General features: G+C 45.1%; 2 protein-coding genes across 2 annotated transcripts; one reads left to right on the top strand and one right to left on the bottom strand.

Moving 5' to 3' along the window:
• The first annotated feature begins 4,428 nt into the window (after positions 1-4,428).
• Positions 4,429-33,163, top strand: grip2b (glutamate receptor interacting protein 2b). The gene is made up of 26 exons (XM_029502290.1): positions 4,429-4,464; positions 6,738-6,852; positions 7,889-7,966; positions 9,854-9,989; positions 10,105-10,250; positions 10,910-10,996; positions 11,149-11,224; positions 12,033-12,178; positions 12,456-12,603; positions 12,778-12,947; positions 14,107-14,262; positions 20,646-20,789; positions 20,856-21,042; positions 21,122-21,267; positions 21,524-21,604; positions 22,599-22,662; positions 23,027-23,172; positions 23,895-24,039; positions 24,638-24,777; positions 25,027-25,221; positions 25,296-25,452; positions 26,031-26,145; positions 26,454-26,613; positions 26,898-27,088; positions 30,708-30,854; positions 31,170-33,163. The coding sequence occupies exons 1-26, from the start codon at positions 4,429-4,431 to the stop codon at positions 31,326-31,328; spliced, it is 3,471 nt and encodes a 1,156-aa protein (XP_029358150.1). The 3' UTR covers positions 31,329-33,163.
• Positions 33,164-39,092: 5,929 nt separating this feature from the next.
• On the bottom strand, positions 39,093-60,910 carry LOC115044256 (sodium- and chloride-dependent taurine transporter-like). The gene is made up of 15 exons (XM_029503211.1): positions 60,690-60,910; positions 56,403-56,632; positions 56,171-56,305; positions 53,298-53,386; positions 51,763-51,908; positions 51,525-51,657; positions 49,954-50,088; positions 49,376-49,479; positions 49,133-49,257; positions 47,304-47,416; positions 47,055-47,192; positions 45,515-45,617; positions 45,225-45,325; positions 44,829-44,999; positions 39,093-44,720 (listed from the first exon to the last, which is right to left on the bottom strand). Exons 2-15 carry the CDS (start codon positions 56,629-56,631, stop codon positions 44,562-44,564), a joined length of 1,881 nt encoding a protein of 626 aa, XP_029359071.1. The 5' UTR covers position 56,632; positions 60,690-60,910; the 3' UTR covers positions 39,093-44,561.
• Positions 60,911-65,165: the final 4,255 nt, after the last annotated feature.

Below are 65,165 nucleotides of genomic sequence, written 5' to 3'. Positions count from 1 at the left end.
CCACGAACAGACTGAAGCGAGTCGGGATGGTGAAACAGGCAGCCCTCCCATTAATAAGACACATGGTTTGATCCCCATCAGGACGTCGTGATGCCCCTGAGCGTCGCCTGTAAGCTGCTTAATGTAGGCGCTCCATCTGAAGGCCGGGGAGCGGCAGGAGGGAAATACTGTCTGTCAAAGAAACTCAACCTCACGTGGGAAATATTTTCAGCTTCATGTTTGATGTCTGTGTCCAGGAAGTCGTCACACGCCACTCTGAAGGATGAAGGTCACAATGTGCTACAATACTCATCGCCTCACAAAACAGCTGCCATGAAAGTCTGGGGGCAATCAGGCCGGCGGTGCTGGGAAAATGAAGCGGATCGTCAGGAGCAGTCGGCGGCGATGATCTCCCTCATCCCTCATTTATTCTCCTCCATTAGTGTTTTATGTCTTTTACAGTAATAAAAAGACTTCATCAATGTCAGAAACAGCAGCAGAAGAAACAAATAATCTAGATGATATATTATTATATGTTTTCTGTTCAAAGTTTCAGACAAAACCTGCAGTAGTAGAAAGTGAAACATGAACTGAAGACTAAGAGAAATCAAGTCAGCACATTTTCACCTCTTATCAGCTTCGTTGGTCTCCGGGCGGCAGCGGAGATCTCAGCTCCCGCTTTGCTCATCAGTGCATGAAATAGGATGGAGCTGACTTTATTAATAACCCTGATGCTGCCCACTAACTCCACCGTTAAATTAGCTTTAACATGTTCGAGGCCTCCGAGTTCTCCCACCGAGATGTTTGACTCAAGCTGAACCATCCAGCTGCCGTAGTTTGGCGCCGCTTCCTGTGATGGAGTCAGATTAAACGGCGAGACGTTTAGGTGGCCTGAGCAGGAGCTGCTGCTCTGAAACCAAGCAGATAACAACGTTATAATGGGATGTTTGCTTGATGCTGAGCTTCAGAGGTCCAGTCAGTCTGATCCACGTGGATCTGGTCTGGTTGGAGGAAGAACTTGTTCTGTTCTGGGTTTGTACGATGGATTTATTTCCTGTCAGCTGGTTCAGTAGCATCTTTAGTTTTTCACTCTCTTTAGTTGTATAATTTTGTGTGTTCAGAAAAATATTGTGCTTTGATTGCTGCTGGTTGTGTTGTTTTCCTTTTGTTGGGGGGCAGAGTCCAGGTCACCGTTGGAGGTTTTCTGGTTTTCCTCTAACCCAATCAGGGTTCACTCTGCAGCATCAAGTTTTCTAAAGTTTTACAGGAATAAAGTTCAGCTCTGAGAAAAAGGGAGGAGGGAAGGAAAGAGAATGGAAGAATGAGATCATTAGAGCTAAGGCAGTGATGACACCCCCCCCACACACACACAGACAGACACACACATTCACACACACTGACCCCCGCCCACCAGATCCATACAGGCTGCAATTAGCCACAACAGAGAAGCCATTAACTGTCCTAATTACTGCTTGTTCCATCCATAGCTGCTCTATATGTGTGTCTGAAAGATAGAGTGTGCATGTGTGTGTGTCTGTGTGTTGGTGGATGAGGGGATGACAGAGTTTGTGTTGTGTGTATAAATGTGTGTAATTGTGTGTGCTTACTTTGCATATATTATATATTATTGTGAACATCCTCGTCTCTTTTCTCTCTTTCTTACCCCCAGGTGTGTGTGTGTGCGTGTGAGATAACCGCACTCTGCTGCTGTTCTCGTGGACAATAGCTAATTACACATCTTCGGCGGTTTCAGCATCATAATGACCGCAATCAGACGTTCAGGCATTCAATAACTGGCAGTCTGAGCTGTGTGTGAGTGTGTTACCCACACAAACACACTTCCTGTACGCAGACAGACACACACACACTCTCAGATACCTGGAGAATCTTTTGCCTTCCAGTTGTGTTTTCTTTATTTTAATCTGGTTGTTTCCTGGACAGTTAAAAAGCTTTAACACACACACATGCTGGTTTATCAGTGATATCATGTCTTCTGTCACAATGACATCATTGTTCTGTTGCTCGGCAACATCTGACAGCACAATGACGACAGGAGCGTGGGGAAAGGTGACGTAGTTTATAGAGTGATGCTCGACCTGTGTTCGATTCCCAAGTGATTAGAACAGGTTACATTTTTTGTGTTTGTTGTTGTTGTCAGGCCGGGACTCAAGCAGGACTCAGGAGCAGAGGTTTTGTCAGTCACAGACTTTATTCTTGGTAGCAATGACCTCAGAACCGAGTGAATAAAGGAAACCAGGCTATGAAACCTTAACTGTAGCGGGGAGTCACGAGGGAAAAAGGGGAACAACACAAAACTCTCCGTAGGGAGGAAAACCTGACTAAACAAAAGAAAACTCACTCGCGCTATTAAGCGGAGGATCAAGGTAACTCTATAAAAATGTATAAAAACTCAAAATCACTCTCGAGGAGGAAAAACACAAAAGCTATGAACATTAATCTAAATAACAGATTGTACAAACAAAAAAAATCGCTCATATAGAGGAAAAACAAAAGGCTATAGTTGAAAACGAGCTAACTCAGATATAGAAATTCACAAACAAAAATTCACTCCGTAGAGGATCAAATAGATCAGGCTATTTGAACTGTGGGGGAAAATGGGGAACAGGTGGAGACAATCGGTAATCAGAAGGACACACCGGAGACATGAGGAAGGGCAAGTGTTCTGAAACGAGAGGAGAGTTAGGCATTTCAAAATAAAACAGGAAATGACGAGACAGTGAGCCCAGACAAGACAACCTCACCACGGTGTGACAGTTGTAACCATGACAACAAACCGTCGTATCAGAGGGTTGGTGGTGGTTCAGGTCAGCTCCATCCCTCAGTCCTCCTCAGCGCCGCCTTTTCCTCCAAATATGATTTCCACTGGTTTAAAAAAAAAACAAGATGGCCAACAGACAAATGGCAACCTGGAAGCTTCAACTCACAGACGGATGATGACATCCGTCACTTTTCTATTAGATAAAACGTTCATCAAACAGCCGTATCACATGACCTGAAGACACAGCCAATCACATTAGAGATAGGACAGGAAGTGACTTGTGTTGTGCGTTCACTGACATGTGGACAGTGTTAGGAGATGTTCACTCCTTGTTGTGTAGCAGTTTGTGTTTCAGGTGTCATTATTTTAAGTTTGACCCCTGATTGGTTGGATTTCTTTTCTGAAGAATCAACATGATGAACACATGAAACGTTCTGAAGATGTTGAAACAAAACATGAGACGAAAAAGTTTTTTATTCTAACAGAAACTTCGGAGGAAATTTTATTAAACTGTCGGACAGACGACGTCCGCCTGCTGCTCTGATGAAAGGAGCCATAATTATAACGAGTGGACTTAAACTCATTCAGCAACATGACAGTAAATCAGTCCACTTCAGCTCTGAGGCAGCTGCACACACACACGCACACACACACACACACACACACAATGATAATCTGAAGTGGCACTGCTTTACTGCTGCTGCAGTTTCTGTTTGTGTGTGTTGCGAGAACTGAGGTTGATGACCATGTTGTAAGCTCCGCCCACTTGTCCTTGTCCTGTTGGATGCAGAAATCACATCAAAGCATGTGCTTTTGTGGGAACACGTTGCGTAATGTTGTGTGTCTGTATGATGGGCTATGAACATAAAGCACATTTAAAGCTTTGTGTGTGTGTGAGATGGTCCACCCATTTATATGAATGAATCTCCTTCAAGTGGATCCAGTTGTATGACGAGACCGTCTCAGAGACAACATTTCACACACACTGTGTGCTGCTTTCTGAAGCCTGTTGTGTAGAACTCACATGCAACATTTGTGTATCTGTGGGTGTTTGTGTGTGCAGGACTTCTACTTGTTGATGCTTTTTGTGTATTCTGTGTCTTTCCACATGCAGGTGAACATTTGTTACCTAAATCCCTTTGAGACACTTCGCAGCCAGAGGTGTATGTCTTTGTGTGTCTGTGTATGTCTTTGTGTTTCTCTGTGTGTCTGTGTGTGTGTCTGTTTGTGTGTTGATGAGCAGCCTCTGGGGTCCATTGTGTCTGACAGCAGAGTCATCCAGCCTGATAAGTTATGAAAGCAGTTTAAAGTGAAATTGGATCCACAACTTATGAATTATTACATTTATTGCACCTCTGTGAAGAAACACAACAACAACAACAACAACAAACACAACAATGACAACCACGGCCTGTTTTGGCCGTTGGGAGAATCTGCTGTTAGGGAATTTGTTTCCACAGTCACAAAGTTGTTGTTGTTGGAAAAAAGAAAACAACTATGTGGAGTTTTTTATATAAAAGATTTGGACCCAAACTGCAAAGTTTTTAGTTTTGATTTTGTCCAATCAGAAACAGACCCACAGGTCATCCGTCAGCAGGTCACTATGACAACATCACTGTTTCTAGGCGACATCTAGTGGTGATGGTGATGGCAGCAGGAGGGAAAGGGTCATGGCAGTGATGGACTTACGGAACGACAGCATCCAGGTCAGAGCTGTGTTCGATTCCTGTGTGACAAGACCGCTCCTGTCAGAAGTCTGGTCCAGGATGGAGGTCTGATTCAGGTTGGAGGTCTGGTTCAGGATGGAGGTCTGGTTCAGGTTAATGGTCTGGTTCAGGATGGAGGTCTGGTTCAGGTTGATGGTCTGGTTCAGGAAGGAGGTCTGGTCCAGGATGGAGGTCTGGTTCAGGATGGAGGTCTGGTTCAGGATGGAGGTCTGGTTCAGGTTGATGGTCTGGTTCAGGAAGGAGGTCTGGTCCAGGATGGAGGTCTGGTTCAGATTGGAGGTCTGGTCCAGGATGGAGGTCTGGTTCAGGTTGATGGTCTGGTTCAGGATGGAGGTCTGGTTCAGGATGGAGGTCTGGTCCAGGATGGAGGTCTGATTCAGGATGGAGGTCTGGTTCAGGATGGAGGTCTGGTTCAGGTTGATGGTCTGGTTCAGGAAGGAGGTCTGGTTCAGGAAGGAGGTCTGGTCCAGGATGGAGGTCTGGTTCAGGTTGATGGTCTGGTTCAGGATGGAGGTCTGGTTCAGGATGGAGGTCTGGTTCAGGTTGATGGTCTGGTTCAGGAAGGAGGTCTGGTCCAGGATGGAGGTCTGGTTCAGATTGGAGGTCTGGTCCAGGATGGAGGTCTGGTTCAGGTTGATGGTCTGGTTCAGGATGGAGGTCTGGTTCAGGTTGATGGTCTGATTCAGGATGGAGGTGTGGTCCAGGATGGAGGTCTGATTCAGGATGGAGGTCTGGTTCAGATTGGAGGTCTGGTCCAGGATGGAGGTCTGGTCCAGGATGGAGGTCTGGTTCAGGTTGATGGTCTGGTTCAGGAAGGAGGTCTGGTTCAGGAAGGAGGTCTGGTCCAGGATGGAGGTCTGGTTCAGGTTGATGGTCTGGTTCAGGATGGAGGTCTGGTTCAGGATGGAGGTCTGGTTCAGGTTGATGGTCTGATTCAGGATGGAGGTCTGGTCCAGGATGGAGGTCTGATTCAGGATGGAGGTCTGGTTCAGATTGGAGGTCTGGTCCAGGATGGAGGTCTGGTTCAGGAAGGAGGTCTGGTTCAGGTTGATGGTCTGATTCAGGATGGAGGTCTGATTCAGGTTGATGGTCTGGTTCAGGAAGGAGGTCTGGTCCAGGATGGAGGTCTGGTTCAGGATGGAGGTCTGGTTCAGGATGGAGGTCTGGTTCAGGTTGATGGTCTGGTTCAGGAAGGAGGTCTGGTCCAGGATGGAGGTCTGGTTCAGATTGGAGGTCTGGTCCAGGATGGAGGTCTGGTTCAGGTTGATGGTCTGGTTCAGGATGGAGGTCTGGTTCAGGATGGAGGTCTGGTCCAGGATGGAGGTCTGATTCAGGATGGAGGTCTGGTTCAGGATGGAGGTCTGGTTCAGGTTGATGGTCTGGTTCAGGAAGGAGGTCTGGTTCAGGAAGGAGGTCTGGTCCAGGATGGAGGTCTGGTTCAGGTTGATGGTCTGGTTCAGGATGGAGGTCTGGTTCAGGATGGAGGTCTGGTTCAGGTTGATGGTCTGGTTCAGGAAGGAGGTCTGGTCCAGGATGGAGGTCTGGTTCAGATTGGAGGTCTGGTCCAGGATGGAGGTCTGGTTCAGGTTGATGGTCTGGTTCAGGATGGAGGTCTGGTTCAGGTTGATGGTCTGATTCAGGATGGAGGTGTGGTCCAGGATGGAGGTCTGATTCAGGATGGAGGTCTGGTTCAGATTGGAGGTCTGGTCCAGGATGGAGGTCTGGTCCAGGATGGAGGTCTGGTTCAGGTTGATGGTCTGGTTCAGGAAGGAGGTCTGGTTCAGGAAGGAGGTCTGGTCCAGGATGGAGGTCTGGTTCAGGTTGATGGTCTGGTTCAGGATGGAGGTCTGGTTCAGGATGGAGGTCTGGTTCAGGTTGATGGTCTGATTCAGGATGGAGGTCTGGTCCAGGATGGAGGTCTGATTCAGGATGGAGGTCTGGTTCAGATTGGAGGTCTGGTCCAGGATGGAGGTCTGGTTCAGGAAGGAGGTCTGGTTCAGGTTGATGGTCTGATTCAGGATGGAGGTCTGATTCAGGATGGAGGTCTGGTTCAGATTGGAGGTCTGGTCCAGGATGGAGGTCTGGTTCAGGAAGGAGGTCTGGTCCAGGATGGAGGTCTGGTCCAGGAAGACGGTCTGGTTCAGATTGGAGGTCTGGTCCAGGATGGAGGTCTGGTTCAGGATGGAGGTCTGGTTCAGGTTGATGGTCTGATTCAGGATGGAGGTCTGATTCAGGATGGAGGTCTGGTCCAGGATGGAGGTCTGGTCCAGGAAGACGGTCTGGTTCAGATTGGAGGTCTGGTCCAGGATGGAGGTCTGGTCCAGGAAGACGGTCTGGTTCAGATTGGAGGTCTGGTCCAGGATGGAGGTCTGGTTCAGAATCACCAAGTGGTCAAAGTGTGATCTGGTCTTTGTGGGTTTGAAATGTGTAAATAATCATAAACTGCTGTGAATTTATTCTCTAAATCTGAACATGAGAGAACGAAGATTTCCAACCTCACGTCTGAGTAAACAAAACAAAAATATGTCAAATTCATAAAAATATATAAAAAATATTTTTACATTTTTTCCAGTCTGGGATTATTACAGCAGCATTAAGATCAGTGACACAATGTTCTTCTTCCAGAACAAACTCAGCTTCTGTTCTGAAGCTCAAACTGGCTCCGACTGAGCATCAACTGAATTGAAAGCAGCTCTGCAGGACATTCATTTTAAAATCCTTCCCAGTTTCTTGTGTTGATGATGATAAACTGGTTTTAAAAATATTTATTTATTCTGCAACTTCATGAGACGTTTACGTTTGAAGTGTTCTGTAGTTGGAGCTTTTCACACCCTCATTAAGGATTTTTCTGTTCTTTAATTTTTCTGCTTTTCATTTTTTAAAAGTCTCCTCATCTTCAGACTCTTCTGATTCTGTCTGATCAGTTCAGACTCTGTTCTCTGCAATCAGAAAACAAGAACTAACTCAAACTCACTATGAATGTTTCCTTTCCCGTCTCTGGAGAATGTGGCTGAGATCTTTAAAAGTCGTCCCACCTCTGTGCCAGAGCAGAGGTTGCAAAGTAGGACACTTCCTCTCCTCTCAGAGCCAAAATGACAACGACAACAACAACAACAACAACAACAACAACCTCAGCTGCTGTCAGAGTGACTGAAACAGGAAACACCTAAAGTCCTGATGAGACATCTGTCCTCAGAGGCAGCTTCATCAGTGCATGCAGGCAGACAGGAAGACAACAGGTTACCATAGCAACGGGAAATAAAACCAGCGTGGGCCTTTAGGCTCTGTGTTCGGTCTCCACCAGCTGCTGGGGAAACATCATCATCTTTGTGTTTCTGTCACTTTCTGTTTCAGCTGGAAGACAATGAGACTAAATGTCTGACTGTGTCTCTGTCCTCTGCAGATGACGGACCGTACGGAAAGACGAAGGACATCTCTGGACCAGAGCAAACCCTGTCGTCCAGAAGACACAGCATACCAGGTAAAACCCTTCACTCCGTCCTGTCTGTCTGTCTGTGTTTATTTTGTTGTACAAACACTACATTCTTTACATGTTAATAGGTTGGTCCATGTAAAAATGTGAAAAAGAACAGAAGTTTACATTACATAAACTTCTACATTGGATATTGGGGGCAGGGTCAGTGTTGGTGGGTGGAGTCTAAAAACAGCAGTGAGAGTTCACAAACATTTGTGTGTTTGTGTGTTTTACTGTGGTCATGTTTCACAGAGGAAATTCAGATTATACAGAAGAGTGTCGTGTATTTGGATGCGTTCGGGTGAACTTGGTCATTCGAGTGTCTCTGGAGGGAAAAATGATCAGAGATGTTTCAGACGTTGGCAGGATCAGATACATCTGAAAAGGCTTCTCTGCTTTTATGCAAATATGAACAGAACAAGTGCTAATTAAAGAATGAGTGTGTGTGTGTGTGTGTTGTAATACCCACCAGAGATAACTGCAGTGTGAAGCATCTCACTGATGCTGAGTGTCGCCGGAGGGATTTACATAATCTCACCATCGAGAGAAGCTTCCTGTCACCTGTGTAAGTGTGTGAGTGTGTGTGTGTGTGTGTGCGTGCGTGCAGTGAACAGCACAGAGCTGTTTATCTGCAGTTCTGTGGTTGATGCTGGCTGTCTGTAGATGAGCCCCGATCCTCTTATCTGATTGGCTGACTGCTTTCTAATTGCTCCATAAAAATCAGGTGGGCTGGGCTCAGGGCTTGATGAAGGCCGGTGGCTGCTCTGTTGTGACATCACAAAGTCCCAGAAGTCTTCACAACTGGTTTTAAGGTTCAGTTTCTCTGTGGACTGAAACCTTTGAGACTTTCGCTGGATTAATTCGGACCTACCTTCAGAACGTCTGGGCCATTAAAACTTCAGACTGTGGTGAACCTTGAAGTTGATTTTATTCCGACCTGATTTATATTGTGTTGAGGAACATCCGTCCTCCTGTTGCTGGAAAAACTGGCCTTCCTTCATGAATCTGACGAGAACTTCAAAGCAGCAGCTGAAGGTGAAGAGAACTCGTTCTCAAGTCAACCCATTAAGTTGTTTACCTGGCGGAGGTTTGAGAGCAGCTCAGAGCTCTTAGAGGAGCTGAATGCTGATTGTTGTAAACACACTGCAGCTTTTGTTGATACTGTAGTCTAATTAAGTGTTTAGGGAATTTATTGTTGCACTATACAAGAGGTTTGTGTTGAAATTGACGGAGTGGTCCATCGTTTTCAGAGAATCCTCCTCTGGTTCAGGGAAGGGTTGTATTTACACAAAGTACATCAGAGCTGCATCAGAAAAGGCCCTGAAAGATGACATAATCTGCATGTTATTATAAGAATTATCATTTTAAATACTCTTCATTTGGTATTTGTCAGATTCATTCAACAGAAACACATTTGATCCATTTCTCTGAGAATTTGAAAAATATTTTTGTTTGTTTTACAAAACTGAATTATGTGAAACATTTATAAGTGGAATGAGAAGAATTCTGCTGAACTTATATTCGATCTAAGATTGAGGTACTGGATTCAATTCTTCTCAGACTGTTACAGTCTTTATTTAGTGTTGTATTATTTAGTATATATTTTGTTGTGGTTGTGCATCAGTGGCTGTTGTGGATATTTGTGACTGAAGTGACTTCAGGGAAAATGCAGAGTTTGTTCATTTCATAAATTGACCTTCAGGTTTCTGTTTCAGTCTCTTCAGCATCTCATTCAAGGACACGGGGAAAAGTCTCTGACTGGGATCTGCTTTAATCTCAGAGACAGCACACTAACCACTTATCTCTCTGCTGTGTTTTGTGTGTCCGAGTGTGTGTCCTTCTCTTTGCCTGTTGTGTCTATCTGTCTTTATGTGCACGTGTGTTTTTGGTTAGAAGCTCTGCGGGGGGTGACCATGGTGGAGCTGGTGAAGAAAGAAGGCAGCACGCTCGGCCTCACCATCTCAGGCGGAACGGACAAAGACGGGAAACCCCGGGTATCGAACCTGCGGCCCGGAGGACTGGCAGCCAGGTGGGTGAAACTCATCACCACCAAAGAAGAAGTGGGAGAACTGAGTACATTTTCATTAACGCAAAAGGCCGTCCTGATGAGCTGAGCCTGTCTCCTTCATCCACTTCCTGTTCAGGAGTGACCAGCTGAATGTTGGCGACTACATCAAGTCTGTAAACGGCATCAATCTGACCAAACTGCGGCACGAAGAGATCATCAGCCTGCTGAAGAACGTTGGAGAGAGAGTCCTGCTGGAGGTGGAATACGAGCTGCCGCCGACAGGTACGGGTCACGTGACATCACATCGTTTCCTCACCTGTCAGACCAAAGGGACGTCGGGTTTAAGTCCTGCATCATCACATCAGTCAGATCGGAGACAGTGGAGACAGTATGAGATCCAGTTTTTCAGTTTTATATTTTATATCAGAGTTATATTTCAGCAGATCTTCTCATCATCTGATTTCAGTTCTTTGGACCAGAAATTTGAACTTTCTCAAACAGCTTTCAGATTTTATGCTGCCAACAACAGAACATTTCAGTGGAACTGAAACTGAAGGAGTCCAGGATGGTGAAGACACCAGCTCCCATCAGCCCACTCTGTGTCATGACATCATCCAAAGGCATTGTTTTCTTGTTTTGATTGACCCTCAGGGCTGAGGATAGAAAATAATTACAGCACTTTTTTCCTGTGTGTCATTGTGATACTGGATGTTTAATCTGGAACAACCAGCTGAACCGTCTAATCTAACATGAGGCAGGAGTTCTGGATCCTGACGCTTTGAGGCAACAGGGGAAGACCGGTTGTCATGTTGAAGGCAGCTTGGTCTCGTTACTGTAATTATTCTACTCTCTTGGTTGGGATCAGGAGGATAAAGCAGCTGTGATGATTCTTATATTCCTCAGCATACGAACAGTAATAAATCTTCTCTCTTCTCTCAAAGCACCAGACAGCACCTCAGGGGTCATATCCAAGACAATCGACATCTGTCTTCACAAAGAAGGAAACAGCTTTGGTTTCGTCATGAGAGGTAACTCAGCAAACTGAATCAACATGACAACAAGATGGCTGCTGCAGAATGTCTGTGTGATGATCGCAGCATCTCTTTACGTTTTGTCATTTTAAAATGGAGGTTTTGTTGTTGTTTGTCTGTTTGGATTGTGTGTGATGTTGTTCTTTCAGGGGGATCGCAGGAGGACTGGCACAGGTCACGCCCACTAGTGGTCACCTACGTCAGGCCAGGAGGCCCTGCAGACAGGTAACGTAAACTCCCAGACTCTCTAAACCTGGACCTGGTCTCTCCTTTGTTCTCTCTAACGACCATCGGGCGGCAATCGTCGGGCGCCTCTTCTCTCAGCAGGTTCATGACAGGAAGCTGAAGCTCTCTGATCGCTCAGAGCTTCAACCAGACCACGTCAGATTTTATAAATCTTTGTGTTGTGTTAGTAGACAGGAAGAGAGCACACACACACAAATCAGGTTTTTATTTCAACGTTCACGCACATGGACCCGAGTGGGGCGGCTCCAGGATTAAATCCATCTCAGTGCAGTTCTTTAGCCCTGAGGCTCCTCCGACATCCCCCTGAAGAAAACCGTGCTGAGGATGTGGGTCAGTCCTGGGGGGGCGAAATCAGATCTGCACGCTGCTTTATTTCCATTCATGTGTCAATTGGAGAACGTTTAATCCTCAGCAGCGACAGACAGGCTGAAGAGCCGCCGTTCAGCCTCAGCATGGGGGTAAATGAATTCACTGAGAAACTTATTTCATGACCTTTGACATCAGCAGATCTCATTGGTCGCTCAACATTCTGATCATGTGATTCCCAGCCAACCGTTGTGATGTCGTCAATCAGTGAGCTGCTGCTTTGGAGCCTCCAGTTTGTCATTTGTCTGTTAGCCATTTTGGTTTTTAGATCTGTATGGTGGAGCTGACCTTCTCTGACACAGTCTGTGAATCAGAGGGTGGCCCCGCCCCCTAATGCACCAGGTGGTGCATTAGGGGGCCATTTCAACTCAACAATGAAGATTCTGAACTTTATGTGTGTGTTGTGTGTGCGTTTGTCCAGAGAGGGAACACTGCGTCCTGGTGACCGACTCCTCAGCGTGGATGGTGTCCCGCTGCACAACGCCAACCACAGCGACGCCCTTATCGTGCTGTCTCAGTGTGGACAGGAAGCTCTGTTCCAGATTGAGTATGATGTCACCATCATGGGTGAGAGACCCCACACACACACACTGATGCACAGTGAAGTAAATGTTTGTGGACTTCTCTGAAGTGCCACCGAAATGCTCTCACCCAGAATGCATTGCAACAAAAAACAAAGCAAAACAAAAACTCTGGTCATCAGACCAACTGGTTTATTCTCTCAGGGTCGTTTTTGCCTTAAACTCGTCTGCCACATGCCACCATGATAGCGGCTCAGATTGAAAAGCACAATTTTGTGGCGAGGAGCCAAATGGTGACAATTAAAATCCTTTTTCTTGCTCAGACACAGTCACTAATGCCTCCGGGCCGCTATTGGTGGAAATTGCCAAGTCGCCGGGAGCAAATCTGGGCATCACGCTGACATCAGCCAATCATCGAAACAAGCATGTCATCGTCATCGACCGAGTGAAACCTGGCAGCGTGGTGGATAGGTATACACTCACACACACACAGACACTGTGAGTGTCTTCAGGATGTTTTCTGTCCTGGGTTTTGACTTGCAGGCTACATTTTGCCCTGAGTTTCAGTCTGGCTCTAAAAACAGGAAGTACTCTGTAACTTTGTGTCTGGGCTAACATGCTAACTTTCAGCGTTCTGTTTCCCAGATGTGGAGCATTGCATTCTGGGGATCACCTACTGTCCATCGACGGGACGTCCACAGAGCACTGTACCGTCCTGGAGGCAACACAACTCTTGGCAAGCACAACGGAGCTGGTGAAACTGGAAATCCTCCCCTCCCATCAAACCAGGCTAACTGGGAAGCAACATGACACAGGTGTGTCCAGCAGGTGGAGCTAAAGCTAAACTCTACTTCCTGTTCAGAACCTGGATCAGGGCTAAAGCTCCACCCATCAACTGCCGTGTTTGAGCCCCTGTCAGTCCCAGACTCAGACCGGGACTCTGTTCAGACCAGAATCAGAGACCAGAATCAGAGACCTTCTTTCAATCAATCAATCAATCAATCAGACTTTTTTTATATAGCACTTTTCATACAAACAAGTGCAACACAAAGTGCTTCATACAATAAAACACACAAACACAAACACACACACACACACATAAAGCAAAGACTTTGTAAACTGAGTTGGGTGGGAACTGAGGAAAATGAGGAAACACCAGAGGCATGATAAAAATTCAAACTGGAAAACAATTTTAAATCAAATTATATAAATGTATAAATAAATTAAATAAGTAAGAAATTTTAAGAATATGCCAGCTAGAAAAACAGATTAATAAAAGTAAATGAATAGATAAATATACAATAATAATAAATAAAAAATAAATCAGTTGGTCCTGAGTCATCTGGAGACACAGCGATGTGTGTCATCAGCATAACTATAGAAACTAATGCCGTGGCTCCTGATGACATTTCCCAGTGGCAGCATGTAGAGATTAAAAAGGGTCGGACCTAAAAGTGAACCTCGGGGTACACCACAGTCCATTTTACAGCTTTTTGATAAATATTCATCCATTGTAACATAAAATTCTCTGCCAGAGAGATAAGATGTAAACCAGTTAAATTGTGACGTGACAGAGCCGAAGAAGTTTGCCTCGTGAGAGCTGGCAGCAGCTGACAATGTTAGCTGATGTACTAATGCTAGTCTGGCTGTCTGTGCCGATGTGAAGGCATCAGGTTAGTTAACCACTGAAACATTTTAAAACAGAATGAGAACATTCATGTGAAAGTATTAGTGCATATGAAGAAGTCATCTTCATCACCATCATCATCTCATCTCATCTTATCGCTTTCATTTTTCACTATTTTGGTTTGATGTGGCATTTGATGGACATCCTTAAAGTTGCACATGGAAACACACACACACACTTTAAAGGTCTCATCTCATATTTCCTGCATTTGTCTCCATGAAGCCAAATTAATTGCTACCTTCTTCTAATTATGACCACCTGTGTGCGTGTGTGGGTCTGTGTTCCAGTAAAGGTGCAGAAGTCGGACCTCCCCCATGCCTGGGACCCCTGCGTCAATTACTGTCACGCTCCAAACTCCACCCTCTGCAACACAAGCTCCACCCTCAACAAGTCATGGACCGCCTCCAACAACAACACCATCACCAGCCTCGACTACTGCAAGTGTAAGCGCACAAACAGACACACAACCTGAGTGTATCCTCCTGCTCATCACAAGGTCAGATTTTATCCAGTTTTTCTTTTTAATCTTCAGACTCTGTTGTCTTTTTGTTTTGTTGTTCTTATTTCTGCTGCACAATAAACGTCTATTTTTGTCTCTTTTTGAGTCTGTTGAAGATGAAAATATAGAATATATACATATATATATATATATATATATATATATATATATATATATATATATATATATATATATATATATACACACTCACAGGCCACTTTATTAGGTACACCTGTCCAACTGCTCGTTAACACTTAATTTCTAATCAGCCAATCACATGGCGGCAACTCAGTGCATTTAGGCATGTAGACATGGTCAAGACAATCTCCTGCAGTTCAAACCGAGCATCAGTATGGGGAAGAAAGGTGATTTGAGTGACTTTGAACGTGGCATGGTTGTTGGTGCCAGAAGGGCTGGTCTGAGTATTTCAGAAACTGCTGATCTACTGGGACTTTCACACACAACCATCTCTAGGGTTTACAGAGAATGGTCCGAAAAAGAAAAAATATCCAGTGAGCGGCAGTTCTGTGGGCGGAAATGCCTTGTTGATGTCAGAGGTCAGAGCAGAATGGCCAGACTGGTTCGAGCTGATAGAAAGGCAACATTTGACTCAAATAACTGTATTGTAATGGTACTATTTTATGCAGTTAAGCGCAAGCATACGTAAGTGATGTTCACAGGTAGTGATACGCAGTAAGAGGCTGGGAGTATTATTCCTACGCAACAGAAGTAGCTCAGGTACAGTTCAGTGAGTCTCAGTCCAGTGTTATGTTATGAGTGAATAAAGTCAACCAAGATAGACACTGCGTCCTGACGATATTTCTACATAACACTACATGGTGTCAGAAGTTGTCGGAAATGGCGAAATTCCCACCTCCGGAGAGTTTTGACTTCTCGCGGCCAGAACAATGGCCGGAGTGGCGCCAACGTTTTCACCGCTACAGAATAGCAACGAAACTCAACAAGGAAGACGCAAAAGTACAGGTCTGTACATTGCTCTACTCGCTTGGGAAGGAGGCAGAGCACGTTTCTAAGACTTTCACGTTTTCTGATGAGGAAGATCAGAATGATTATGAAACTGTGATGGAGAAACTGGAAAGCTACTTCGTGCCAAAGGTGAATACTATTCACGAAAGAGCTCGTTTCCATCAAGGGATATATCAGGAGCCTGCACGAGCTAGCAGACACCTGCGCATTTCCTGAAGCCAAGGATGAAAATATCCGTGACAGGTTGGTCATTGGGATATTAGACAAAAGGCTATCAGAAAAGCTACAGCTGATACCTGACCTGACGCTCAATAAAGCGGTAGAGCTAGTGAGACAGTCAGAGCAAGTCAAACAGCACATCAGTGAGCAAGGGACTAATGCTAACTGTGCACAAGTCAGTGAAGTAGCATACAAGCGTCCGCCACCCAGAGATAAACAGAGGCACAATAACGGTCATGGATTCAACAAAGAGGCCAAGGCGAAACAAGCACAACACGTAAACAAAGGACACAAATGCTCTAGATGTGGTCGTGTGCATGCTAGAGAGGATAAGTGTGCAGCACGTAATGCTGAGTGCCGCAACTGCAAGAAACTGGGACATTTTGCAGTCGTTTGTCGCTCCCGTGTGGTTAACGAGGTAACTGCACCCGAAGAGGAAAGTGCACGGAGCCAAGTACACTTCCTTGGAGAAATCACAGACGTGGAGGATTCAAGCAATGCATGGACAGTGAAACTGCCAATACAAGGTATTGAAATAGACTTTAAGATTGATTCAGGAGCAGATACAAGTGTCATACCAGAAGAGACATTTAATCAGCTACAGAATAAGCCAAAACTTAAGAAAACAGTGAACAAACTTGACAGCCCAGGTGGTAAACTGAACTGTTTAGGTCACTTTGTAGCGACTACAATAAGAAAAGAGAAAAGATTCAGGTTCAAAGTGAATGTGACAAGAGGTTCACATAGCCACCTACTGAGTCGCAATGTTGCTAGTGCAATGGGCTTAATTAAGCGCATAGAGGAGATTAACTCTACTGTACAGCTGAAAGACTCTTGCCCAGATGAAGTGGGAAAACTGAAAATAAAGCCCATCAAAATCACACTAAAAGAGGATGCAGTCCCCTACAGCGTGTCAACTGCCAGACGTGTGTCGGTGCCCATGCTGCCGAAAGTACGACAGGAGCTAGACCGCATGGTAAAGACGGGTGTAATTCAACCTATCAAAGAGCCGACGGAGTGGTGTGCCCCAATGGTTCCTGTACCCAAGAAAAACAAAGACCAGCCAAGATTGTGTGTTAATTTAAAAATGTTGAACAAAGCTGTGAAAAGGGAAAGCTATGTCCTACCCACCATCGATGATATCCTGCCAAAACTCGCCAGTGCCAAGGTGTTCTCCCTTTTAGATGCAGCCAGTGGCTTCTGGCAGATACCGTTAGATAGCGAGAGTGCCAAACTAACGACATTCATTACTCCTTTTGGTAGGTTCTACTTCAATAGACTGCTATTTGGAATCACAAGTGCACCTGAAATCTTTCAGCGTGAAATGACAGCTCTTGCAGGACCATGAAGGCGTGGCCATTTACATGGACGATATCCTCATTTACTCTGACACAACAGATGAGCATGAAGTGAGACTTCAGAAAACCCTAGACACTCTCAAGAAAGCAGGTTTAAGATTAAACCATGAGAAATGTCTCCTACGCCAGCAACAACTTATCTATCTTGGACATCGCATTGATGAACATGGTATCCAACCAGACATGGCAAAAGTCAAAGCCATCACTGAGCTTGAAACACCAAGTAACGTCACTGACCTGAGGAGGATCCTTGGAATGATCCATTACTTAGGCAGGTATCTCCCAAACCTGTCTGAGGTTACCAAACCCTTCAATGACCTACTAAAAAATGATGCAGCATGGTCGTGGACCGCAGCTCAAGAGGAAGCATTCAAGAAGGTGAAACAGCTTGTCACAAAGTCCCCTGTATTAGCATTCTATGATGTTAATAAACCAACTATTGTAAGCGCAGATGCTAGTAGTTATGGTTTAGGAGGAGTCCTGCTACAAGAGCATGACGGACAGCTGAAACCTGTAAGTTTTTGTTCCAGAACACTCACAACTGCGGAACAACATTATGCTCAAATTGAGAAGGAGTGTCTTGCAGCAGTCTGGGCTTGTGAGAAATTCACCAGATATCTGTATGGCTTAGACTCCTTTACCCTGCAGAGTGATCACAAACCCCTGATTCCTCTAATAAATTACAAAGATCTCCATTCAGTTCCTGTGAGGTGTCAGAGACTATTGTTACGTATGATGCGTTACAACCCCACAGCTGTATATGTCCCCGGGAAAGAGCTTGTAGTAGCAGATACACTCTCTAGACATCCACAAGCAGCTGTTACACAAGAAATTGCAGAACTGACAAGCGAAATACAAGCCTACGAGGAAGCAGTTCTCAAATCATGGCCTATCTCACCCACTAAACTGGACTTGGTCAAGCAGCTGACCCTGGAGGATGCCGAACTGCAGATGGTCCAACACTATGTGCTGTCAGGATGGCCCAAATACGCAGTCAAGGTGCCAGACAAGGTAAAAGCCTACTACACCTCCAGACATTCTCTCACAGTGTTAGACAACCTAGTATTGTACCACGATACAATAGTAGTGCCGGAAAAGATGAGGCCTGAGATTTTGCAAAGGATTCATGATGGACACCAAGGCATCGTGAAGTGCAGAGAAAGAGCTAAGTGTAGTGTGTGGTGGTCCAGAATAAGCAGAGACATTCAGGAAATAGTCAGCACCTGTAAACACTGCCAAGAGTCCAAACCCACTCAGAAAAGAGAACCCCTGATTACCACTCCACTACCTAATCGCCCATGGGAAAGAGTAGCGGCTGACATATGTGAACTGAACACACAACACTACTTGGTAGTTGTGGACTATTTTTCACGTTACATAGAAATAGCCTACCTCAAAGACATGTCAAGTGAGACCACAAGAGCTAAACTGAAGAACATCTTCTCTAGATGGGGCTGCCCAAATGAACTGATCACTGATAATGGTCCCCAATTCTCTGGGAGGGCTTTCATGCAGTTCTCTCAGGAGTATGATTTCAGACATATAACCACCAGCCCCCACTACGCTCAAGCCAATGGAGAGGCAGAAAGGGCCGTACAGACAGCCAAAAAGATTCTGAGACAGGCTGATCCCTTTTTAGCCCTCATGATCTACAGAGCGACCCCGTTACAGGCTACAGGCGTGAGCCCAGCACAGCTCATGCTTGGAAGGCAGATCCGTACTACAGTTCCAACATTGGAAACCAAGCTACAGCCCGTGTGGCCAGATCTCCAGCACGTGAGACAGGTTGATGAGAGAGTAAAACAAGGTTACAGACATGCCTACAATAACAGACATGATGTCAGACCTCTACCAGAACTCCAGTCGGGACTCAGTGTTGCTGTGAAGCTGGACAGCGAGAAAGGATGGACAAAGACAGCCACTGTACTTAAACAGTGTGACTCACCACGGTCATACTTAGTCCAAACAGACGGACGAGTACTTCGAAGGAACCGTCGTCATCTGAGACCCCTCCTCAGTGCTCCAAACACTTCTAAGAAGGGTGGAGAAGATCACATCGAGTGTGATGGAGAGCCGCACTCACCTGCTCCAGCATCCGACCCACCACCTGACCCACCTCCAGTCACTGTGCCAGTGACTGCAGTACACATGACCTCCAGTGGTAGACTTGTGAAGCCACCAGACAGATATGGAGAGTATGTGAAGTAGTTAAATAATATACTGTGCTTAGTGGCAGAGTTCTGTTTAGAGACAAATTCATCAGAGACTGTTCAGGTGAACTTACTGCCACACAGAAAAAATAAAAAATAAAAAATGTTAATGCATACAGATGTGATGATGTAAATTCATATTTGTCAAGAGTTAGTTTTGTTATCAATCAAGCATCTTGAGTTAGACTGAGTCACAGTAATTCATCCAGATGAAAGTACAGTAAAGTTCATTATGTACATGTCTTAAAAGACTCAAAGTAAGGGTGATGTATTGTAATGGTACTATTTTATGCAGTTAAGCGCAAGCATACGTAAGTGATGTTCACAGGTAGTGATACGCAGTAAGAGGCTGGGAGTATAATTCCTACGCAACAGAAGTAGCTCAGGTACAGTTCAGTGAGTCTCAGTCCAGTGTTATGTTATGAGTGAATAAAGTCAACCAAGATAGACACTGCGTCCTGACGATATTTCTACATAACACTACAATAACCACCCGTTACAACCAAGGTAGGCAGAAGAGCATCTCTGAACGCACAGTACGTCGAACTTTGAGGCAGATGGGCTGCAGCAGCAGAAGACCACACCGGGTGCCACTCCTTTCAGCTAAGAACAGGAAACTGAGGCTACAATTTGCACAAGATCGAAATTGGACAATAGAAGATTGGAAAAACGTTGCCTGGTCTGATGAGTCTCGATTTCTGCTGCGACATTCGGATGGTAGGGTCAGAATTTGGCGTCAACAACATGAAAGCATGGATCCATCCTGCCTTGTATCAACGGTTCAGGCTGGTGTTGGTGGTGTTGGTGTAATGGTGTGGGGAATATTTTCTTGGCACTCTTTGGGCCCCTTGGTACCAATTGAGCATCGTTGCAACGCCACAGCCTACCTATTGTAGGTAGTTGCTGTATTGTTGCTGACCATGTCCATCCCTTTATGACCACAATGTACCCAACTTCTGATGGCTACTTTCAGCAGGATAATGTGCCATGTCATAAAGCTGGAATCATCTCAGACTGGTTTCTTGAACATGACAATGAGTTCACTGTACTCAAATGGCCTCCACAGTCACCAGATCCAATAGAGCATCTTTGGGATGTGGTGGAACGGGAGATTCGCATCATGGATGTGCAGCCGACAAATCTGCGGCAACTGTGTGATGCCATCATGTCAATATGGACCAAACTCTCTGAGGAATGCTTCCAGCACCTTGCTGAATCTATGCCACGAAGAATTGAGGCAGTTCTGAAGGCAAAAGGGGGTCCAACCCGTTACTAGCTTGGTGTACCTAATAAAGTGGCCGGTGAGTGTATATCTACTGATTTATTTTTGTGTTGTTTCAATGATTCTTAGCGAGATATATTTATTTAGCTCAGGTTGTGTCGCGCAAAATGGGAAAAACACAAATGATAAGATTCAGAATAACAACAACAATAATTATGAGTGCTTTTCACTCACACAATCTCATGGGAGTCAAATTTAAAGCGTCCAAAGAAATCTGAAGTTTTTGTGATTGAGTAAACAGAATCCCTCTTTCTCTGATCTGGTTTTTCAGCTCTGGTCTCTGCCAATTTTTCTCCCGGCTCCACGACCACGTCAGCCCAGAGTTCCAGCACGTTGCCCCGCCCCACCGTTCCCATGAGTCCACGCAACTCACTGCTCAAACGGCGGCAGAGGAAGAAAGAGCACAAAAGTTCCTGTAAGTGTTGTTTCAGCCTGAATGCATCAGCTGGAGACCGGGCCTCACCTGTGTGTCTGTGTTCAGTGTCGCTGGCATCCAGTTCAGTTGGTCCGGGGGGTCAGGTGGTTCACGTGGAGACCAGCGAGGTCATCCTGACTGGCGACCCCCTCAACGGCTTCGGAGTCCAACTGCAGGGAGGAATCTTTGCCACCGAAACGCTGTCTGCTCCACCGCTCATCAGATTTATTGAGCCAGACAGCTCAGCTGAAAGGTACACACTCTGAGACACAGAGTCAACTGTCATGTGGGTTTTGAGGTCACAAAAACGTTGTGACATCACCCTGCTGTAGGTGTGGCCTGCTCCAGGTCGGAGACCGCCTCCTGTCCATCAACGGGATCCCCACAGAGGACGGAACGCTGGAGGAAGCCAATCAGCTTCTCCGAGACGCCGCTCTGACCAATAAGGTCACTCTGGAGATCGAGTTCGACGTGGCAGGTTAGTCTGTTGTTGATGGAGGAACTTGAATCATCTCAGATCGACTGTGTCGTTCAGAGGAACATGAGCAGCTTCGTTGGAGGACACCAGGTCACGTGGTCGGCTGCTGAGGACGATGGAGGACAGAATAATGCCCACTGGTCCTCCAACTTTCAGTTCATCAAACCGATGCTGATGTGTTTTTGTCTTTAAGTCACTTTAAACTGGAGTTCCTCTGTCACGTACAGATTAAATTGTGTGTCTGTGTGTGTTTCAGAGTCGGTGGTTCCCAGCAGCGGGACGTTTCACGTCAAACTACCGAAGAAGAGAGGAGTGGAGCTGGGACTCACCATCAGTGGTAGTAACACAAACACACTCACACACTGTTCATATGATTTATGATTTATGATGACTTTCCCCTGGGGGATCAATGAAGTTCTATCTATCTTATTTCCTGGAGTGTTTATAAAATGTTGTCGACACATCACATGACAAACAGGAAGGGGACCGTCAGCTGGTATTCTTGGTTCATTCTGAGACTTAAGACGTGTTCATCATGATGAAAACAGTCTGGATCTGGACTATCATTCCAGTTGTCATCACAACAGAACCAGATGATGGTGTCACAGTGACGTGCTGCCCTCTGACCCCGGTCATGTGGTTGAATGAAAAGGCTGAGGATCAGCTGGTCCAAATGTTGGTCCTGGTCCCTGGGGGATGGACCGTGAAGCTTTAACATGGCTGTTGGTTGCCATGGTGATCACTGTGTTTAATCCCTCAGTCTGGACTCTGTCAGACCTGAACCTGGAACACGTTTAAATATTTGGACTAAAGACCAAAACACGTCAAGAGACCTGAAGAGCATTTACAGTCTGAAACTACACGAAGAGTTAAGAAACCAGAACCAGAACCTGAATCAGTCTCACAGACTGTTTCCCCTCAAATTTCAGTTCAGTTTTTATCAGGAAAAGGTTCTTCGTTCTGATAAGTCAGTCTCTTTATCACTCAGAGCGGTGCGATGGGGCCATCTTGTGTCTAAAAGTGAAAAGGCTCATTGGCCGAGTTCTGGCTCAGCATTTAGAGAGCGTTCTTTCTCATCAGTCAGAGTGTGTGTGTGTGTGTATCAATCATTTCCCTCCTTTGTTCCATTTCTGTTAATCACATGTGATTGATCCTAATGTCGGTGGTGTCAGAACTGATGTCAGTGGAAACGCCACGGTGGTCCTGATCCTGATCCTGGCCCTGGAGGTGGTCCGGAGTCCAATAGTTAACAAAGCTCATGATGAATACACACACACACACACATCATTGGTTCATTTTGGTGCTCATTGTGATGTTATCTCTGTCCACAGCCAGTAAGAAGTCAGGAGAACCGCTCATCATCTCTGACATCAAGAAGGGCAGCATGGCCCACAGGTGACTCACCTGTCCGTCTCATCGCTGAAACACTTTATGTTCAACACAGAAATCCAACATGTTCAAGAAGTTCTGATCTGGGATCCATGCCCAGACCCGATGTTGAATCCGACCAACCAACTCTGCGATTTGGTTTTAGATGAAGAATAAATTTCCCTTGAAGGCTCAGTGTGATATTTATACACTACAGGACACTTTCTCTGTTTACAACTACCATAATTCTCCTTCAGGGTCGATCTGTCTGAGACTTTTATATTTTTATATAATCTTTTTTCATTTATTTCAACATGTTTTCTATTGTTTCTAATGATGATATTTGAATGTGAAGCTCTTTAAACAGCCTTCTGTCTGACCCCCCCCCCAGAACGGGGACTCTGGAGCCCGGAGACAAACTGTTGGCCATCGACAACATCAGGCTGGAAAACTGCTCCAAAGAAGACGCAGAGCAGATCCTGCAGCAAAGCGAAGAACTCGTCAAACTGAAGATCCGCAAAGATGAAGACAACTCAGGTACTGAAGAGCAGGTGATGATGGTGAGACAGTCGTCCTGTGTGTGCTCTGTCTGCGTGGAGGGAGCTGCAGTGGTGGTGTTTGACCACCAGGTGGTGCTGGTGACCAGAACTCAGGCTGCTTCAGCTGGAGAAGCATGTCAGACTTCAAACAATCAGCCTGACCCTGATCTGGAGGTCTGGACTCCTCCGGACCTCTGAAGCTGAGCTGTGGGATCTGGACCATGCCCTTAACACTGAGACCAGGGGACTCGGGTTTCAGGAAAGGGGTCAGAAGTCAGAGGTCAGGGGTCAGCACTGATCCATCTGCAGCTACAGTTCCACACCTGCTCTGATGCATCAGACCACAACGACCACAGAGAGAGGGAGTCTGGTCCGGCTCAGAGAGACACTAAGTCACATGATTCTATTCCTATACGGGCCATCTTGGAACTGTGTAATGGGAGGAGTAATCAAAGGCGTCCTAGTCATTGCCAGGAGACGAGGTCGCCCTGCAGCAGGATCAGTGATGCAGAGGACACGCTCTGTTGTGTAATCGTGTTAGATTACAGTTTAGAAGCAATAATCACATTCGCATCCCTACACACACACACACTTAGTATTGTCATGTCACATGATGACATGGCAGTCCTTCCTTGGTTACCATGGAAACTGTGTCTTTGTCACCAGAGTTGTCTTGAGAAGAATTTTAACATATTTATTTGTGTGTGTGTGTGTCTCCAGATGAGCAGGAGACTTCAGGCAGCATCATCTACACGGTGGAGCTCAAACGTTATGGAGGTCCTCTGGGAATCACCATCTCAGGAACCGAGGAGCCTTTTGACCCCATAACCATCTCAGGACTGACCAGGAGGGGACTGGCTGAGAGGTACACAACACACAGACACACACTTTGAGCAGTGAAGCTTCAGGTGTGTCGGGTCTTTCCTCCATCTTCTTCTTGTGATCTGCTTTCTTTTGGTTTGAAAAAACCAATATGGCCAACACCTAAAATCATACCTGGCGGTCTGAGACTAACGGGGACGCCACTCAGGATTCTACATCACATTAACGTGATGATGTGACAGCAGAGTTCCTGCTGGTGGGAGTGAAGCAGATATCGAAATGTTTACCTGCTGGACCCTGACCGGGTCTGGACCAGATTCAGATGGTCCACATTCAGAGACAGTCCGGATAGCTTCTGGTCTCGGGGAGGCTGGACAGCAGCGAGCCTCCATGGCAACAGGGTCGAGCAGAGGATGAAATTCTGCTCAACAGTTCTGATCATTGGCTACTGAAGTCAGCTGACTTCCTGTCCGCTTCACAGATTTCACAATAAAACATCAGCTCACGTGTTTTGTGTGTGGTTTGATTTGTGTAAAGTTTTATTAGTCCAATGTCCTCTTTGTGTCTTTACCTGAATAGTGAATTTTTCCTGAGGTTGTGTAGCTGTGTTTGTTGCCTATAGTGTGTCCTTGTGTGTCCAGGACAGGGGCGATTCATGTCGGTGATCGGATTCTGGCGATCAACAGCGTCAGTCTGAAGGGGAAACCTCTGAGTGAAGCCATCCACCTGCTGCAGATGGCCGGAGAGACGGTGACGCTGAAGATCAAGAAACAGCTCGACAGTAAGTCTGACAAGAGTTCAGGATCAGGACTCTAAAAGATCAGGGTGATGGATAGATGATGGGTGGACCAGTTAGTCTTTCAGACTTGTGGAATGGTCCTGGTCCTGGTCTTGGTCTTGGTCCTGGGTCTTTCTCTGCTGTTGTTTTAATGATAAACCTTTGCAGGTTGAGACTTTTGTATTTAAAGTTCTTGGACAGTTTGTGTGAGAAGCAGCTTCCTGTCTCTGATCCCGACCTTCTCGTGTCCAGACATGGAGGACAGAAAGACAGTAGACATTGAAGACACGACGGAGAATGAGCTCAGTGACCCGGAGGAGGACGATTTGACGGACAGCCAACAGACCAATAAGCTCTCTGAGCTTTACTCCACGACCATCCCCAGCGTGGACTCGGCCATGGAGTCGTGGGATGGCTCAGGGCTGGACGCCGGCTACAGCAGCCAGGGTGAGTTCAGTCCTGGTTAACCTTTGAAGAGCTTCATTTTCCTCCCGCTGATGAGCTTCTTGCTGGTCCTGCAGGTACCTACAGTAACCAGGCGGCCGGGATCGCCCTCCACCCTCATGAGTGGCGCAGCACAAAGCAGCAGCGCAGCAATACGTCTCCGCCTGGACGTCGGAAGAACTACCCATTCACTGACGGAGGGTTCAGTGAGGACGACTGGGACAAACCGGCAGGGTCAGACTTCCTGTTCATGACCTGTTTCTTTCAGCAGCCATTAGGTCTGGACTGTAAGGTCCTGAGATCTAGGTGGGCAGGACTTGGGGATCCTTATGAGACCGTCTGGACCTTTAATTAAATGTTGTAGATCTTTATATCTATAAATCTACTAAATGTGTTTGATACTCTGGTTTTTGTTTCAGCGCCACCAGTTTGTGGTGAAGTGGACATTTTAGTCTGGAGGACTATTTGTCAAGTCTGTGTGTGAGTGTGAGATGAGTCGGAGGTTAAGCTTTGTGAGGATTCTAACATTCACTGAGGTTATGTAACATGACTGTGGGTGGAGAGAGAGCAAGTCATCTGCACAGCGATATGAATTAATCTGGTCAGCTGAGGACGTTCAGTGATAACAGATTAGTCTTGTTGGATTTAAGATGGAACAATAGTTTTCTCCCACATGAGTCTTTGTTGATGACCTTAAGCTTCTCCTCAGTTCCACCTTAAATGTTCATCTCCTGGTTGGGCAGCTCTCAGTTTTATGTGTTCTGTGTCACCCAAACACTTTTTGTCTCAACTTGTTTGTGTTTGTGCGGCAGATTTATTGGCCAGCAGCCAGACGGGATTCTGTTGGATCCAGACGACAGTTTCTGGTGTCAGGCGCTTGAAGACTTGGAGACCTGTGGCCAATCAGAGCTTCTCAGAGAGATCGAGGTCGGTGCATGACATCATCCTGAGTCCAGGCAGCTTTTATCAAACTTAAACTCATCTGTAAATTGTTGGCTGTTGGATGGTCAGAGAGTAAATTCTTCATGATCACCCTTTAATCCTGTTCTTTACAGTGTGAGGTTGTGACCTTCATGTTTATTTCTTGTGTTTAGTCCTTTACACACAAATCTGAAACCGGTTTAACAAGCAAAACCTCAAATCTTTCAGCACAATCCAAAAAAATCTGAGTTTGTGTACCTCAACCTCACAACAACAACTCCAAAGTTGAAGTGTTTGTGTATTTGTTGGTGCAGGCGTCCATCATGACGGGGACGGCCATCAGTCTGGGAGTGGACGGAGTCAACAAAACTCCAGCTGAGTCCATACTGAACCACAGCAGGATGAGCCCCCTGCGGAGAAACTCCCTGCTCCACCAGGGGCCCCACCTGCATGAGGAGGCCCAACTCCACCAAGGTCAGTGGCAGACTCACAAGAGGAAAGAAAGTAAAATTAAATACTCACCAATAATAAGCTGAAACTGACTCTTATGTCAGTGAATGAAACTCCAGACCAGACTGTCTCTAAACCTGGACCTGGATACAAACACTACAATAATGTGAATGAATTTCAGAGCAGATTGGTTGAAGACGTTTTTGCTACAAACTATCAGACAAAAGGGTCCAGAAACCAGCTCCAGCTCATGTTATGCCACTGAGGGCTGTAAGCTCAGGCTGTTAAAGACTTTTCAATTATCCCAGACCCCCACCTGCACCAGGAGGCCCACTTCGACCAGGAAGTCAGTCTCCACCAGGACAACCAGTCGCCCCTCCTGCACCATGAGCCGAAGCCAAAGGCCTCGCTGAGGGTGTCGGAGAGAACGTGGGAGTCCCGTCGGATCAAAGAGGAGATGCAGGGGATTCTGTCTCCGACGCCTCTGGAGCTACACAAGGTGAGTCCAAAATGAGGACACCGGTGTGATGTGGTCCAACGTGGACACGTCAGGAAAAGCTGAAATTAGCTTCACATTGGAGGGAAATAGGTGAGTTTGTGTTTTTGTCCTGATAAGGAAAGAAAAGGAAGATGGACTAACCTACAACATTCTTTTCTGCTGCTGTAACACCTGGATCTTCTGCTGCGACATGTCGGAGTGCGTGTGTAGAATGAGACAGACATAAATTTTTAGAAAAGCAGGCAGTTATGTAACAGCGTGTTCGACGTAAATTATAGAGCTCCATCCGGTAAATTTATACTCATGACTTCATACGATGGCCTGCATGAATTTGTGCAGCTCAGACTGAGAAATGTGTTTATCATCAGGAAGGAAACACATTAGACCGAGGCCACCGCTGTTTCACTGACGGCCGTCGGCCAGCAGCCTTTAAATGGTATCTCATTAAAAGATCATGCAATATTCATATATCATATCGTTCAGCTTTTGGTCCGCTGATGGTGCTGAGCAGAACATCTGGGCCTCGTTACCAACATTACTTTTAACGCTGTGATGAACGGAGGTCGTCTGCAGCTGCAGCCTCTCAATTAGAGTCTGTTGGAGCCAAAAAAGTCCTTCCTGTCACCAATAAAGCTCTGAAATATTTCACGTCAGGATAGTTACTGAATGTTTTTGTTTTTCTTTATCAAATCCAGATGTGATTTAACTGGATTATTCCAAATATTTACGTTCCTAATTTATGAAGGTGAATCAGGTATTAAAGGTCGTTAAAGGTCCATTCAGTCTAACAGCTGAGTCGTTTATTTCTCCAGATTACAGTAAGATAATAATATATTAATGATGTTCAGTTGACGAATTGAAGAAGTTTCAGGCCTCAAAACCCTCAAAGAAGAAACTTTGCTGTTCGTCAATTCAGTCAAATTTCAAAGTTGAAGTTCAGAATTGTTTTGTCTCTGCTGCTTTTTGTTGTGATGTTTCATTTCAGCTGGTTAAACAGACGAACTCTGCAGAAACAGCAGCTTCCTCTCTCTGAGGCTGCAGACTGAACATTAAACCTGGATGACTGAAGGTCTGCAGCTGAGGACACAGGACAGACACAGGACAGAGGACTGAGGGTGGAGGACAGAGAACTGAGGACACAGGACAGAGGACTGGGGACACAGGACAGAGGACTGAGGACACAGGACACAGGACAGAGGACTGAGGCTGGAGGACAGAGAACTGAGGGCAGAAGACACCGGACTGAGGACAAATCAAACCAAATCAAATCAGATTTATTTGTATAGCGCCAAATCATAACAAATAAACAAATAACACTTTACATATAGAGCAGGTCTGGACCAAACTCTTTATAAATTTATTTAAAGAGACCCAACAGATCCCCCAGGACACAGGACTGAGGACACAGGACACAAGACACAGGACAGAGGACTGAGGACACAGGGCAGAGGACACAGGACAGAGAACTGAGGGCAGAAGACAGAGGACTGAGGGCAGAGGACTGAGGACACAAGACTGAGGACACAGGACAGAGAACTGAGGGCAGAAGACACCGGACTGAGGACACCGGACTGAGGACAAAAGACAGAGGACTGAAGACACAGGACTGAGGACTGAGGACACAAGACAGAGGACTGAGGGCAGAGGACTGAGGACACAAGACTGAGGACACAGGACAGAGAACTGAGGGCAGAGGACACAAGACAGAGGACTGAGGACACAGGACAGAGGACACAAGACAGAGGACTGAGGACACAGGACAGAGAACTGAGGGCAGAAGACACCGGACTGAGGACACAGGACACAGGACAGAGGACTGAGGGCAGAGGACTGAGGACACAAGACTGAGGACACAGGACAGAGAACTGAGGGCAGAGGACACAAGACAGAGGACTGAGGACTGAGGACTGAGGACACAGGACAGAGGACTGAGGACACAGGACAGAGGACTGAGGACACAGGGCAGAGGACACAGGACAGAGAACTGAGGGCAGAAGACACCGGACTATGGACACAGGACACAGGACTGAGGACACAGGACTGAGGACACAAGACTGAGGACACAGGACAGAGAACTGAGGGCAGAGGACACAAGACAGAGGACTGAGGACACAGGACAGAGAACTGAGGGCAGAAGACACCGGACTGAGGACACAGGACACAGGACAGAGGACTGAGGGCAGAGGACTGAGGACACAAGACAGAGGACTGAGGACTGAGGACACAGGGCAGAGGACACAGGACAGAGAACTGAGGGCAGAAGACAGAGGACTGAGGGCAGAGGACTGAGGACACAAGACTGAGGACACAGGACAGAGAACTGAGGGCAGAAGACACCGGACTGAGGACACCGGACTGAGGACAAAAGACAGAGGACTGAGGACACAGGACTGAGGACTGAGGACACAAGACAGAGGACTGAGGGCAGAGGACTGAGGACACAAGACTGAGGACACAGGACAGAGAACTGAGGGCAGAGGACACAAGACAGAGGACTGAGGACACAGGACAGAGGACACAAGACAGAGGACTGAGGACACAGGACAGAGAACTGAGGGCAGAAGACACCGGACTGAGAACACAGGACAGAGGACAGAGGACTGAGGGCAGAGGACTGAGGACACAAGACTGAGGACACAGGACAGAGAACTGAGGGCAGAGGACACAAGACAGAGGACTGAGGACAGAGGACTGAGGACACAGGACAGAGGACTGAGGACACAGGGCAGAGGACACAGGACAGAGAACTGAGGGCAGAAGACACCGGACTGAGGACACAGGACTGAGGACTGAGGACACAAGATAGAGGACTGAGGACACAGGACAGAGAACTGAGGACACAAGACAGAGGACTGAGGACACAGGACAGAGAACTGAGGGCAGAGGACACAAGACAGAGGACTGAGGACACAGGACAGAGGACTGAGGGCAGAGGACTGAGGACTGAGGACACAGGACACAAGACAGAGGACTGAGGACACAGGACAGATGACACAAGACAGAGGACTGAGGACACAGGACAGAGAACTGAGGGCAGAAGACACCGGACTGAGGACACAGGACACAGGACAGAGGACTGAGGGCAGAGGGCAGAGGACACAGGGCAGAGGACACAGGACACAGGGCAGAGGACACAAGACAGAGGACTGAGGACACAGGGCAGAGAACTGAGGGCAGAGGACACCGGACTGAGGACATAAGACAGAGGACTGAGTACACAGGACTGAGGACACAAGACAGAGGACTGAGGGCAGAGGACTGAGGACACAAGACTGAGGACACAGGACAGAGAACTGAGGGCAGAGGACACAAGACAGAGGACTGAGGACACAGGACAGAGGACTGAGGACACAAGACAGAGGACTGAGGACACAGGACAGAGGACTGAGGGCAGAAGACACAGGACTGAGGACACAGGACAGAGGACTGAGGACACAAGACAGAGGACTGAGGACACAGGACTGAGGACTGAGGACACAGGACAGAGAACTGAGGGCAGAAGACACAAGACAGAGGAATGAGTACTGAGGACACAGGACTGAGGAGGCAGTTTGGACTCTCTCAGCAGACGTGTGCTGTCCAAACGTCCTGGTCTCTGTGTCTCTGTGTCCTCCTGCAGGTGACGGTGATTAAAGATCCGGAGAGCGACGACTTTGGCTTCAGTGTGTCAGACGGTTTCCTGGAAAAGGGCGTTTACGTCAACATGATCCGACCTGACGGGCCGGCGGACCGAGCCGGACTCAAACCTTACGACAGGATCCTGCAGGTGCGAGGACACGTAATAACATTTAATATCTGCTTGTTCTGTAATAGTTAGTTTTTATGTTAAATTAAAACAGAGATAAACAGTTTGCTGCTGCATCATCAGCAACCTGCAGCCGGTTCCTTTAGCCCCGCCCCCTGTCCCCACAGGCTGACAGGATTGGTTCCTTCGATCTGAATGTTTCTGGTGTTGAATGACTGATTTTTACTGGATGGTTCTGTGAAGCAGCTCTTTGTCCGGTTGTCGTCACGACAAAACAAAATAAGTGTGTGACCACCACTGATTAGAGAAGTGTCCTGCGTGTCCGTCTCCGTCCAGGTGAACCACGTCAGGACGAGGGACTTCGACTGCTGCCTGGCGGTGCCGCTGATCACGGAGGCCGGAGACAGGCTGGAGCTGGTCGTCAGCCGCAACCCGCTGGCCAATGAGGAGCCAGAGGACAATAACAACACTTTAGACCACCCACTGGACCTGTAACACACACACAGACACACAAACATACACATGTATTCAATGTCACACTCAGGCAGGTGGTGACAAACTTATTTCAACTGAACTGGCACCCGCGCGCACACACACACACACACACACACACACACACACACTTCACTTGTTTGCAATAATTCTCACTAAACACAAGACTCCTCCAGGAACACACACACACAATCATTAACAAACACTAACTCGACACTTTAACCAGCGAGTTTTTCAGTTTTTCTGACTCTTATGTGTTTGGTTTTGCTTTTGTTGTTTTTTTTACTTAAAATGAACAAAAATCTGTTTTTTTCAGTAAGTTTGTTTCATGGAGGGAGATTGAGTTCAACATCATTTATGATCCATCTGTGAATCTATAATCTGTAAATAAAGACACCTTCAAAAATATAAAAAATACAAAATGTATCTGCTAACAAATGCCATTAATACATTTAATTGATAAATAGGTTTATGAAGTAAAAGCACGAACAAAGAAAAGAAAGAACAAACAGCCTGATGGTGTTTTTGTTTACTGATGATGGATTCACAGACACAAACCTCCCTTCAGCTGGCTGCAGCAGCTCAGACTTCAGAGCTGAAAATTCACCAAGCTACAACGATAAACAGAAATTTTCAGAAAAACTAAGTGTCTCAGTGAAACGGGAACAAACGACATTTCATTTTGTTTATTTTGTGTCTCATGTTCATGTTGCTGCACCAACAAAGTGTTCCTCTTCTTCCCTGCTGAAACCAAGCCCAAACAACAATAATCTGAATCTGTGCCAACGCTGGACGAACACAATGTCTTCGCTAACTTCTTGTTGTTATAGTTGTTGCTGGAGATGCTCCCAGAGAAAAATGTGTTGCCGCCAGAAGAACATCGTCCTGAAACATTTTGTTTTTCGCCATACCGTCGGCTCCGGTCGTGTGTTCAGTTCGTCTCAGCTCATCAGCTCAAAGATCTTCGTCCGATTGACAAGCTGCTGTTGTCATGGTTACCCTACCCTAAACACAGTGACTCTACAACCAAGGCAGACCAGCTGAGTCTTAACTGATCCAGACCACCAACCTGAACCAGACCGCCAACCTGAACCAACCTTAAACCTGAACCAACCTAAAACCTGATCCAGACCTTAAACCTGAACCAGACCACCAACCTGATCCAGACGACTAACCTGAACCAACCTAAAACCTGATCCACACCACCAACCTGAACCAACCTAAAACCTGATCCAGACCACCAACCTGAACCAACCTAAAACCTGATCCAGACCACCAACCTGATCCAGACCACAAACCTGAACCAGACCACAAACCTGAACCAACCTTAAACCTGATCTAGACCTTAAACTTGAACCAGACCACCAACCTGATCCAGACGACTAACCTGAACCAGACCACCAACCTGAACCAACCTAAAACCTGATCCAGACCACCAACCTGAACCAACCTTAAACCTGAACCAACCTAAAACCTGATCCAGACCTTAAACCTGAACCAGACCACCAACCTGAACCAACCTTAAACCTGATCTAGACCTTAAACCTGAACCAGACCACCAACCTGATCCAGACGACTAACCTGAACCAACCTAAAACCTGATCCAGACCACCAACCTGAACCAACCTAAAACCTGATCCAGACCTTAAACCTGAACCAGACCACAAACCTGAACCAGACCACAAACCTGAACCAACCTTAAACCTGATCTAGACCTTAAACCTGAACCAGACCACCAACCTGATCCAGACGACTAACCTGAACCAGACCACCAACCTGATCCAGACCACCAACCTGAACCAACCTAAAACCTGATCCAGACCACCAACCTGAACCAACCTGAACCAGACCGCCAACCTGAACCAACCTTAAACCTGATCCAGACCACCAACCTGAACCAACCTAAAACCTGACCCAGACCACCAACCTGATCCAGACCACCAACCTGAACCAGACCACAAACCTGAACCAACCTTAAACCTGATCTAGACCTTAAACCTGAACCAGACCACCAACCTGAACCAACCTAAAACCTGATCCAGACCACCAACCTGAACCAACCTAAAACCTGATCCAGACCACCAACCTGAACCAACCTGAACCAGACCGCCAACCTGAACCAACCTAAAACCTGATCCAGACCACCAACCTGAACCAGACCACCAACCTGATCCAGACGACTAACCTGAACCAGACCACCAACCTGAACCAACCTAAAACCTGATCCAGACCACCAACCTGAACCAACCTAAAACCTGATCCAGACCACCAACCTGAACCAGACCACCAACCTGATCCAGACGACTAACCTGAACCAGACCACCAACCTGAACCAACCTAAAACCTGATCCAGACCACCAACCTGAACCAACCTTAAACCTGATCCAGACCACCAACCTGAACCAGACCACCAACCTGAACCAACCTAAAACCTGATCCAGACCACCAACCTGAACCAACCTGAACCAGACCGCCAACCTGAACCAACCTTAAACCTGATCCAGACCACAAACCTGAACCAACCTTAAACCTGATCTAGACCTTAAACCTGAACCAGACCACCAACCTGATCCAGACGACTAACCTGAACCAGACCACCAATCTGATCCAGACGACTAACCTGATCCAGACAACCATCCTGATCCAGACCACCAACCTGAACCAACCTTAAACCTGATCCAGACCACCAACCTGAACCAACCTTAAACCTGATCTGGACCTTAAACCTGAACCAACCTTAAACCTGATCCAGACCACCAACCTGAACCAACCTTAAACCTGATCCAGACCACCAACCTGATCCACACCTTATCCTTGATCCAGACCACCAACCTGCTCCTGCCCTCGTCATTATGACAGCAAGATCTTGCCAAGCAGCACCCTGCTGATGATGTCATAGTGGCCTGCAGACAGATGACCTTTGACCTCAGTTGTTGGTCGTTGTTGGTTTGGATAAATTCTCTCAGTTGAGTTTAAAAAGCGAAGCAACAGCTTCAGAGGACCAAACATCAGGAATCATCATCACACGCAGTAATTTGTGTGTGTGTAATCCAAACCTTCACTCAGGTTTTTGTTTTCATGTTTGTGCATCTGAGAGTTTAAAGTAATACACAACACTCAACTTTTGAAGCCTTCGTTGAACTCTACTCAAACTTCTCTAAAGAGGAGGGATGACTACGAACAACTTCTTTCTCTGATAACTGATGTGTGAGTCTCTCCGTCCTCGCCGAGGTCACACAGAATGGCTCTTCACACTACCCAGAAGGCTTTGCTGATACTGATGTAGAGACACAGGAGAAAGGTGGAGCTCCAGATGGTTGTTGAAGGTGGAGGTCCAGCTTAGACTAGCTGATCAGTCTGGTCCTTCAGGAGCTTTAAACCGGACTGTAACATCATCAGAACCTGGACCTCCAGGACGGGAATCGGAGCGTCCAGTTTGAATGGTCAGTAAACATCCTGTTTTACTCTAGTTATGGTTGCTCGGCAACAGGAGCATTGCTGTGATGGCGGATCAGCTCCTGCAGGTAGCTCCTACCACTTTGTAAAATGAACCTGAAGAAACCGTGTCCTCCCGGTTTGGTCTGTTCAGTAAGTGAGTTTCTCTTTTTCCTGCCAAAACGTTCTTTGGCCCAATCATCAGAGGATCAACAGGAAACAGCCTGACGGAGGTCAGAGGTCACGTTACATATGAACAGTCCTGTGTGACAACACACAGAGAGATAATAATATTCTGTGTGTGTGTGCAAATACAACACATGGGAATAATACACGAGAGAGAGGGAGAGCGAGGGAGGACAGAATGGGCTTTGTCCTCTGATGGTTGGAAAACTGACGGGAACAATCACAACCTCTGTTCTCCCTCTCTCCCTTTCCTCGCATTGTTACATAAGACAGTTGGAATCCAGCTGTGTGTGTGTGTGTGTGTGTGCGTGTGTGCGCCTGTGTGTGTATGACTATTGTCACGTGTGGGTCGAGGTTTCGTTGTGTCCTATAAAAACATATATCTATGGATATGAGCATGACTTCTGAGTGTGTGTGGGTCAGGTAGTGTACATTTCATTGTACAGTGGTGATATTTTTCAGGACTTCAGGTAAAAGTCTGAAAAAGCTGAGCTCAGTTTCTGAAGCACACTGTTGAACATCGAACACTGTAAGTATTTTCACATACCAAACAAATCTTGTCTGAGTGTTTTCTGTTTTTTTAACTGATATCGAGTGGCCAAAACAAGAAAAGAAACTTTTTTAAAGCAACAAAAAAAGAGCAAAGCCTTCTGACCTGTTCTGTTGGTTTTCCTGTGTGTGTGTTCATACGTGTATGAGGTCATCCATACTTCCTATGCATTTCTGGGTCAAAGGTCAGTTTAGAGCCCGATCCGGAACCGTAAACTAAGGAAAGATTAAAAAAAGAAAATCAGTTAAATGCAATAAATGTGACACATTTAAGTGGATGAAATTGTGAACCAGAAATTACTAAATCGGTACGACTTTTCCTTCTGACATCACAATAGTAAATCTGATAATGAGACAGGCGTGTGATTGGCTCCTCCCACCAAAAATCCACCTCACCTGATCAAAAACAACCAATCAGAGTGAGCTGATGACATTTAGGAATTGGGCAGAAGGACCATCATGCATCTGTGCTCCATCGTCACGGCAGAAGGTCGTTACTGGGGGCGGAGTCTGTGTCAGATTCAGATTTACTCTTCAGAAGCCAAAAAGTTGACCAACGGTCAGCTCATCAAAACCAAACAACAACATCTGGTCAGCAGAGTGCAGCTAGCTGGGTCAGGGTTAGCTTAACCCAGAAAACAGTTAGCTCAGAGTTAGCACGTCACTGAGTCAACTGAGCATCTGCTAAGCTAGGAGTTAGCGCACTAAGAGTTTACATGCTGTTAGCTAACATGAAATAGCACCTGGTGAACTAACCATTATCTTAATTTATAATCCAGTTACTGTTAGCTAACTGACTGTAGCACGTAGCTAGTTAACTGTTAGCTTATTGAGGGAAAAGTTGCTTCCAGTGAGCCAATTATTTCTTTACACACCAGCTAACTTAGCAACTTATCTGATTTCAGCGGTCACGACTGTAAACATGAATTGAAATCTGGACTTCCTGTGACTGTTAGTTATCGTGTTACTTGTGCACCTCTGTGCAATCTCATATTTTCTGGTAATGACGAGTGAATATCTGTCACACCCATCTTGTTTTTCTGATTTAATTTAAATGTTACATCATGTCAAAGTTGCGACTCCGAATCGGGCCACAAACAATGTATGCAGTGATGTTGTGTGTTTTTTCCAGATTGTGTAAAGTTCGATTCTATGTAATATAGTATTTTTCTATGACAGGATTACTCTTCCAAAATACAAAACAAAAAAAGTTATGAAAAGGGAAAATGTATATCTTTGTCGATGTTGTCTTGTTTTTTCATTTTCTATGAAACAAAGAGTGTAACGCTGCACTTCTCTTTTTGAGAAGATCCAAAATGAGGAAAATAAAACTTCTAATTTTACATTCTGGGTCTGCTGTTCTTTCTGAGCTTTGTGTTAATGTTGCACATTCAAGGGCTGCACAGTTTAACTAACATATTTTCTCACACAAACACACACTCACATACACACACTAAACCCACTAAATCGGGTCCTATCAAATAACAAAATGTCTGAATTGTCTCTTTGTGTGTTTTCATGTGATTTCTTTTTCTCTTTCCAGTTTTCTAAATTGCACAGATCATTTTTGTACGTCTGTGTATACTGTACTGTACATTCCCCTCCTGCAGTCTTAATTATCCCCAAGAGCCCACTGTTACATAACAGATCCAGCACACACAGTACACATTAAAATCCATGCAGACACACAAACACACACACAGACACACTAAGGTCCAGTAATAACACATGGGAAAGTACTTTAACACGCGATTTACTGAAGGTTCAGACATGCAGATGTTCTTTAGGCTTCACAGCTGGAAACTAGCAGGTACTGAGGCCAACCACAGAAGAAGTATGATTGTATTGAAGTCTATGGGAAAATGGCCTTACTTTTCTCCTGGTTTACTGGCTCAGTAAATGTTTTCCTGATCAGTTCATGTTCAGACAAGATGGCAACGTGGAGAAGCTCACTGTGGTGACATCACAGAGTTGACGTCCATCTTTATTTACAACCTGTGGGCGGGACAGGAAAGTGACACCCTCAACAAACATCAACATTCTGGAAACAAATAGTGACAAATAACACACAGGAATCGAACACAGCTCTCTCGTGTCTGCTGCCCACCAACCTCCAGTTGACCACGTCACTACTTCTTGTGACCACTGGGTGTCGTCTAGTAAGGTCACAGTGGCCTGCTGAGAGATGACCTTTGACCTCAGCAGGGACATGTCCGTAGTCTGGACAACGATAACAGGCAATCAGAATAGATGACATCGGGTCCCTGAGGTCCAACCAAGAAACCACAACATCCTGGGATCCACACGTGACATCCCATCATGCCTCTGCCCGTGCTGCCCTGTCCACTGCCTGTTGGGTCTATTTCTGTCTGTAGAACAAAAGACAAACAGTTACCATGACACGCGTTTGTTTTCTGTGATTGTCGCCAACAAAATGTCTCGAAGACAAAGTGGAGCAGAAAATTCTCAGCAGCTCTTTCTATTCTTGGAGCTGCAGCCCAGAATGGAAAAGTCAGCGGTGAGCTGGAACTCAAACCACAGTGTTCATAATATTCTACAGCAGGTTCAAAGCTCCGCGTTCCTGCTGAATGGGGGCCGTCGGCGGGGGGCCAGAGGGATCACGGTCATATAAACTCAGTCAAGACAGAATAATGAAGAAGGTTTGTGCCTGAAGGGCGGTTCGATCTCCCAATGACCTGTGTACGCTTCATGGGAATCCTGCACTGATTTGATTTACAAAAAAATAAAAAATGAAGGCCAAGAAACCGCAGCTGGAAAATTACAGTCTGGGAAAATTAGCTGTTCCAGCTTTTATTAATCAGCAGCTTTCCCTCCCTGTTGTGAAACGGATGTTTGGGTCAAAATATTCTGTAAACTCAGGCTGTTCCACAGAGCTGCTTAATCTGGGGGGGATGTTTTCAGTAGTTAGGAGCTTAGGGATATGATTTCTGTTTTGGTTTGGCCAAATAAGAACCAGCAGTTCCGTTTCTGAACAAACGAGAATGAATTTTAAATCAAAGTTCAGAAAGTGTTAAAGGTCTGTATTTTACTTACTTACTTTTGACAGCTACTTCTCTTGGCTACGGCCTGAAGCCGGGACCCCCCCAATCTGGGATTTGGTTTCTCTCAATGTTTGGACCTTTAAAGCACGGACTCCAAACTCCTGACACAATGTGAGCTTTTTCTTTGTGCAAATTGTTAATGCACGTCAGCCTGAACATCGTTAGCTCCTCGTTAGCTGAGCTTTAAGCAAAATTCACTAGTCACTGCTTTAGCACAAGAGACTATGATCTGGACCAGAAATGCTTTCTGGCCATCCTGAGGGTCTTGTGGAAGTCCTGGTCCCTGCTGCTCTCACAGAGAAGTGGACCTGGTTCTGTTTGTCAGCAGTTTCCTAACTTTGACAGATTCTATTTCCTGAGTCAGCGTCAGAAACCTGAATCCTATTTTAAGGCTTCGTGGAATTAGAGTTAATTATGTTGTCGGGATTTAAGCACATTCAGACCCCTGGGTGTTGGGGGTGTTGGGGGTGGGGGGGGGGGTTCAGCCCTGAAGGATCTGAGTGTTTGTGTTAATAATCATCCAGACAACACAAAATCATTTTCTGAAGACAAATTTTTTATTAAGAAATAAAAAATGTTTTACACTTTTAGTAAAACCTGTTCAGACACATTTTTTCAGTTTTCTAGCTTACAGGTTGGCCATAGAAATAAAAAATAAAACCTTTCAAAACTTTTTTAAAAATGTTTTTTTCTTCAACAAGAATTAAAAAACATTTTCCTTGTACATTCTGGACAACAGGAAGGGCTGGTATTCGGATTAATGGGGAGGAAAGACGGAGGCTTGTTATTGGACAGACGGCGCTCAGTGAGTCTGACAGGGGAGGAAGGACAAGCAGAACGCCATTTCCCAGAGGCCTTAAGGCTGACAGCACCATCCTGTAAGAGGCCATGATGTTTCAGCCTTATTCAACTTTCAAATGAAAGAACAAAGACGTCGAGAAACAGCACTGATCAACCTTAGTAACCTCAAAGTGACAACACAGCGTCAACTGACAAGGCTCAGGTTCCTCTGTTTGATGTTCTGATGCCACAGACGTCGACGGCTCAACAAGGAAGTCAAATAAAAAAGTTTAAAAGGAAAAGCCTGTAATTTGTTGGTCTGTCAGGATTTTCTGCTGCAATGCCAAAAGGCTTTTGGTTTCAAATTCAGAAACTGCAACCAGATCTGTCGGAGGACAGCAGTGTTTGACCTCTGACCTCACAGGCTCACTATTCACAGTCTGTCGCACATATTTAAAATGAAAACTAAAATAATAATAAACATAAGTTTGTTTAGCGGAGAAATTCAGTTTCACTTTACTCTCAGTGCATTTCAAAACCACAGTCTCTGATGGAGGAGCGGTTCATTTTGCGTCAGTTCATCCAGAGCAACAGCCACAAACGCAAAAATAATAATAATAAAAAATAACCGGACAAAAATGTCTGTTTTAGTTTTTCTGTGACTCTTTGTCTGACACATTACTTTAATTTTGAATGTCTAAAATGTTACTTCCTTTTCCTGTCCGTCTGCCAAATAAAAGTAAAATAATATGTAAAATCTAAATGTTTTTTAGAGAATGCGATTCCATAATTTTGGTTTTCAGTCCAGAATTCAATTAGAGAGTTTCAACATTTGCAACAAAAAACAGATTTAGTGGTATTGTTGGTTTTTAATTTTTATTCTCATTTTTTTAATTAGATCACATCAATTTGTTTTATGCCTTAATTACAAATCAATGCAAAAATTTCAGCCAAGTAATTTTCATGAGTGACCAAAAAATTTTCATTTCAGATTTTTTGGTTGGTTTGTTTATTTATTTATTTTTATTTAGACAAACAAAAATTAATTTACGCTTATTTCACTTTAAAAATGACTGACTACTTTTAGATCATTGGTTGATTCCCTGACCAGTTTGGTTTAAGTTTCACACCGTTGAGTGCTTTCAATCAAATGGACCCTCAACACGAATTGTCTTCAACAATTCACAGGCTAAAATTATCATCATTGTCATTTTCCTTCAAAGGTCAGATCCACCTTTTGGAAAAAAACAGCATGAAAAATAAAAGTATTCTACAAAGTATTGCACGTAACAAATTGTAGCTTTTTTTTGTCTGTTTTTGATTTACAGTTGTACATGTAACTCCAATGACAGAGGTTCAAATACAATATATTTGGAATACAAAAAGGCAAATGTGACAGACACACAATCCAAAAAAAAAAAAAAAGAATAAAGCCATGATAAATGCTCAATTCAATAAAATAAAATCAATAAAAATAAAAAGGAACAATTTTTTTCATCTTTCAACCTAAAAAATAAATCTTCAGAAACTTTTACATCTGCCTGCAGGCGACGTTCACATTTCAAACATTCGGCAGTAAAAACTTGTGCATCACTAATGCTTTCGATTCTCTTGCAAATGAGTCATCTCTGATTGATGAAAACGGGTTAGCTTCGCTGAACAGGGGGGATAACAAGGCAGAGGAACTGAGACACACTGTATATATACACAGAGGCAGAATAAAACCCATAAATGACGGCATTCCACGCTTCCCCGACAGACAAAGGAAGTTTCAGCATCCTTTTTTCAGTAAATTTGGATTTTTCTGGTTCTTTTTCAAAATGCTGAGACTCTGCTGGGACAGGGAGGTCGTAGAGCAGGTCTGTACAAAAAGCTGAAGAATATAACAAAGTTTTGCGCCGTATTAAAATGAGAGGTCTGCGATGGGGGCGGAGCTTGTACAAAGATGTCGACTTATAGGAAAAGTTACTGTATGAAAATGGATGTGTGTGTTGGATTTGGTTTCACAAATCCCTTTTAGTGATATGAATGACTTTAACCTATGTGAGGAAGGAAAATAAATCATGATAAAGCTTCTTTGTGTGTTTTTTGACGGTCAGACTTCCTGTAAACCTGTGTGATTTTAAAATGTCTATTTCTGGGAGAGCAGAGTCACATGACAGCTTCAGATGTTTTTTCGGCAAAGGCCAACGAGAACCCTGAAGAATAAAGATGGCAGTGTTTCATTTTATTTCGTTTCTTATTACTTAATTTTTGGCCCTGTCAACTGGTGTAACATTCAAATTCTACAAATAAGGAGCAATGAGTGATTCTCTGAGTGATTCTGCCTCCGAATGGTTCGGTCCCGTTCTGAGGAGGTTCTGTTTGATGCAGCACGACAAAAAAAGGTCCTGAGTGGGCGTGGCTGGTGACACGCTGATGGGAACGCTTCGTTACACATTCAAGAGAACGCAGCAGGTTTGTCTGTTCGTGTCGTTGTCGCCATCGAGAATGTCACATAGCTTTAGTTTCAAATAATTAAAGAAATCAGCCAGAAATGAGCAAACAAGCTGCGTCCCAACTAGGGGCCCGACAGGATGGTGCTGGTTTCAAGGCTCCAACTGAACTCCAACTGGTCTGAAGAGCGTTAAACGTGCTTTCTATCTACAGACCATCAGGGACGACTCCATTGGTTGTAGTCAGAAGTCAAATAGTGTTGAAGTCTATGGGAAAATGTCCCTCCTCCTCAGTAAACGTTTTCCTGATGAGTTTATGGTCTCAGTCTGAAATACAACATGATGTTCATTTAGAGGGAAACAGACCAGGAAGGAGGGGCGGGGTTAGGGGGCGGGGCTTCTGTATAGCGCCTAACCCTAAATTTGGGACGCAGCTTGAGATAACTGACGTCTGACACCATCGTCTCTGAGTCCCGGAGTTGCTGGTTTTGGTGGTGGCCATGTTTGTGTTGCTAAATGACAAAGCTTCTCCACTGAGTTGTGTTTTCTCGCACAGTTGCGGGTCCTGGTCTGAACTGAACCTCTACAGCACTCATTGAGATGATGCAACTTGGCTACAGTGGAAAAAACAAACCAAACCGAGCTGTACAGTTGTTGGCTGTGGCTGCTCTGCAGCCAGCTGCCACATTTCACAGCGTCTGGAAAGAGAGTTTGACACTCAGACGAGGCGACGGCCTGACGCCGGCTGATTTGTCGGGAATCTCATCCAACCAACGAGTCATTGAGCTGTTGAGCTGTTTAACCGTCGGCAGCGGCGCCTGGCTGATTCATCCAGATTAAATACTGTCTCCTGGTATTTACAGAAGAGGGAAAAGCTATAAACCCCGACACCCACCCACTTACAGATGAAGCCATTGTAGGATTCCCATTTTTTCCTGCTCAAGGAACTGCTCATTAAATGTCTGACCAACGCCCCTCCCCCTCTAGAAAAGATATTTAAGAAAAATCAGTTTCATCGTCTGTTTGTGTGAGTTATTAGCAGGAGAAATGCATGATGGGGACGATACTACAATGGCTGCCACTGTAAATATATGATTTGTATTATAGCTTAGTATTGTCACCAGATGAACAGAAGTTTTCCTTCTTCTACATAAAACTACAGCAAGTATCATCAATAGTGAATACCAATAATAATCTTAATAAAAAAAAAATCTAAACATAGAGTAAAAACTAATAAGGTAAATTCCTCTGCGGAAAATAAAACAAATCCAATCCAGATATCGTAAGCCGAGAGCGCCTAGCGCAGTCACTACTGTACTGTAAACTGGTCTAGGACAGAAAGATAGAGATAGATAGATATAGATAGACTGATTAGCTACTACTGTACAGTACGCCACAGACAACACAGTCAAGGGTTCAACCTCCACACTTCAAATCCTTTCAGATACCTCCGTCTTTGTGTAGGAGCAGAACTCCCCGCCGCCGTCTCAGTGCTACTGGTATTTTTACCCAGAGTTCTCAGCTGCGGAAGATGGGGGAAGTTTGTGCTAAGGTGCGTTTAGAAACCAGGATTCTGGTTTGATGGGGCGCAGCTACGTTGGCTGTGTCCAAGATCTGATTCTTCTTTTCCTACTCGTTTTAGCTGCACCAGGCAATTTTGCATATAAGTGGACCCACAGTTGTGACGAATGCTAATGTTTACCAATCCAGCTGGTCTTTGATTTATGACACAAAGAAGGAGAAAGGTTTTTAGCTTTGGTGGCTCTTGAGTTTGGATTTGTTTTGGTAGAAACATACGTTTGATCAAAGACTGAAACAGGATGAAATCATTTTGGAAATATTTTAGTTTGGTCCCATTTCACATTCAAATCTTTCTTATAGAGTACTGCAGGGTTGATTAGCCTCAGGCTAAGCTACATTGGAGTCCAGGAACCAATGAAGCTCACCCAGATGGAACGGCGTAGAAAGTTACTTGATATGAACAAGCTAGCTGGTGCTTGCAAATTTGAGCAGTTTGTTAGTTTACACCAAATTGGCTATTAAGTGCTGCTTGCTAACTAGCTTGCAAAAAAGCCGATGTAGCAATGACTGGTCTTTCCTCCAACATTTTGTAAATGCTGTAATTAACATCCCAAACAGCATCTTCTTATTTAGACACTCGTCTTTTCTGAGCATTAATGTTGGACAGTAAAACCTGAAAACCAAAAGACCTCAGGACAAGAGAACAGGAGGGCCTAACATACTAACCCATTTCTTTGTTTTAGGACTCATCCCTGCAGGACTCTATTTGAGCTGAAACAGCATCAAGTCTCCAACCTCACAGCTGAACCTGGAGCGCTCAGATCAGGAAATCTTTTTCATATCGTGGCTACAAAAGGCAGTTTTGATTCCAAGACTCAATAAGCACTTTCTTCCTCTTTAAGAACAACAGTTTGTTTTCTGCAGAAGCAGCTGATGGAGCAAACCAGCTTCTGCCTTTGAGCAAAGACAATAGTGGGACGTGTGCAGTCACATGAATACTAAAAATAGTTCAAGAACAAAAACAGCTTGTGAGTATTTCAGAAATAGATTTGAAATGTGATTGCTACCCTCTTAAGAAAACCACCAACAGCAAACTACTTCCAAAGTACTTCTAAAAGATTTGAAACAGGAACTTTTTTCCTAAAACCCTTTTCAGTCCACCAGACAGACAGAGACAGATTGACGGAAAGCTAGCTAGCATCAGAAGCGGTGAGAGGACAAGAGTAGGAGAGGAGAGCGATCTCATGGAGAGCCTCCACCTCATTCCTTTACATCATAGTTTCTACGATGGTGTGGGTGGGGGTCTTCATCAGCAGGCCCCTGTTCCCATTAGGGTCCAGGGGGTAGGCCAGCTCCTTGGGACCACGGTGGTCTGCGGGACGGGAACTGGCCCCGCCACGAACTGGGGCCGCAACCGCCTTGATCCTCTGCAGGAAGGGAGGGAGATCGTTAAACTCTGATTTTAACCAACCTTAACAACAAAACCTCAACAATGGCAGCATCACACCCAACAAGCGTCAGGCTGCTCCACCCACCTCAATGAGCGGCCCGTCAGACTGAATGATCTTGATGACGACCACCATGGGGATGCAGATCATGGAGGCCAATGCCAGAGTCCATCCGATTCCGATGGCCCAGTCAGGATATTCGTAGATCTTGTTGTACGTCAGCGGCTTGTACTTGACCAGAGAGAAGATGAAGCAGCCCTGAAGGACCAACAGAACAGAAACTTTGCTACAACAAGAACCTTCAGAGTCCTCAGAGAGGATTAATGTGGCTCTGAAAGGGTTAAAGGGAATGTTCCGCATTGTTGTTTAGTTTTTAATGACTGAAAATCGTGACATGTCCCTTGAAAATAATGTCTGCAGAGAAAATATTCTGATGAACAACGTTTCAGGAAGCAGAAGAAGAAGTCCAAGTATTGTCCTCACCATGCACAGTAAAGGAGTGATAACAGACCAGCTCCACTTCATCCAGGGATTTGGTCTGTAGCCAATCATGTCCTCGACTGCATCATAGAAATTATCAACGCCTAAGAAGACAGGAAGTTATTTTAGGATTGATGCACCATGTTCATTTATTCCACAGAAGGAGACAAGAAGGGGGAGGAGTCACTGATTGTAACGACATGGGCATCACTTTCAGAACCAATCAGAGACACAAAGGAGGTGATGGAGGGTACTTAAAGTACATCAGGTGAATGAGACACTTTGGTACTCACCATAAACCCAGGCAACAGCTATACATTCAAAGAATGCCACCCACAGAAGGCACACACCGCTCGCTGCATAGTAATCAAACAGCTGGAAAACATACATGCCCCCCTGCAGAGAGAGAGAGACAGATTTAAACATTCCATTCCTTTCGAAGGTCCACCTGGTCTGAAGGTAGACCCCCATGTGGTCTTTGATTTTAAAACAGGTCGAAGTTCTATATGAACCCTTTTAAACTGAGTGTTTTGCTGGTGACATAGCCGCACAAACGCACTTCCAATTATTTTAAATTGGCGAGTGTGGGCTCTAACTGAGAAATTCCAGCAGTTTCTGAAAGCTGAGAAGGTGCACTTCACAACCAATATCAGGTCACTACGGTAATTCAACTCACGCTGCTGCTGGAGGGCGGCTAATTAGCTCCTTCGTTCTTAACAGTTAAAACACTAACACTGTCGGATACTGGAGGTTCTAAGTGTTCTGGAAAAATGGACAAAAGCACTCACAGGGCCCTAACATTAAAATAAGCAAAAAGTCCAGGTGGACAATTTGAAGCTCAGGACTTAGAGGGTTAATAGAGTGAAAGTCTCAGAGGTATCAGTCCTCAGAGAAATGCTTACAGTCTGGATTCAAAAACTCAACCTTAAAACCAGCCGCCAGGACTTCTGGAACTTTGTGATGTCATAATGAAGCAGTAACTGCTCCCAACCACAACCCTAAGTCCTGCCCACCTGGATTTAACCCTGTAGGATTTTCGTCTGCTGAGTTTTTACTGGATCACTCAGTCAGTCTGAGAAAGCAGAAGGAAAACTGCAAATCTATCCTCAACCCTTCAAAATAAAAGACTGGAGAAGTTATAATAAGGACCTTGAAAATCCTCATCCAATTCATCAGATTAGGATCTCTCCTGAATTCAGTCCAGATTATTTAAGAATCATATGATCATTAAGTGAGACAACTGTGCGTGTGTGTGTGTGTTTTAGCATCATGGGAATCCTAAACTTAAACCAGGTCACCAGAGCCAAAAAAAGATGTCGCCATGGGAACGGCGAAGGGAGGAAGGGCAGAAGATAGAAGACAGCGAGAAAGAGAGCTGATGTGAGAATAAATAAAGAAGGGAGGACAGAGAAGACGATAATGATGAAGGCCTGGGAGCGTGGCGGCTAAGGGAGGCCCAACAGTCACACTCGGTCACCATCCTTTAAGGCTGCTTTGGGTCTTAGAGTGACACGATTCATATCAGGAGAGAATGATATGAAAGGAAGGAAGGAGGAGTCAGGGTTGATGGGAAAACAGAGCAGTGACAGAAATAGAAGAGGAGGAAGAGGAGAAGATGAAGATTTGGTCTCCTGTTTCTATTAATACAGAAGGAGGGAAGTTCCCATGACTCGACCGGATAAATAAATACATCCCCGTTGTCTCCGAGGTGGACTACAGACCTCCCATAAACCAGACCAGACCAAGCCAGACCTCAGACCAAACTACAGTGTGGTATACACCAGACTCTCGTGTTGTTTAGTATTCTTCCCATGGTGTCCCCCTGGTCTTTACCTTGGTAACCATGGTGAGTCCAAGCAGGTAGCTGATGCAGCAGATGATAGCGATGAAGACCTCTCTGCGGTAACCCTTCCTTAGGAAGGACGGATACAGATCCACCAGTGATGTGATCTGCCCTTCCACCTCTACAAACTGCAGGAGACAGAAACACGGGGCAGTTACAGACACAACCAGCCGGTTCCTCTAACAAAGCTTGATGTGAGTTTATTTACCCGGCACGGCTCCCCACGGCCCCACACCTACCTGACTGTCGAGGCCAAGCAGCAGCAGCATAATGAAGAAGAGAATTGCCCAGAGTGTAGGGAAAGGCATCATGGTTACGGCCTTGGGGTAGGCGATGAAGGCCAGGCCTGGACCTGCAGAGGGAGAAGGGGGGGTGGGGGTGAGAACAGAAACAGAGGAGGGGGGAGAGGAGGGGAGGCAACATTAGAATCATCCAATAAGCTCATCTGATCTGCATCCCTGTGGGAAGAAAATGCCCTGAACACTTGAGACGCAGAAACAGATCTGAAGGGTTATCAAGGCAAACCTCTGTGTGTGTGTGTGTGTGTGTGTGTGTGTATTTATCTTGACAGCGTGTATCTGACCTGACACATCCTTCACTTACCAGCCTTCTGCTCCTTTAACACACATTATTTATGACATCAGATTTTATGCAGCGAAAAATCATTTCAGACATTTATAAAAATATTATGGATAAAAACAACATAACAATAAACAAGGTAAAACACAGCAGCAACAATTCAAACAATAATAAACAACATAATATCACATCAGGAGAGAAATCCTGAAGTGTGTGTGTGGTTCGTGTGTTACCATAAAGACCATTCACCAACAAGGCAGCAGTTTATGTTCTGATATCTGAAGGAGTGAAGCTGAACTTAAAAACATGAAGACATTCAGCTGGAGAAGATCCATTTTTATACCTGGCGGGGCTTTGAAGCCGTCCCAGCCTGACCTCTGTCCCTCTACCATGTTCTGTCGACTGTACCTACTCTGCTGTTGGACTTTCAGATCATGGAAACGTGCTCTCAGGCTGGAAAATTAGCCTCTCATCAGTAACTGAGCTGCATGTTGCCCACAAACCAGCAGCGGCTTCAGCAGAGCCAGGATCAGTCTGCAACTCTGGTCTTCACTGACCTCTCATCCTGGCTTTAAAGGTCCACACGGTCTAAAGGTAAACCTCCATGTGGTCTTTCATTCTAAATCAGGTTCGGGATCTAAATTAATCCAATGAAATGTCTCAGTCCACAGAGAAAAGCTCAGTCTGGATCCAGGAACTGAACCTTAAAACCAGCCATCAGGACTTCTGGGACTTTGAGTTTAGTGCAGATTAGCTTCAGCCACATTAGTTGGTCTTTGAGGAGGAAAATTCCAAAAACCTGAAGACTGATCTGTTATCGTTTTAGCATAAACTACAAGTTTCTAGTTTGCATCTCATTTGATGTCCTGATGTCTTCAGGAAGTAATTAAAGGATAAATATCATAGAAAAGGAGGGAATCGAACTGACACTGACAACACAGCGCTTTTTCAGACTTTTTCACCTCAGTCTGTTGGACTACATACAAAATATAAGGGAAAAATAAAAAGTTTATATTTTCCTTCTTTGTGGGGTCATCTTTTTATTTTGGACCCTAAAAAAACAGAACTGCTGGATCTACACACAAAAAAAAAATCCGACTAACACAATACACCAAAGTGTTGCTCAGCTCGACAACGATCTCGTCAGTTAGGGAAAACGCCTCCAAACCACATCTCTGTTAGCATGATTAAGCTAGCACGCTGGCACAATATACATGCTAACGTGTTATCATCTGGCAGCATCTCCAGCTAACGTACCAACATGTTAATATTCTCTATTGTCAAGGAATGTTTGATTGCGGATACTTCCACGTTCTGATGCCGCCATTTGTAATTGTTCAGGGAATCCGTTTAATTCCAAATTAAATTTCAATTCGACGTTAAACGCTTTTGGGTTTCGTTGCTGTTTTTCTTTATATTTATTGTTGTTTCATTTATTAACCAGGAAGCAGCGCCCACCATCACTGCCGCCTTTACAGAACCCTCGTACCTGACTCTGCCACATCAGCAATGTCCACCCCTTGCTCTTGTGCCATGAAGCCCAGGACGGAAAATATTGCGAAGCCAGACACAAAACTGGTACCACTGTTGAGGGCTCCCAGCAGCAAACAGTCCCTATGTCACACATATGTCATGAGGAGGATTTGTTAATGAACACACAAGGATCCCGTCCCGTCCCGTCCCCCCCCACTCTCCCCCACTGCTCACCCCCTCTCTGAAAGCGTCCCCTCACCTGTAGCAGTTGTATTTGTATTTGTTGTAGCTCCCCAAGGACGTCATGGCACCCAAACAGATGGCGTAGGAGAAGAAGATCTGGGTACCGGCATCAATCCAGACCTGGGGGTTGGGGAGAGCGTGGGGACAGAAAGGCTGAGGCCTCCAGTCGACAAGAAAACCAATGTGAGGTCTAGAAACTTTTGAGGATCTGAACTTTTTCATTCCTAACTCCCAAAGTACCAGCTGGAGTTACTGCAGCTGGTTAGCAGTTAGCAGTTTGTGCAGCAGAGGAAAATGTCTGACTTTTAAAACTGTCCAGAAACGAAGCTGAGTCTGGCTGGTTTCTGGACCAGCTTGGTCTTTACAGGGTCTAGAACTGGTCCATTTTTATGAAATAACTCTCTTGGCCCCAAAACAGCAAAGCTGAGAGTGTCTGATAATTTCATTATAGAATATCTGGTGCAGGAACTCTGTCATGGCTCTAATTCCATTTATGTTTGTGTCCTCATGGATATTTAACCAGCAGCCAGATTGATGTGTGGGCTGAAGAATCAAAGGGAGCCAATGGTAGGTCTTACTGGCAGGAACACCTACCTCTGGGTCCTTCAGGCGGGCCAGGTCCGGGTACAAGTAGAACTTGATCCCCGCGGAAGCTCCTGGCAGCGTCACGCCACGAATCAGCAGCACGATGAGCATGACAAACGGGAATGTGGCCGTGATGTAAACCACCTGAAGGAGATCACAGGCTCAGAAAAACAAGCTCATACATGACGGAAACATGAGAAGGACGTTCTTTTGATTTTAGGCATACTAGCTGCTTATTCTGTTTCATTGGAGGAAATCAGGACACACTTTGGACCTTCAATCAATAGTTGTGTATCAGAATCTGTTATCTGGAGAGTAAAGACCACAATTGGCCTTCCAGAGTGTTTATTATCAGGGTCACAAACAAGGGCATAATCAGACCAGAAGAATCGATTAAGAGGGTTAGGGTTAACCCTAACCCTAACCCAACCGAAATGTTCTCATCACATATCGACACAACAGACTCCATAATAAGGTGATGCAGAACTTCCTGTTGAAACCAGACAGAACTGGAATCTGTAAATGATCGGTTCATCACTTTTTAATAAATAAGAGACATTTAAATCCAACACTACAAACTATCCTTTCTGGAAATCCTCACATTATTACACAGAAGTTGAGAAATCAGAAAATGCAATCAGAGGAAATCTGGTTTTGTTTTCTTCTGATTGGTTGATTAGGTTGATTTAGTGACAGTTCATCACCTAGTTTGTCCACTGGAGGACACCAACTTTTATTTTACTGCTGAGAATATTTTGTCATCATCAGACGTTGACAGAATGTTCTTTTTGTGATGTTTGAAAATCCTGATCATGCCATTTTTTACTCTAAAACGTTGTTTCTGTGGTTTAGTGTTCAGATTAGCTTGTTAGCCTAGCCTATTAATGAACTTCGCACAAAGCAATAGCTGCATTGCTCAGCTAATAAACTGTTTCCATGACAAATGTGGTTAATCATGCTAAGCTAACGTCAAGGTTGCAACAAGTGTCATAAACGAGTGTCGATGCTGAAACGCAAAAAACTGAGAGGAAGAAAAGGTTAAAATGTTTCCAAACAGGAAGCCAAGTTAGCAAGCTATTGCTTCGATATGTGTTGTCGACATGAAGTTGTTGGAGGGAAATCTTGGAGGAAAAAAAAAACATTGGGAGGATTCACAACAGCAAAGTGGAAGCAGATGTTCAGACAATAGCGTTTCTCCTGAGAGACGAAAACTCGGCTCTGCACGCAAATAAAGATCTCTCGAAAATAACAGCCAGCATCCAAATGTGGAACAAATTATGCAGATGTTTGTTCAGACTTGATGTATAGATCGGTCCAATTGTCTATTTCTGAACAGAAAAAGGAGTTTAATGTATTTTCCAACTTTCTGCAGCCTCCAACATCCTTCGCTACTCAACTGCAACACAAAATTTGATTGTTCTTGTGGGGGGGTAATCACACGAGCATCGCTATGGTGCTTTCCCATATTATCATGATACAATGACGGCACAAGAGGACAAGCTGTTTTTTGGTTTTTTTATTAATCTAAGTTAAAGACAAACACACAACACCACAGGCTAACAGAAGACGCAATGACTCACCTTTCCGGTGGACTTGACTCCCTTCCAGATGCAGAAGAAGCAGATGACCCAGACGAGCAGTAAACAGAGAGCCAGGTCCCATTTAACGGGACCCATGTTCTCGATACCACCGGTTATGCCCAACACGTTGTGTCTGGAACAGGAAGTAAAGTTGTCACAAATCATCTCCACCTGTGAAACAATATGAGGCTGCTGTGTGATGGTGCAGGCAGCAGCTGCTGTGTCTTATGTAACTCACTCCCAGAACTCGGTGACGGGGGAGGTGAAGTTGGAGGCGTTGGCAGCCACCCAGAGGGTTTTGTTCTTGCGGTATGTGTCCTCGATGCATTGAGGGGTGTTCCAGGGCTGGTTGCACTTGGCCCAGGGCAACTCCGGCTGGAAACACTGAGAAGCAAAGAGGCAACATTCAGGTTCTCCAGATGATCAGTTTTCTTTTAACATGTTCACACTTGTACCTGACAAATCACTCATATCCATTTGTCCTTCAGCCATTTTATCTTGTTTTGTTTGTTTTTTACCAGAAGAATCCATCTTTGGAAGAGAAGGAGGCTCTGAACTGCTCTGTATTCTACCTTCATCAGGTGGTTCAGTCTGTCAGTCACAGTGTAGCCACGCCCCCTAACCCCTCCCCTTTCCCTCAAAATGAACATCATGTTGTATTTCAGACTGAGACCAGAAATTCATCAGGGAGGAGGAGGGACTATTTCCCATAGACTTCAATATAAGGGAGGAGGAGGGAAATTTTCCAATAGACTTCAGTATAGTCTGACTTCCTAGAGCCAGAAGCTGTTTCAGAGCAGCTGCTACAGCAGAGTTTAACTCCTTCTGTAGTTTTGCAGCATTAATTCAAGCCGTCCTTTGTTGTGGTGAGTGGATCTTCAAAAAGAACCTGTGTGGCTTTAAGAGGTCTCATCAAAGGCAGCCCAGGTCCAGGATCAGCTTTAAACCGGTTTTCAGAGACATCAAGCAGGATGTGCAACAGCAGACAGACAGCCTCTATTCTACAGGACCATTTATTCTTATCACAGCTGCTGAACTCCGTTTGGAGCTGAACTCAAAGAGTCCAGGTCTGGGTTTACAGAGAGACATGGACAATCATATTTGGAGATGATTTTTCATCATTACTGCTCCAAAGAATGAGCAGAACTCACACTACAGGAACTCATCACCATCACTGATTTTAAAACACAACTCACAGACCTTTTAATGTCAAATTTTGGAACGTTTAAATGTTTTACTGTATTTTATCAGTATATTTGTGTTCTTTTAGTGTGTATTGCAGTGCACTGTTTCTGTTCTTGATTTAATATGGATTTTTCCCTCCTCAGGATGGATCCCCCCTAACCACCTTCACTGCCCCCTTCCAGCCCTCTTCTCATAGGACTTTGAGCTTTTTTGCTGTTCTGTGTTTTTGCTTTCTCTGTGTTTTATTTTTTTTTTTTTTTTGGCATTTTGGCAAGGCCTTGCTCGTAAAAGCGATCACCTGATCTCAATCAACCTGCCTGGCTAAATAAAGGTTAAATTTAAAAAATTAAAAATAAAACTCCTTATCAGATAAAGATAGAAACTTCAGAACAGCCCAAACACATGAGAGGAACTTTTCTTTGGAAAAGAAGGAAAAGTTCAGAGTCTGATCAGACAGAGTCAGCTGAGTCTGGATATGAGGAGTTTGAATGTGGCTCTAAAAGGATTCAGTGATCCAGGACTGAGAGTCTGGAGACATTGTTTGATATCTTGAATGCTGTTGAGGAGTCTTCGTCTCCCCGAACCTACCTGGAACAGGTAGTAGAGCCCCCAGGCCAGGATGACGATGTAGTAAATATTCAGCAGGGAAACGATCACAATGGAGGCGTAACCAATGCCTGCAGAGGGCAAAGGTCATGATGATGATGATGATTTCAACAGTGATCATACTTTATAAATACAAACATATCTAGTGAAACAGTCATCTGACCTTTGACCTTCCACCTGAGCCCTTTTAATACTGACTGAGCATCAAGGTCTGAAGCGTCTGCAACTTCCTTTAAAGAAATGTTTCAGTCCGATACATCTCAGTGTTACTTCCTGTTTTTCTGCTGTGTTCAGGAAACAGCTCTGTGATCTGTAAAACTCTGTATTCACCAGCTGTCAATTGCTGTTAACGGTCCACTAACGATTTTACCCAAAATGCACTGAGTCTGTTCAAGGTTCACATCAGGCGCGGGTTAGAGTTATGTTTTCAACCTTCACTGCTGCACATGAGCTGAGTGTGATGTGTCTGCAACGGCAGAGACTTTGAGATGGAGGATCAAGGCTGTGTATGCGTGTGTGTGAGAGAGAGAATAAATCCTCTAAAATGAGGACAGGTGTAGGGTCAGGATTTGGAACACGGGTTAAGGTTCAGTAATCACGGTGGTCACTGAAGGTCCCGTAAGAGTGTGTACACACACACACACACACACACACACACACACGTGTACACACACACACACACACACACACACACGTGTACACACACACATGTACACACACACATGTACACACTCTGTGTGCTTGTCTGAGTCCGTGTGTGTGAATGTGTGAACTACTTTGCCAATGCATTATGTCCTTTTAATAACTTTCCTAATTAGCAGCTGCATCTCTGAACCAACACACACATACACAACTGGATCACATGGAACAGTGCTGATAAAACAAACGTGTGTTTGCTTCCATGATGTAACCTGACCTCAGGTGACCTCGTTCAGTTTGTTTACCTGAGTGGGACCCTAACCCTTCAGAAGCACACCTGGCTCACTGACCTGACCACAAAGCCACTTAAAGAGACTGACTGAGCCTGATTCAGCCCATCTCTGGTTTCCATATTTAAAACTGAGATTGGGACTGAAGTTGGAGCTTTGGAAGTCACTGGACTAAATGTCCAGACAGTCTGAAGGTCTAGAGGTCCAGACCGTCAAGAGGTAGATGTGCGGAGCTGATTCGCTCTCCTGATTGGCTGACTGACTTGTTGTTCCCGAAGCTCCAGGGAGAAGCTGAGAGCGGAGATGGAAAACTACACTGAGATGCATTTTGGTCTTAAAACCACAAATTGATCTCCTTTTGGAGACCAATCCATCAAAATAAAATACTTATCAGAATATGGACATTTAATATAAATTATGGGTCTGCAGTGACCTGCTCTTTTAACTCCACCCACTCTGTCCTGATTGGCTTGCCTGTTTTAAAGGAAAACAAAATGAGAGTGTTTCCCTGATGTGGTCACATGACTCTTGTCTCTGCAAGATGTGCAACGAAACGCTGCATGTGATCTAAAGGCTTCCTGTTCTGTCATCTTCCTTTATCAGTTCATCTCTCTTCAGATCTGCTCCGCTTCTTTCCTCCCTCTGATGTGTTGCAGCTCTGTTGCCGTAGCAACATGTGATTCAGGACACACTGTACACTGTCTGGTGTGTGTGTGTGTGTGTGTGTGTGTGTGTGTGTGTGTGTGTGTGTGTGTGTGTGTGTGAGAAAGTGAGAACATCAGCTTTTGTAAATAATTAAATCAAGATAACGAAACCAAATTAATAAACGAGTGGAATTGGAGGAAAGGCATGGGGGGGGCTGGGGAAAGATAGGAAGTAAAGGTGATAACGGAGGGAGGGTGAAACAACAGCATGTCTCCATCTGATAACATCAGCAAAGACGCCTTAGGACAGACACTTGGTGGAAGACGCCAGCCTCAGCGTGCTGAAGGACCAGCACAGGCCTGCTTGCCTGGTTGCCTGGTAACGGTTGCAGGGTAAAGTCATGTGATCTGTGTCTGCTGTGACTCAGCCGATGCTGCTCAGCCTCAATAACAGACAGCTGATAAAATCTAAACCCTGTTGTCAAACCGGAGGTTGGTAGTGGCAGCGACTCATCACTCAGGCCAGGAAGTTGGATGAAGGCGGAGCTTACGACATTAGCTACAAATGGCTGAACCGACTTGTGATTGTGTTGTGGATGATAAGTTTCCTGTGATCACAGCTCAACAAACTTCAGGAGGTTCAGGTTTTTTTGGCCACTGGGGAGCATCGTTGACAAATCGCCACCTTCTGAGTTGATGTGACTTTTCCTTTTTCGGACATGCTAACAAATTAAACACATTTTTAAATACTGCTAATGAAAGCTAAATTCCCTTTTGTTCATACTTGGGTAGCTAAGATATTAGCCGCTGTGCTAACTGACAGAACTGATCTCATCTCCAGGTTGTTGAGAGTCTGAGCTGTGTGAGAACAGACCAGTTAAGCTCAGTGTTGTGTTTACATAGATGCCGAGGTCTAAATGTTAGCAGGTCTTAGCTGGTTTTCAAACAACTGTTTCCCCCTTTTTGCTCCATGTTTTGCCTCCTCCACCTGCTGAGGGAACCGTTTGGCTCTGTTTTCAGCAGCCTGAGTCCACCTGTCCCATTCATATGGACGGGAGAGGTGGAGGACAGAGGACATTTACCATCAGACACAGAAACAATGAGCCAAAACTTTCATTTATTTTCTCTGTTTAAATTTCTTTGAATAAATAGTTTTCACATAGACTTCCTTAAATCTATATATTTGATGCCTGAAATTTCCTTTTATTTTTCCTCACGTTAAATAATCTGAGTTTTATCTGTTTAAGCTTCAGGGATGAATTTGCTCTTCATCAGTACTCACCAGTAAAAATGGGACAGAGCTTCTCCCAGCAGGTGATGCCACCCTCGGAGGTGAATTGCCCCAAGGCGACCTCCAGGAAGAAGACTGGCAGACCTCCGCCAAACAGGAAGATGAAGTAGGGGATGAGAAATGCACCTGAATGGAGGAGAGAGGAGCCAAATGGTTGATATGCAAATAATAAACGAAACAAACGCTCCCTTTGTGAATGCCAGCGGTGGTTCAGCCGCCTCACCTCCACCATTCTTGTAGCAGAGGTATGGAAACCGCCACACGTTCCCTAAACCAACGAAGCCACCGGCCACAGACAGAACAAAGTCCAACTTGCTGGCCCACTTCTCCCGCTGGGGGTGTTTTCCCTCCGCCTCGTCTTCAGGCCGAGTGCCTGGACTCTTCCCAGGAGACGGCTTCAGAGTGTCCTTATGGAAATCCTTCAGGCACTGAAGTTTCTCTTTCTGAGCCATTCTGAGGAAACAAGATGTCGAGACAATTAGCACAATGGAACCCAAACAGACCAAAGCTCAACAGATAGTCAGATCTGGATCAGACTCTGACTCCTTCTGCATGTTTTATCTGTCCATTCTCATCCTGCATCTTTGATTGAGACGTCTAGACTCACGTATCTACATCAGACGCTCTTATTGGCTCCGGTGGGTGATGTCACAGCCAATCAGAAGCCTAGCTGTCAGCTGCCTGTATTTTTACAAAGCGATGAAAGGCGTTAAAAGTGGCTCTAAAAAGGTGAAAGTGCCATGAAAGGTTCTTGTGTTGAACCTGTAGGACTAACAGCTGAAGTTTCAGCTGCTGTGGAGTCCCAAAAGTCAGCAAGTTCAGTCTTTGTGTTTCTGCGGCATAAAAACAAGAAGCAAGAAACAATTTGTGTCTTAGATAACGGCAACAGGAGCCTTGAATGCGCCACATTCAGTTTGGACTGACTCTTAAAGGTAACACGGTTTCATGCCGGGTCAGAGCACATGGATTCACTGATCACCACAGGAAGCCCAGGCTGCCACTGAGACCAGGATCAGGTCCAGATGCTGCTATTATGGGTCTGAGTCAGAGTCCAGCACCTTCATTTTTAGTAAAACGCATTTTGTGCAGCCTGAGCACTTCCCCAAAATGAAACCAATGTCTTTTCTTTTCCACAGCCGAGACTAAAACCTTTAACATAAAAATAAGGAACGTGTGTGAATGTGTTTTGTCCAACTAGTTAATAATTTAATAGACAGAGACTCATTTGGCTTGAGGACAGACATTGTCCCCAGTTAGTGATTGAGACTTTGTGTGTTTGTAGTGAGACACAGATGAGCCCTCTGTAACTGTTGTCATCAGTCGACTGTCGCACTGACATGAAGAGATAAGATCAGATCCAGCAGAGAAAACGCTGACAAACTGGAAAAACTGACACGGTTTTTATACAGACAGCTGAAGGAAGAGACACTGGAGAGTCCAGGACACGGTTTGTCTACGTCTGAAATAAGAAAGTCGGACACAAAAGGTCTCATTTAAAAATAACAGGAAACTAACGGAGGCAGCTAACAGCTCTAACATGAACTTCCTGTGGTGACATAAAAAAGAAAAAAAATTAAATCAGCCCTTCGAACTGCAGAATCTTTAAAAAAAAAAAAAAAAAAAAAAAAAGCAAACATTCCAGTTTCACTGGCTCAGCGAGACCAGAAGAAGAAATATGACAAATAAACATGTTTAAAACATTCAGCTCTGTTTTATCAATGAAGAAAAAGGTGGAGGAGAATCGGAGAAGGTGGAGGCAGGAAGACGGAGCTTGTTTAATGAGTCACTGTAGATGAATGTGCACATTACCATGAATTATTAAGCAGACGAGGTTTACTCTTCTGCTGCGTTACTGGATTTTACAGGATCGCTCTATAAAGCCTTCGCCCCACCGCTCAGACCTCAGGGGGCGGAGTCAGGCCCACCGACAAGGTGACAGTGGTAATGCCTCTGAGTCCACCTGGTCCTGGTGTCGAACGGTCAAACTCACAGAAGAAGAAATCAGATTTGTCTTCAGTCAGCAAAGTAAGAAAATCCTTGAATGGCTCCGATTAATGAGTAGGAAATGATCTCCAGAGAGCGAGAGAGGTAGAAGGGTAGAGAGCGAGGCCGTGAGAACCAAATGAGACACAAATCATTTAAACTGAGGCCCAAAGAGTGAGTGAGTCTGTGTGAGAGAGAGCTCACTGGACTCATATGATGACTTAAGAACCAGACACACACAGATACACACTTACTTCACTCTCTAACCACTTACATAACACACGTTCCTATTTTAAGACCACGTATATTTCCACTGAGCTGACCACCTATTAAATCTAGCCCCCCCCTTCCCTTGTTTTCTTGTCTCCTCTCCGCCCCTCTTCCTCCATTTCAAACTCTTTCCTTCCTTCCCTTTCCTGCTTGTGTCCTCAGCCTCCTGTCATCCTCACACCTCTTTGACTCATTTCTCTCTTTAACTTCATTAAAGTTGTTCTGACAGAGAAAATTGAGGGATTGAATAAAACAGGGTGAACAAAAGAACGGGTTAAAAGTTAACCAGGAAGTACAGTATGAAATCAGACAGGGAGAAAAGGGGCGGGGCCTAGAGACAGCCAGCGACTAGAAAGGAAAAGTGTCAGAGGAAGTGAGAAAGTGTGAAAGTTTTAGTCTGACGAAAATAGATAAAAGAAACAAATAGAAAAAAGCAAAAAAATTCAGATCGAACTTTCCAGCCCATCTGAAGTGGACAGCTTCTGCTTCTTCAGTATGTGTGAGACTTTATGCAAGTCTTTTGTCAGCAGGTGGCGCTAAAACACCCGAACACACAGATCCAATTGAGAACCATTAAAATACTGGTCTGCTCACAGCTGGTCTCGGCTGTTTTCTGATTTTGTTGTCATGACAACAGAGAACAACAGTGACAGAGATGTGGTCCAATCAGAAATTGATCAGCAGTGAAACAAGGTCAGAGGTCAGCTGTTGGCAGGTCACTTTGACATCATCATCGGGCTCCATTGCCAAGTGCCATCTAGTGGTGATAGCAATGATGGCCAGAACGTTGTTTACAGAGTCCGGCTCAGGACGTTGAGTTTCACTTCGCCCTGACCGCTTAGTAACCTTAATGCTATGCTAGCCACACTAACTTTCCAGCCTTGTAAGCTTGTTAGCATTAGCCTCATAGAATACAGGGACAAGAAGTAGTTGCTTGAAGGTCTCCTGATTCAACTTTAACGGTCAAGTTTTTATTGAACAGTTTTATTTATTTCTTAGTCTTTTAGCATTTGTTTGTGTCTGTTTGTTTTTTCTGGACCTTTTTAAAGTCATGAATACCTCAGATGTTTCCCACCTCTGAGGATCTGGGAGATGAGCACCTGATATCATTCTGGATCTGACCTCGCCCACAGACGGCTGGCCCCGCCCCTCCAAGGGCAGCAGCTGTGAGCAAACAGCTGTGGGGGGGGGGTTCAAGGCTTTCAGATAGTTGAAACACCTAGGTGATGTTTTTATTGCCCCACCCCCCACTAACACCTCACTAACACAAATACACACATTCCACAACCTCAAGTTGGTGAATCAAGTCAATCCACACACACACACCTACACACCTGACCCTGCAGGTCTGGACTCAGGCAGCCAGACCAGGAATTGAACACACTGACACAACCTTCCTGCTGCGAGTCTAACCGCTGGGCCACTGTGCCGTCCAGCTTCCTTCAGTAAAGACTGAATGACCAGCAGCCAACAGAGTCCAGAATCTGTTGGACTAAGTCTGACTGTCTGTCCCCCTGTCTGTCTCTGCACATCCATCTTTAATTCTGAAAACTTTACATCAGCCATCAAATGGCGCAGAGGAACTCAGTTTCACTTCTGCTGCGGAATTTTTTTTTTTTTCGCACAAAGACACAAAGCTTATCTGCAGCGACACAACAAGTGGTTAATGAGCAACAAGGGCGAGCTGAAGAGGAAGCGACACAAAGGTAGAGAGACTATGAGGAAGACACAGAGAGAGAGCGCGTTCGCAGAAACAGCGCACGATGTGCAACATGCGCCTCTCGAGCATCTGCGCCTCCTTCACTTCCCTTTTTCTGCCCGATCCTCACAAGGACAGAAAGATTCACAAAGAAATCAGCTGATTTCCACAAACAACAAATAAACAGCAAGAAAAAATAAGAAGGAAAAAGTCTGAAAATAAACACACTACAACCTTTCCAAAAAAGGTGAATAAAATCTTTGAGACGGTTTGTCCAAAATATCTGATCACCAACCAAAACAAATCAACACAAACATCACAACACAACAGCTTCTGTCTGACCCCCCCAGAAAAGATCCGTTTCTCCAGCACACACCGAACACAACTGATGCGCATTCACTCTAATTCATTTCCAGTCTTTGTTTTCATGAACCTGTTTCATCCAAACACAACGAAGACACAACGAAAACACAACAAACACACAATGAAGACCCGGTTCAGACAGGCGGAACGCGCAGCTCCGGTAAAGGTGAGCAGGTTTGGGGTTTTTTCCGTTACCTGCTCGGTTGGTGTGACTTGCTCTAATTGTGTCCTTTTAAACGTGCTCTGGTTCTGGTCCCGGTCCGGGTCTGGTGGTCCAGGTCTGGTGGTGCGGGTCTAGCTGTCCGTGTCCTCCGGAGTCCGTGGGAGAGACTGAGGTGTGGAGGCGTCGGTGTGCTTTATTGTGGCCCGTTTGTGAGGCAGTCTCCGGCCGGCTGGACGGTCCTGATGAGCAGCAGTGGAAAATCACCGGCCTGCCTCCTGCTGCTGCCGCCGCCTTCACGGCCCGGCCTGAGCGTCGGAATCCGCACCGCCGCCCCCCTCGGCCCCCTGCAGGAGGCTGCTCCCGCTCGGGCCTCGGGGCTCCGGGGGGGTTAAAGTCATCACATCCATCGATGTGACCGGTTGTTGTTTTTCTGATGACTCTGAACTTCACCTTCTGAAGGCTTCATCCTCAGGAAGGGCCGGTACCTCATTTGCCTTTTCAAAATAAAACAAAAACATCTTTCATCGGCATCAAAGCCTTTAAAACATAAAATAATATTTATTTTTTATTTCAGACTCTTAATTCAGCCTTCTGTCAGACACGAGCATGAGCTCAGTTTTCAACTGGAGTTGAGCTGTACGAGCAGACAGTGAACGCATCATTAAGGAGCATTAAAACTCACGAGCTGGTTGGCTCGGATCTAAAGCGGCTATGACGGGCACGCGCTCACAAACGAATGCGCGCTCCCCCCACCCACCCCATCAGCAGCCCACAAGGCGCGAGGCCGAGAGCTGGTTGTGTGTGCACGCGGGCAGAGAAATAAAGAAGCACGTGATGATGAAGTCAATGAAGCTTCTTTTTCTCAGAGAAATTCATTCCAATTATTTAAAACTGAACACGCTTTCTGTCATTATATCAGTCTGTTTTATTCTATTGCTGTTGTTGCTGTTGTTGCTGTTGTTGTTGTTGTTTACAGACGCTGTTTGCAGAAACTTTACATTGCCACCTTAACAAATAAAGGTGGACTGGGATTAAAAAAACAACTGTGACATTCTAGACTAGACAGGCCGACCTTTTGAGAGTCCTGCAGGTTCACTGTGTTCACTGGACCACCAGGACCAGGACCTGAACCTGGATTCTAAAAGCCTTGAACCTGCATCCTGTCTAAAGTCCATCAGTCTTCAAGTCTTCAATTCAGCATGAAGTAAATTTTTTAGGTCAGTCTTTGAGTTTCGTTGGTTCGAGGAGGAAACTCTCCATCATGTCTTTGGTCAAAGGTAAAAGATTAGACGGACTGTTTGACCGTGGCTCAAAGGGCATGATGTCTGTCCACACCGGAGACATAAACCGGTCCCTCTGTCTCCGTCTGCATCACAGCGTCGGGCCGTGATATTTGAATGTTCCATCAGATATGTAAAGTTTCTTTAGCATCAGTCAAAGGATTCAAATCATCCTGTAATCACTCTCATTTCCACAGCAGCACCACATACAGTCGGCCTGGAAACAGTGGGAAGGTTGGGATGACGGGTTAGGACACGCTTAGGACATCAAGGGACATGAATTGGGAGGTGCAGGTCCATAAACTGGTCTCAGTCCTGGAAACATGATCCAAGACTGACAGAAAAACTCAAGAGGTTAACAGAAGTTTGTTTTCTGTTGGACGAAGAACTGAAACTGTCTGCCAAATGTCAGCCATTTTGTTGTCTGAAAGCACAAGAATATAAGGGGGAGCTGACCTGCTCTGAACTCGATCCTGATCTTCATCACAGGTGGTGTGATGGCCAAGTGGTAAGGTGTTGGTCTCTGAACCCAACAATGTGGGTTTGGTCCCTGTTCATGCTTTTATGACCCAGCTTGTTTGTGGACTCCTTAAAAACTGAAATGAACGGATGAGTTTTCAGCAGCGTTCACTGAAGCACCTGAGCCGACTAACAGAACACAAACATGCCGCTCCTTCAGTATCTGTTTCCTCTGAATGAACCGCCATTTAAAAAACGAAACTGAGGACAGGACACACACTCATCATGGAGCTTTATCTGTTGGGAGCAAAGAGGAAGAGCCCATGTGCTGCTAAAGTTAACTGAGAATCTGGCACAGCAGCACCGGCCTCTCAAAGCAGCCAGGTGGAGATAAGGAGCAAAAACACAAACCTGCAGTAAACGAAACGAAACAAAGTCATCCTGTATGAAAAGACTAAAAAACATGTCACGCCATTTTGATGACATCATGTGACCTGAGGCTGATGAGGTGAACCCGTGGACCTCAAACAAAGAAACACAGCAGAAAAACATTTATCAAAAATACTTAAATCAATTTAATGATTTTCTGTATTTTAAAATATTAAAGTGTTTTAGTTTCAGCTCTGACATGTTTTCTTTCCCATTTCTTTCTTTATTTATTTTTGTGTTTGTTTGTTTCTGTCCAGTTAATGTGTTTTTCCAGTTAATCAGGACAAGGGACAGCTGGACACTCTGGATAATTACAGTAAATTATTAATGAGTTGAAATCAGTTTAATCAGTGAAATCAACAGGAAGTTGGTCTCAAGCTGAGAGCTGAATGATGTCACAGTGATCTTTGACCTTTGATAAATGTGATGATGATGTTTGAGTTTCTGGTTCAGTCCATGTTTTAATATCCAACATGAGAAATGTTATTATCAGAATGACAATCTGACTGAAGGTTCATGTGATTTCATTTTCATACTGAAGATGTTGCTCATCTGCCTGAAGAGAAAACAAGGCTGATCTTTGTGTATCTGTTTTGGTGTATTTGTGTCAACAGCTAAAGGTAATCTGAAGGAAAACACAAAGAAATAAAGAAACAGAAAAGCGTTTATATGTGTCTTTAAAAAGGTTGATGGGAATACAATTGTTTCTTTTGGGATTATTTACAGATTCACACTAATTGCCTCAGATCTGGGGGTGTAATTCCTCCAGGCTCCACCCCTGACCTGAGGTCATGGCTGCTGTCAGTTGATGCTCAGGTATGCAAATGACTCGCTGATGTCATCCAGCTGCTGGATGTAAACGTGTAGATGTGTTTGGTTCCTGTTTGGGTTCATTGGTGACTCTAAACTGTCCGTAGGTCTGAGTGATTGTTGATCTCTGTCTGTCCAGGGTGACCCCGCCCCTCACCCAGAGTGAGCTGGGACTGGCTCCAGAATCCCCCATGACCCAGAAACAGATAAGAAGGTGAATAACGTTTGAATGGGACAGTGAAGGTGTCGTCCCAGTTGGTAGAAGGGGAGGAGCCATTTCTTTATTCAATTCAAACAGATTATTGGTTACTTAAATTTAAATTGTTACTGGTCATTAAATTTATGTTAATTCATTCATCTTTTGTCATCACATGATGTCACATTCTAATAAGAAGCTGTGTTTTAAAAATCTTCTTAAAGAAAATATATTTCTATTGTTTATTCCCATGGCAATAATCTACTGAGTGTGAGACATGAAGTTGATCAGTTACAATGGCAGCGACTTTGTTTTGCAGAGCATTCTGGGAAAGAGCTGGTCCTTCACCAGAGTGTTTCTCTGTCAGTCAATAAATGACAAGTGTGTGTCTCTTAAGATTGTCACACACAGACACACACACAGGACTTTGAGAAATGCTCTGGTGATGCCATCATTAGTTGCCAGATTTTATGTTTGGTTACCAATGATGATGTCACATCAAAATCTACAGGACAGAGAGGATGTCAGCAGCCGCAGGCCCAGAAGGGTTCAGGGGTCAACTGGACAGTCAGTAAGGCTGGAAAATAAAGATGTCTTTTATTGGTTAACAGTGACACAGGCTCCTCCTCCTCACTCCCTGAGCAGATTAGCAGCTGAATTTATTTTATCTGATTTTAGCGTAGCATAACGGCAGCTAGCTGCTATGATCAGTGACACTCATAGTTTGTTTTTTATATCAGCAGTTTATATACTGCTAACATTGATATTTTACAACTCAGCAATTGTTGCTGAATGTTGACCGAAGGAATCGAGGCACTAACGTTAACGTTAGCAGTGAGCCAGTTTTTCTGTGAAGCATTCTTATGAAACAGGTTGCAGTGCATGATGGTCTTGATCAAAATGGAGTCGGTAATAATTTCAGGTGATTTTTGTTCTCTCCTGTTTACATGAGAAAAGTTTCTTCTGGCGCACTTCCTGGTGGAGGAGATTAGCTGTTAGCTTAGCATAAAGAGTGGGGGAAAAACAGTGATAAACCTGTTGTCTTCAGTGAGACAGAAACAAAGTGATATTCTCCGTATCCACTCGGCGGCTTCTGTTCCCCCTGTTACTCAACAAAAGGCCTCATTATGTCCATGTGGCTGGGGGGATTTGTCCCTCGAGACAATCAGCATCTCCTTAGCGAACTGTTATCCGCTCGGCAACTTGTTCATTAAACTGTTTAAATCACTGATTCTTTTCACCATAGAAACTAAATCTCTGTTGCAGGAAAACACACTTCGTCTATTTGTCTCTTTCTGTCTCCGTCTCTGTCCCCCGGTGTCTCATGCCGTCTG

The sequence above is a fragment of the Echeneis naucrates genome, chromosome 5 (genome assembly GCF_900963305.1).
Source record: "Echeneis naucrates chromosome 5, fEcheNa1.1, whole genome shotgun sequence".
Lineage (NCBI taxonomy): Eukaryota > Metazoa > Chordata > Actinopteri > Carangiformes > Echeneidae > Echeneis > Echeneis naucrates.
Note: the sequence above shows the minus strand (reverse complement) of the source record. Positions and strands in the feature narration are given on the sequence as shown.

Bases quoted from the DNA above. Each gene is read 5' to 3' on its own strand.
- LOC115044256 (XM_029503211.1), bottom strand. From the start codon at position 56,631: ATGGCTCAGAAAGAGAAACTTCAGTGCCTGAAGGATTTCCATAAGGAC. The intron at 53,387-56,170 runs GTGAGTACTGAT...TGCCCTCTGCAG, and splicing joins GCTCTGTCCCATTTTTACTG to GCATTGGTTACGCCTCCATT. The intron at 49,480-49,953 runs GTAGGTGTTCCT...CCCAACCCCCAG, and splicing joins CCCGCCTGAAGGACCCAGAG to GTCTGGATTGATGCCGGTAC.
- grip2b (XM_029502290.1), top strand. From the start codon at position 4,429: ATGGCAGTGATGGACTTACGGAACGACAGCATCCAG. The intron at 22,663-23,026 runs GTGACTCACCTG...CCCCCCCCCCAG, and splicing joins AAGGGCAGCATGGCCCACAG to AACGGGGACTCTGGAGCCCG. The intron at 26,146-26,453 runs GTCGGTGCATGA...TTGTTGGTGCAG, and splicing joins AGCTTCTCAGAGAGATCGAG to GCGTCCATCATGACGGGGAC.